The 72,089-nt window shown below is 41.8% G+C and overlaps 1 protein-coding gene across 1 annotated transcript; it reads left to right on the forward strand.

The window, feature by feature from the left end:
• Window positions 1–8,268: 8,268 nt before the first annotated feature.
• MAPKAPK3 (MAPK activated protein kinase 3) lies at window positions 8,269–56,430 on the forward strand (the record flags this gene model as incomplete). The annotated part of the gene is made up of 10 exons (XM_082004728.1): window positions 8,269–8,493; window positions 42,974–43,113; window positions 43,953–44,017; window positions 46,183–46,262; window positions 47,896–48,022; window positions 49,514–49,589; window positions 49,769–49,893; window positions 51,922–52,007; window positions 54,685–54,765; window positions 56,272–56,430. 10 exons carry the CDS (start codon window positions 8,269–8,271, stop codon window positions 56,428–56,430), a joined length of 1,164 nt encoding a protein of 387 aa, XP_081860854.1.
• Between the last annotated feature and the right edge of the window lie 15,659 nt (window positions 56,431–72,089).

Here is a 72,089-nt window from a genome sequence, read left to right on the forward strand (position 1 = left end):
AGTGCTACTAATAACATCGGGCTATTCAAGGAGAGGGGTACTGAAGGCCATCTAAGTATCCAGAGGGATGGGAATGTCATCACCCATGCACCCCTTGGCCAGTTTGCTTCTGATGCTAAGATGGACACTTCAGCTTACACTTTATCTGAATACGTGTAAATTCACAGGAGAGCTGAGGGGATAGCAGAGAAGAGAGGAATTTCAATCCTCAACCTTTCTGTGCCCAGCAAGCACAACAATCAAAAGATCATTCAAAGGCTTATCTTCGCAGTTGTGGCACAGGGTTGCAGGGGGATGCCTGCATGCCTGTGCTCCTTCGGATCTAAATTTGGCCTTATTTAAAACCTCATATTGGCGGTGGAGCAATGTGATGGATTTGAACAGAGCTAGACTAGTGAGTAGGAAGTGGCTGCTGTCTCCTGCAAACTGTAGTTAACCTGCACATTCAGGAGGTATTTTATCTACAGCCTTGGAGGGGACACCGAGATCATAGCTGTAGTGTGCGGTATAAGGCAGGAGTGCTGCAGGCCAGCGCAGACATTGGGGAGCTATCGTTACGGATCTCTTTTTACTTAGAATTGGGCTCCATCTAGTGATCTTCTTCTGGAAAAGTATTTGTGTGCAGGCTCTGTGCTGTTGTTTGAGTAGCCATTTGTATCTCTAGAGCAGAAAACAGTGCTAAGAAATGTGTAATGGAAACATCACATGCAGAAACAGGTCTCAGCTGGGAGCTCTGTATTTCTGCTCTGTGGAAGCAGCAGGGATGTTCACACCGGTGCAGACGCTATGTTATTCAGTATGTTTCTCCCTTGACTATCGCATTCTGACTCTTTTCCACCTGCAGTCGCTTGATCTGTGCCGCTCTTTTCATGAGTCCTACAGGACCCTGAAAGATGACCACTGAATTGAAGTATCTAATGCGTATGAGAATTAATGAAAGGAGCTTTCATCTTCATCGGTAACTTTGGTAGGGGGCCCCTCAGAAAAATATTTAGGCTAATGCCTGGGCTATTTTATCCACAAAATTAGCAATCAGGTTTAAGCCAGGAGTGTTCAGTAGTACTTCATCACCGTACCTTTATGTTTTGCCCCTCATTGGCATTCCTCATGCACACGGTAATGCCCTCAGTGGGAAACAGAACAGTGTGCCTGATTTGCCAATGCCCAAGGCCTTGTGCAATTAGTTACCTGTGTACAGTCAGTATAAATTGCTGCAATTCCAACAAATTAATTGTTTAAACCCAGTTTATACTGATATAAATGGCTCTCTAGGGCTCAGTATTGAAGAACTAGGACATTGCAGAGGCAGTTACAAGCAATATTATTGAGTGATACTGTTGAGTGATAGGCTTTAGTTATCAGAGGTATCAAGGAAAGCTCACAATAAAGTCAGGGAAGTAAGAAAATCCAGAAATCGTGACCCTGTTAGTGCCTTAGGAAAGTTCACCAACACAACAGCACCATCTACTGATAAATGTCTGTTTGAGAAGACAGGAGGCCAGAGTTCCCTTTCCGCTGAGGGGTAAGTTACACTGCTTCAGCTGTACAGTTGGGCATTTCCATAATCTTCTAGAGTTGGTGTAAATGTAAAATGACATCCAAAAGCGTAACTCTTGAGAGAGGTCTGTGTGTCTGGAGACTAGATCTACCTTCGATATAAGCTTGTATATGAAAGACTGAAAGAAAGTTGCCCCTCTGGCTGCTGTGTGGCCCTAAGGCCATCTCAGGCCCTTGCCCTGTGTTGTAACATAACATAACATAAGGCATAGCATGCTACCGAACAAATATGAACAATAATAAACATCTATTCCTTGTTTAGATGGGCCATCTTGTTATTTGAGTAGGGCACACCAATTTCTGTAATCAACAACACACAAGAGGGTGATGAACTTACTGTTGTGGTTTTGATTTCCCAACCTGGTGTGGAGCAATGGAGGAGTCTCCAGGGTGTGGATGAGCTGTGCCATGAACGCAGGGACATCCGAGCTGGCTCCATGCAGAAGTAGGATGTACAGGACAGCAACGGGCTTCATTTCGCGCTCCAAAAAAATACCTTGGTGTTACTGGAAGGAGTATTCGTTGTCCCTAGGCTCGCTGGCATGTGGTGACCTAGAAGATGAGTGCAGTGTGGCATCTGTTAGAAACTTTTCCGCTTGTATCAAATGCTGTGTTTCCGCAAAAATTCTATTCCTGAGTGGCCTGGAAGGCCACCCCAGGACTGTCAGACAGTGTTGCCATACCCATTAGTTGCAGTATCTCTTTTTCAGTGAAAGAGATTAATTTCTTGTGCTCCACTGCAGCGTAAAATGAAGCACCATCTTTTGTAGACAGATTGTAAGATTTATGACAGTTTTGATTTACGATACTTCTATGAAAAACTGTGTCTTTCTTTTTTTTCTCTCTGCTGAAATGGGAATGTCCAACCGGTATCTCTCTGACTCCCTCTGTAAATAGGCTGTGACCCAGAGCTCCTTCTGCCCTGGACAGCAACTCTTAGTGGAGGAGCAGGGAGGGAGCCTCCCAAAACCTTCTCAATGACTAAGACAAGTTATCTGTAGTAAGGTATCTGACTCCAGGATTATAAAAGCAACTGTCCTACCTTTTTCTGTATTTCTGTGAAAAATACCTGCTGAGTATGTGCTAACAGGGAGGAAGTAATCTTGAGGAACTAAGTCAGGTATTAGGACAGGCTCTCCAGATTGTGAGACTGGTGGTCTTGAGACTTCCCTTTTATTCACTAGTGACTGGTTCATAGCTAGAATTTGTAATTCCTCCCAGAGACCATGTTATAATCCCAGGTCAGGGCAGAGGGTGTTGAGAATAAAAAAGAAGTTGTTCTAGTTTGGTGATCACAAATCATCAGGGAAACATCATTGCCTAAGAAAGAGCTCTATAAACCTGGTTTTACCTCAGCAATGGAGAGAAAAGAGCTAGGCTGTTTGCTGATGAGCTTTCCTAGTTGTATGGGTAATAGAAACTATTTGAGTTTCTGGTTTGTTGAGCTTTTCTTTCTTCTTCATTTTTTACTACTTTTTTGTTTCCATTTTGGTAAGTCTGAGGCAGAGCAGAACTGAAAGATAGGTGAAAAAGCATGTACATAGTCTCTTTTTTAGACCACTGCGTACATGATAGACTAAACTAAAGATCCTACAAAAAGCTTCTTTTCTTCTCCTTCATATCACAGTATTGCTCTGTAGAGCTGCCCTTTCTTTCTTTCAATACCACAGGCGCAGTTTCTGAAGAACTTCCCGAGAGATTTAATAAGGTTGTTGCAACCACCCAATGAGACAAAGCTGTCCCCTCACTTCAACCCTACAATACAGAGGATTTTCTCTTTGGTGACATCTATATAATGCACACCAGAGAGTGGATTTCTCGTAATTTTTTTTTTTCTCAGAAAAAAATATAAAGCTGTTACTCAGAGGAAACATGTTTCAGAAAACCAAGTCACTACATTTTCAGCGGATGGTGTTATTTTCTTTATTGTAGCTGATATTGATTTCCGCAGGACATTGCTATCAAAGGACTAGCCTCTGTGCAATCACTTTTGTATATAAATAAACTCAGGTAACAGTAGCATTTAGGTAAGTATCACTCCTCCAAAATATGCCATCCCTCAAAGAACATTCGATGACATCAGCTTTCCTAGCTCTCCAGATGAGAGCAAACTTAGATATTTAATTTAATTTTTGTTAAGAAATGAGATATTTGAAAGTCTGAAATGTCTTTGATCCCATGTATTACTGTACCTGGATTGCAACAGCATGGCAAAAAGGCTGTGAAAGTAACCCAGGAGGATAGCCAAAATCAACCTTCTGTATTTAAACAGTAGCATGCTCTGCACATGGCTCTCTCTGACATCCAAGACATGATAAGATCAGGAACAGCGTATCCAAACTTCGTGCTGGCTAAAATATGAAGCTTCACAGGGTTAACACCCTACCTTAGAGAAACAGGGCTGCTGCCCCAAAGCTTATTGCAAGATTAGGTCCTTATTGTTTGGTTATTCTCTCCCGTAAGTCACTCTTCTAGTTTGGGGCAAGGCAGGCATCAATGAGCTGCTAAATTCTTTCTTTAAATTAGTTGGTTTCTGTTGTTGCTGTTGGGGATTCTTGGTGAAAACAGGATTAATATTTAATTTACAGTTTTAGGGATTTTTGTGGGGATGAAAGAATTTTTTCCGTAGTGGGCTCTTATCCTGTAGTAGTAGCTTGGGTTTTTTAAAAACTTCAAAAAGCAAACATCAATAAATAAATAAATTTTTTTTTCAGTGCAAAATGTCCCCCAGCACAATCAGATGCAGTGGGCCTGTCAGCATGTCCTCCACCAATATCTCCAAAGGATGCTAACACAGCTCAACCAGCCACGAGCACAAAGTGAAGCCATAGGATCTGCAGTGTAGTTTTTTGATCATATGAGATGTAATTCCCAGGGAGATCTAACACTGACATTTGAAAGCAGACGTTGTGGGAAATGTTCCCAGAGCCAGACAGGGGGAAAACTACAGCCAAGGTGACCACACTGCGCTCGCCTGCCTTTAGGGTGTCAGAGGTGTTTGGGTTAAGTGGTTAACCCGGTTGTTAACTCCAAGATGTGTGCCTGGACCCAGCAGGCTCATCCCTCCCCCAGAGCTTGTCAGGGAAATTATAAAACCTTAAGCAGCTTAAGAGACGGATATTGCACAAATGAATGTTCTTGGCTCCTTACAAACTGCGTGTGGATTGCAAAGGCCAGGATTTACAAGTGTGGGAGCTTCAGAGTGGGTACCCAACATGGGTTTTTGCAGGTACAGTCACCTGAGACACTGCACCAGGTCACTAGAGCAGAGTCATTTCACTAGTGCAGCACCCAAACCAGACTGCTTTGGGGCTGCCCGGCATAGTCAGAATAACTTTGAAGAAAAAGCGTCAGCTAAGCAAAATCATGAGGGATGTCCAGTAGAAGAGATTTAGAGGTTTAGTACAAGAGCACAGGATATTTCTGGCTGTTACTTGCAGTATCACATTGACACCTTGTTACTTGTGAAAGCACTCTGTTGCAAAGATTCTTAGGTATTGAGAAATACTGTCTTTGTCACTGGTTTTAAAGTTTTTCTGCACGTGATATTCCTGTTTTGCCTGGGGCAGAGATACACTTTGTGCTCAGACAGCCTGTCTAAGACAAAAAAGACACACAAAGAGCAAGGGAATGTATTTGCTTTTTGTTCCTCAGCTGTGGTCATCCTTGTGTACAGTGAAGCTATTTGATACTTTGGCTGGTGCTTGAAAGGCTTTTTTGAAGATATGGTGGGTGAAATTAGCAGAGGGCTGGTGTAAAGGCCTTATTAACCATGATTCAAACTGGATTTTTAAGGCCTTTGCCCTGTTTAAACTTATTACTCGTTGCTGGTAAAATGGTGTCTATATATGCTAAGAGCATATATAGACAATATCGAGTAGTGAACCCACATAGGCATAGTTTTCAGTAAGATATCGTTTCAAGCAGTGAACTTGAAAAATGTGTTTTGTATCCTCCCAGTTGAACTCTTCTCAGTGGGAGACTTAGTAACTAAGACACGTAGAACCAACTAACTTCAAACAGAAGACTCTTGTCTTATTCCCTCATCTTTCCTCCTTTCTTTCCACGCAAAGCTTATTTGGTAGAAGCTCATTCTTGTAATAGTTAGAGAGAGTCATAATTTCTTAATGAAATTCCTTGCTTCTGACACACTCTGTGAAAAATAGCAACCCCTTAAGTAGACATCTGTTTGGAATTTTTGCAATGTTTAGTATTTCCCAGAATAGGGCCATAAATTGCCTTCTGCTAGCTTTAATGTGCTAGCTGCTGTAACAACTGCTTGCTTTGGTCAGCCATAAACTTCTGTGTAAAAGTTACATGGAAAGATCAGAAGTGGGGCTGGGAATGGGAGCTACAGATCGGTGTATATAAAATGAGTATGTTTTTTTAATTATAAAATACAGAAGAGAGCTGAGAGATTTAGAAGTTCTTTGAAGGGTCTGGCCCCCAGTGACTGTGGCCTGGGAAGAGGACTATAGTTATTTGTTGCAAAGAGAAGGAAATTATCATCTAGGACAAATAAAACAGCAAATACAGGCAGAAGCCATGGGAAGGAAAATACGAGCAAAGCTGCTGAATACAGAACAGTGTTATTGAAGGTTTGCAACTTGGGAGCTTACAGTTATGTATATGTCTCCCTGAGATTGCCACAGTGGGAGGTAGTGCAAAGCCTAAGTCGGCTGGAAGGCAAACCTGAGAAGGGAAGGTTGGAAATAGCTGTTTTCCTCTGGGATTTGATTAGCCCAGAATAAGTGAACTGAATCAGGGGACGAGGCCCCTTGGTAGCTGAACTGCTGAAAACCTGGAATGTAGAATAGCTGTAGTGTCACGTCACACGGCAATATTACTGCATATCGCATCCCGCTAAGTTGAACTACTTTTTATCCCTTGGAGAAAGGACTCATTAGCCCGTTTAATTATTTTCCTAACCGCTAGAACTCCGGATGCCATTATGTTATGTAAAATGACAAATGTATTTTTAACTCGTAAAGCATGTGAACTTTAAGCTCTTTCCAGTGATACAAATACAGCTCCATTTCAAAGCATGACTCATCTTCACATGTAGGATAAACTCAGCATTTCACATCCCTGTAAACTACACTCTTGTGCACCACGGATGAGCGACAGTTGCTGTGGGAACCATCACTTTTAATATCCTGACTGTGCATACCAAAGTGCAAAGACATACTGACTGCTTATTTGCCAGAAAAGGTCGTCTTTAATACCGGCACCGACTGTCGTGCCTAAAATACCGTAGTCTGTCCAGTATCGCGTCTCAACGCTTTGCTCCACAGCACCGCCTTGCTCCCACCCCACGCAGCCGCGGTGGGGCGAGGCAGTTCCGGCCGGGGCTTCCCGCTTCCCCTTCAACCCATGCGGGGCCCCGGGGGAGCCGGAGATTCCTCCAGCGTCGGGTCGGCTGGGGCCCCGCCGCGGGCGGCCTCCCCTCAGGAGGCGGCGCGCACCTGCCCAGGGCGTCGGGGCGGGCCCAGGCAGACCCCGCCTTCCGGGACTCCGCACCGGGAAGCCTCGGCCGGGGCCGCGCCGCCACAGGCAAGGTAACCGTCCTCCGGCGGGGCCCGGACGTTCCCCCTCCCCCCCGCCGCTTCCTCTCCCTGCGCGCCGTGGGGCTCGCCTCGCCTCGCCTCGCCTCGCCTCGCCTCGCCTCGCCTCAGGGTTTTCCCGCCTCGGGGCTTTCCCGCCCTCCGCCGCGCGGTGCGGGGGGCGCTGAGGGAGCTGCCCCTCAGTGAGAAGGCTGCGCCCTCGCCCGGGGCGGCTGGCAGCGGGGCAGGCCTCGGGCTCAGCAGCCCCCCCCGGCGGCGTGAGGAACGGCCCTCAAGCCTCTCCGTGGTGCTTCACCTGCTCGTGGCTCAGCTGTGTTAACAGGGCTCAGAGGCCCTGGCACCGGTACCTACCCCGGGGCTGTGCCCCTGCGCAGCCAGAGGCTCTGTACTCCCCAGCGGAGTCAGGCAGTTCCTCGGCTTTGGAAGCCGCGCCGTTGCATCTCAGCGTAGCCGAGTTTTTGCGTGGTTCAATGGTCCCCTGAGTAATGAGAAACCTGCCCCTTGCGCTCTGCGCCAGGGCAATTTGGTAAGCACTGGCCTATCATCAGGCCCAATGCCTGCCTAGACGGTGCCCCCCTGGGGTTTAATCCAGGTATTTGCGGTCCTCTTGTGTAACTTGGAGCCTCGGGACGAGGCAGGGGACCATTCTGGAGATTCCTACACTAAATGTTGAGGCAACAAGTTGTTGATGTGGGTTTATAAGCTCCTCAAAGCAGAGTCCATCTCTGTTCTGTTGTATAGAGCTTAGCTGAGTAAGACTCTGTCCAAGACGCTGTGCAGGCACTTGCTGCGGTAAAAGCAGTAATGGGTAACTGCGAACTGATAGCTGTGTGTATTGGAACTGGGGTGACTGGTCTGTAAAGGTAAACAAAGTGTGCTTTCCTGAGGTGAACTTTTGGTCTCCACTTTTGGTCTCTGTAGCACCTGGTCATCCCCTTAAGACAGGAAGAGAGAAGAGTGGTTAGGTGAGAGAACGGTTGGTTCACATCAATTACTAATACTCATTTACATTTTTACTCAGGACTAAATGGCGAGCAAATGGACTGTTTGAAGCACTGGGTTTGATCACCTAAGAGGAAGGACTCTGCTGAGGATACACCACAGGGAATCTGTTGGGTATCTCTCTCATCTCAGACTCTCCCCTGATATGGAACAAAGTGAAGGCGAACAGGAATCCCAGCCAGAGAGTCAGGTGGATAGCAAGAGCAGCGTGAAATCCTTGCCTGGGGGAGCAGCCCATGTCAAACTAGAGATAAAAAAACATGCGGTTACAGATGACTACAAACTCTCCAAGCGGGTGCTAGGGTTAGGAATCAATGGCAAAGTACTGGAGTGTTTCAACAAGGAGACAGGCCAGAAGTGTGCTTTGAAGGTATGTAGGCTTTTTCTTCTTTTCCTTGTTTATGGTTTGGAGGCCAGGGTTCACTTCCAAAGCCCTGTAAAAGCTACTTGTTCAGTGGCTTACCTTTCACAGAGAGCGCTGCATGAAGAATTTGAGTATGCGGGGACGTTTGCTATTATTTACAACATTGTAGTCCAAACTTGAGTCTTTTCCACAATATTCTGAGTGAGTCTTCAGGAGAATGTTATCAGCTGTTAAATTCTTGTGTTCATATTTAAAAGACAAAAAAACAGGAGAGAGAACAGTGTCTTGGTGTGTTCTCTGAGAAAGCTTGCTAGATTTTTGAATGAACACGTTATGCAATTCTTGGGAAGGAAACTATTTTGGATCTTGTGCAATGAAAAGTTCCCTAAACTGGGAAGCATTTAAATGTTCATCGGTCTTCAGGCTTTCTTCCCTTTAAAGACTTTTCTTAAGGGCCATTTCTAGTTGTTTACTCACTTATTCTCCTCTTTATTTTTGCAATTCATTTACAGAAGGGTATTACCTGGGAAAGCACTGATTACACCAGTATTAGCAAGTAAGTTTAGTAGGTATTTGTGGTGATAAGTACCACTTAAATAAACGGAGCAATAGCTGTTCATTAGAGAATATAAAGCTTACCTGCCTTTTGCTCTGCAGCTTTTAAACTTGAAGATCTCCCTGATGCTTTTAAACCACGTCATTAGAAAAAAGCAGCTGAGATGAGAACCGGGATGGTTCTATGTGGTAAGACTGAAAACCATCTAAAGTAATTGCCATGAGAATTACTTAAGAATGTTACCAAGTCCTCGGTGGTGTTAATCTGATTAGTTGGGATGTCTAGAAGGCTTTCAGGCACCCTTCCTTTTCTTAAACCTCACAATCCATGTTTGCTGACAGCAGGACAAATCTGCTAGTGGTCAGCTGGAAGGTCTGCCAAGGTCTGGATATGGTCTTACCAAGCTAGAACTGCTGTCCTCAGCAAAGCTTTTGCACTGTGATAGAACAGACTGGAAATGTCTCATAGCTTTGTGTATTGAAAAGATTTTTAATAGAGGAACCAGGAATACAGTAACTTGCTGATTAATTCACGTCTCCAACACTCTCATTTTCTTTATCACACTTTTTTTGTATTAGCTTTATGTAGCTGACTCACAGAAGTTTATCTCCTTCTATGACCAGGTGAACCGCCTAGTGGATGAGGGAAAGGCTGTGGATGTTGTCTACCTGGACTTTAGTAAAGCCTTTGACAGCGTCTCCCACAGCATTCTCCTGGAGAAACTGGCGGCTCGTGGCTTAGACGGGTTTACTCTTCGCTGGGTGAGGAACTGGCTGGATGGCCGAGCCCAGAGAGTTGTGGTGAACGGCGTTAAATCCCGCTGGCGGCCGGTCACAAGCGGTGTTCCCCAGGGCTCGATTCTGGGGCCGGTCTTGTTCAATATCTTTATTGATGATCTGGATGCGGGAATTGAGTGCTCCCTCAGTAAGTTTGCAGATGACACCAAGTTGAGTGGGAGTGTTGATCTGCTGGAGGGCAGGAGGGCTCTGCAGAGGGATCTGGACAGGCTGGATCGATGGGCAGAGGCCAACTGTATGAGGTTTAATAAGGCCAAGTGCCGGGTCCTGCACTTTGGCCACAACAACCCCATGCAATGCTACAGGCTTGGGGAGGAGTGGCTGGAGAGCAGCCCGGCAGAAAGGGACCTGGGGGTGCTGGTTGACAGCTGGGTGAATATGAGCCAGCAGTGTGCCCAGGTGGCCAAGAAGGCCAACAGCGTCCTGGCCTGTATCAGGAATAGTGTGGCCAGCAGGAGTAGGGAAGTGATTGTGCCCCTGTACTCGGCACTGGTGAGGCCGCACCTTGAATCCTGTGTTCAGTTTTGGGCCCCTCACTACAAGAAGGGTGCTGAGGTGCTGGAGCGTGTCCAGAGAAGGGCAACGAAGCTGGTGTGGGGTCTGGAGCACAAGTCTTATGAGGAGCAGCTGAGGGAACTGGGGTTGTTTAGTCTGGAGAAGAGGAGGCTGAGAGGAGACCTTATCGCTCTCTACGACTACCTCAAAGGGGGTTGTGGCGACGAGGGTGTTGGTCTCTTCTCCCAAGTAACTAGTGATAGGACGAGAGGAAATGGCCTCAAGTTGTGCCAGGTGAGGTTTAGATTGGATATTAGGAAAAATTTCTTCACTGAGAGGGTGGTCAGGCATTGGAACAGGCTGCCCAGGGAGGTGGTGGAGTCGCCATCTCTGGAAGTGTTCAAAAAACGTGTGGATGTGGCGCTTCAGGACATGGTTTAGGGGACATGGTGGTGCTGGATTAATGGTTGGACTTGATGATCTTAAAGGTCCTTTCCAACCTAGTGATTCTGTGATTCTGTGATCATGGGGAAACTGGAAGTTTTGGCAAACTGTAAGTGCTGGGGTTTTGCGCCTGCATAGGGGAGCGTCGGGTTTTTACAACTCTGAGGTGATCCATTAATCACATCCTTCTGAAATGCTATCAACATTAATTTCTATATTTAGCACATGGTGGTGAAGGATAATAGTTAATACTGAAGCTGTTGTGTTGTTTCTGAAGAGTTCAGTGGCTTTGTTGCTGTCTGTGTACCATTCATACTTCAAAGGTTTTGCAGTCATAAGGGCTGAAAGCATTTTAAAATAGAAGTTGCCATTCCAGAGCACAATGCAGTGGGAATAAGTGTGTTCCAGAGCAAATTCTGTAGCTCTGGAATCAAACAGGAGATACATTCCTATGGATATTAGCATCTATAAAATACTTTTTTAATTCAGTGCTTAGAGAGTTGGGAAAGGGGAGAAGAGAGGTAAAGTTGCTGTGCCCTGACAGAACATTCTCTGCCCGATGGAGAGGAGGAACCTGTAGTATATCCTCTAATGTAAGTTTCTATTTAGCACTGATTGAGTTGGCTGAATTTTTCAGAACTTCTAACATATATTAAGGACCAAAGCACCACTCCCCTTTCCAAACTGGAGTTTTGTCAATAATGGCTAATGTATCACTGAAATTGTTATATATGTGTTTGTCATCCCTCCCCCTCTCCCCCCAGCTTTGGAATGTGTGCACTTTCCTTCTGAAAGCGACAGAAATATTAAGATGTTTATGAGTTCTCTAGGGAGTTTAAATGGCAGATAATAGTTTGCTACTTGTGTGTATGTATTTCTCATCGTTATGAGTTTAAGTGCTGAATAAAAAGTTAAATATGCAATTAAGTAAAACTGCCAGCAGCCCAGAGAGAATCCGATATTCTCTCCAAAGATGGTCTAATGAGAAGATTACCCAACAAGGAAGGATAAAAACTGTGCTTGGTTAATTGGCAAGAATAGAAGGATCTTTTACTAACCCTGAAGATATTTGCAAGGATGAAAATACTCAGAGGAGTTTTTCTGTTGTTTCTCATGAAACCTGAACTGGGCCACGCAAGTCCCAAACCTGCTCCAGATGAGACTTCAGGGCAAACCATCCAGTCAAAACAGTTATGGAAAAGGGACAAGAAACTTGGGGAAAAAAGTTCAGAAACAGCTTCAGTGCAGAATTCTCTGTGTAGGGGGAATAGGGCCTTGGTGTTTCTGCCTTGCCACTGCTCATATTTGCTAGGTGTGATGGCAGGGCTATCATTTGCTTACAGGAATAGAAAGTGGAGGCTGATGAAGCTGTCAGAGAAAAAAACAACTGGTCTGACAGGTAAAGAGAAATGTAAAGATTGAATTGCAAATTGAACAGGAAAAAAAGGATGCTGGATGGATTTTTTTTTTATTCTGGAGGTTGCTTGTGCAGTATCCATTGAGATGGAATAGATGGGAACAGACTTTTCAGCAGGGCCTGTTGCAATAGGACAAGGGGTAATGGTTTTAATTAAAAGAGGGTAGATTTGGACTAGATATAAGGAAGAAATTTTTCACAATGAGGGTGGTGAAACACTGGCACAGGTTGCCCAGAGGGGTGGTGGATGCCCCATCCTTGGAAACATTCCAGGTCAGGTTGGACGGGGCTCTGAGCAACCTGATCTAATTGAAGATGTCCCTGCTTATTGCAGGGGGGTTGGGCTGGATGACCTTAAAAGGTCAACCTAAACCATTCTATGATGTACTCATATTTGCGGACAAATACTTCAGGCGTGAGTGTGCTCACTGTAACCTACTCCTGGGAAAGCAAAAACATCACTCATGCTGCTGAAGATAAAGCATAATAGTTTGTTCCCCTTCACACCAAACTTGCCTATTAAAGCAGCTTCTGACTTGGCAGATGGCACTGCTTTCTGCCTGCAGGTTTTCTTTTATATGGGAACAAAGCCAGCAATGCCAAGATCTGGATAAAAATTACTCAATGGAAGGAATTTAAACCAAGGTACTCAAGAGGAAAGGGCTCAAACAGGCAGAAACATTCATCCCCAGAGCCATGTGTCAGTCAAGCACTACATACTGTAATTGGAAGGTTCCTGTTGTCGTCTTTAGCCTGTGTCCGTAATTGGAACTAGTTAGAATTTCACTAATTAGTTTAGAGTGGGAAAACACAAGACATCCTCTCAGAGATACTGGAGGGCTTTGGTTATTTTCCTAAAGTATTATGTAGCTTAGTTTACTCTGCTTGGCATTGTGATTTGCTACACGCTTTTACAATGTGTTGTCAGCTTTGTTTCTGTTAGATTGAAATGCCACATGCATTGCTGTCCTGCTCCAGAAAATCTAATCTGGTTACTCACTTAGATGTATAATGACATTTTGGCTGAACAGCACTGTTTCCAAATAGTGAGAATGCAGGGATTTAGAAAAGTAGAAGCATAAACAAAACTGCTGTGCAGGACTGTGGCTTTCTAGAAGCCAGCTATGTTTTGGTGTCTCACTCCCTTACAAATAGAAAACCTTCTCAGATCTCTTTCCATAGTTAATCTAGAAATAGCAGTCAAGTGAAGTGTAGTCAGTCTTCTATTTTTATCTCTTCCTTGCCAGCCTGCCCCCTTCTGTTCATGTTACCTTTTTGGGGCTAAAATTTAACCTCCAGTCCTTTAACACTGTCATCACCCTGAGTGTTCTCTGCTGTTTTTCACCCTCCTCTCTGTTTGTAGGGAGAGGAGGAGACCAAAAATAGCTGACTATCGGTGAGGATAAATGTGGACTCCTGGGACTTGCCTCCCATTAAAAAAGACCCAACGTACAGTTCCTTGTTCTTTCTTTCTTTTCCTCCTCACTTCTTTTTCTTTTTTTTTTTGGCACAAATTACTGCTAATTGGTGTCAAAATAATATTTCAATGCATTTGATGACCTACTTTATCTTTGCGAAAGATGGTAGAAAGGGTTTGGACAGAGCCAGGATCAAGAAAAGAGCTAGAGAGCGTTCTGCTGAGGTATTGGGACTTTTCTGCGTCTTCAGGATTTGGGTGGATGTTTCAGATGTAAAAAGAGTGTTCCATGTTGTTGGCATAGTATTCAGGTTCAGTAGACAGAGGTTGCTTCTTCCCAGGAGAAGAAAAGGAAGGACAATTCAGGCATAGCAGCAAAACAAAACCTTTGGACCTTCAGGAAAACAAAGTACATTGGTTATGAGTGTATTGGTACTTTTGATATGAAAACTCTCTTGAATAACGGTATAGCAGTTGTAAAGTGCTGCTTCCCTAAGCTTTGTGCATATGTGCCATGAACTGCATCTGCCTTCCAGTCATCTGAGATTTCTAGGTTAAGGCAGAGTATTTATGAATGGAGCTGCTGGTTCACGGGTCTTATCCTCTAGAATAAATAGTGAGTTAAGCCATGACCCCGCCTCATGGAAAATGTCCTGTGCTGCTAAGTGCCAACAGTACAGAGTATGTGACTTGCTGATTTGAAGACAAATATATGAAGCCAGAACGTTAAATAAAGCAAAAAGCAAACAAAAAAATGAGCAGGCTCCTTGCCTTTTAAATTTAAGGAACTTTTGGTGAATGATGTAAATAATAATCATGGAGTAGGAGGCTCTGTTATTATCCGAAAGAGTATTAGCATAACTTTGTGTTTAGAAGGAAGGAAAGTAAGTAATGGAGAAAGAAATTTTGCAAAAAAATCATTCCCAAAATGGTTCTTGGAAACCACACATAGGGCTGTATAGAGAATGTTGTTCTGCTTTCCAAAGTGGAGTCACTGTGGAGAAAGATAGTCTTTCTGCATCACCTTAATTTAGTCCTGAGCTATGTTTCTGCCTCTCGCTCAATTTTAATAACAGTTTCTAACGATGTTCAATAATACTGCATCATGTAAGCTAATTGCTGGATAGTTTGTCTTCAGTTACTATACCCTGAAGTCAGGTCATGATTGCTCATGAATGGGAAACATCCATACAGTCCAAAGTATTTGTTTTGGAAGTTACCTAAATAGCTGATACTTTTAAAATACCCTGTGTATTGCCTGAAATAAGATGATGATCAAGGAAAAGAATGCAGTAATGGAGAAGGCAATGAATACAGTGAAAGTGAAGGGTTATTTTAGGCTGATGATTGATTGTAGAATAGGAAATGTTGACAAGCTGCTTAGATGCTATAGATTGCATTTTTAGAAGAGAAGAAAATTATGGCAGATTAGGAATTAAACATTTCAGCATTTTCAGAATAAGAGGAAGAATAATGTACTAAGCTAGAACTGTGGTGGGGATTCAGGGGAACCAAGTGTAATTGTTGGTTAGGTTTTGCACAGGATGAAGGAGCTCTTGCTTTACTGGAGTGATTGTATGTTTCAGGAGAAAACTAGCTCTTCCTGGTGAAGTATTCTGTAGTTCCCTCTTATCTACCATGTTTTCTGCAGCCTATTTTTACTGGTTTATCTCATGCTATGGTAAATTCAGTGTCACTAACACAGATGAATATGAGTAATAAACTCCAGGAGCTCAGTGTTGTAGATCAAAGCCAGATACAGCGTAAAATGAATACGAGTTCAGAAAAGTTCTAATTAAACGGCAGCCCCCAGTGTATGGAGGAGTACCTAAAATATGGATAGCATGAGACTGGTCCTTGAATTTTATCCTCCAGTGCCAATCTTGGTAAGTATTACATAAACATGCATAAAATACCTAAAATAACATTCAGTCGATTAAAAAGTGGGTCGTTTCTACTGCTACAAGAATTGGTTTTAGACTCAGGTCTTGAATGACTCGCTGTTTTTTCAGCACTCTGTGTGTATTTGGGCCAGAATGGCACCTTCCAGAGTGTCAGTTGGACTAGTTAATTTAAAAAAGGCAGACTTTATCAATTTACTTTGAGGATCTGCCAGTCTTGATTGGTCTTCTCCTTATTTGAAATACAACAAATAATTAAAAAAAAAAAAAGATGGGCTTGGTCTGAAATAATAAAACCATGTGTAGTAAATTCTTACTAGGTTCAGTGGCAGTTCATTAAGCCTATAAAGTGCAAACAGAAAGGCAAATGCTATAAACCATTAAGTCATCTTGAAAAAACAAACTACGTTGATGCTACTTTGCACCTTCTCTGTTCTCTTCCAGTCTACTAGCAAGCTGGCACAAGTTATACCCTGACTAGTGTAGCAGCAAAGCTTGGGAAGATCAAGGTGTGTTGCCCTGCCTTCACCCAAGTTCAAAGATCTGAGAAAGTATTATAGATATGTGTCTTATTTCAACTGCGAGGAAGGTGCTTAAAGGGAGAGCGTGTGTGCGTATCAGTCAGACACAACTAATCACTTGACATGTTCTTTGGACTAGAAGACACTTCTCTTCGTCTCTCCCTCCTCCCTTTAGAGTCTAAATCCTCCTATTCCCTTTAACTAAATTAAAACCTTGCTGATTCATGCTAGCTGCAAGTCTCATTGCAGATAACTGGATTTTGCAAATCAGCTTTAGTGCAAAGGAACAATGAGCAAGAATTTTAAAGTTCATTTGCAAGACGAGTGTACTTCAGCCTCATTTACTTATGGTAATACCATCTAGAGAGATGCCCAGACTGGAAAAACCTGATAACATCTTTTATAATTTGTGAAGAATCAAGGCCACACCTGAATGTCATGGCTCACATGCATCTTTTTTTCTTTAGCATATTTTTTTGCTGTCTGTGGTAGCACCCTGTGTAAGAGCAAGCCTGGTCTGAGAATAAATGACTTCTCATGATAGCTTGCTGCCAGTTAAGTCTCAACAGAAAAAATATTATCTTCATGCTGTGATAAATTCATGGGAAGCATAGAGAAGGATGATGTTACTGTCATTGGGAGCAAGAGCCAATTTGAATTTGAGAAAGTTAATAGATGAATCTCTTGCATACAAAGACTGTTTTCAGTTAATCTCTTAACTGTATAGAGTGATTTGTTTTTCTAAAAAAAGATGCAACCATTGATTTATTTACATAATCATATGCAACATTTTGCATCCCAAAATGTTTTTGCAGCTACTATTTACTTGACCCTGAAAAAGTTCTAATTTCTCATATGATGTGCGTATTTTTCCTTGTTATGGAATTTTTCCATGTTAAATATGTCTTTACAAGGCCAGACTTTAGGATCATGGGTAGTTTTCTAATAGCAACAGTATCGCTGTCTCATTTCTTTGGGTACAGTGGGGTTGTTTGAACTGTTTGCATTGTGGCTCTTACACTGTAAGGAGACATGGTAACATTCATGAAAAGGAAAGTGGAGGAGAAGGGGCCAGTGTTGGAGGTGGAGAGTAGATGACGTGTTTACTTAGCTGGAAAACCATGAGAACTCCTTTCCATCAACACCAGTGAAAGCTGGTGGTGCAGTCTGTCTGGATTAGAGTGTATAAACTACATGGATTGTGGTATTTCACACAGACTTCCTAAGTACTTGAGATGATTCAAAGCTCCATAAATGAGATTAAGCTATAACGCTCCAGCATTTTAATACCTCAGGAGTGAAGGGGGAGAGAATTCTTGCTCAGCATGTAAATCATGCATGGCCTTCTAGTTCCTGAATCTTTGTAATGTACAGCATTTCGCTCTGAAGCTTTCATGGCCTGTTTTAAGAGAAAAACCAAATATTAAATTTGTGTAAAATTAATTTTTCCTCCTGAAAAGTTTGCCCGCTGAACTTACTTAAAAAACCAAAACAAACCACCCTGAATGTGCCGTCTTTACAAGTAATTTCAGATGTTCTGGCTGAGGAGCCATCTTATTAAAGTTACACTGTTCACAGATCTTAAGTCTTGCCAGTTCAAACTCTGGCTCTTCTCCATGGGCTTTTTCCCAGGATCTTTTTTTTTTTCTTGAATACTCTCTTAAGTATGCTGACATTCCAAGGAACAGGCCCTAAGGCAGCTCCTGGGATCTGAGTCAGCTAGGGCTGAGGCCAGATTTATTAAGCCCATTGTAAGGGGAGAGCTCAGAAAAACTTTTTTTTGTTTGTTTTTTTGGATGGCACTTCTAAAATACATAAACTGTTTGGAAACGGCAGGGTGTGGAGTGACTCATGCTCTTCATCCATTGCACTTTCTTGTGTGGTGAAATTTTGGCTGGTGTGAGTAGTTTGCCTAGGTGTGAATCAGCTGTAAGCCCTTATGAAAGCACTTGAGTAGTGATTTATAACTGCAGTTGGTTTCTGTTGTACTGTGGGGTGGATTTGGGTTTTGGTTTTGTTTTCAAAGGAGAGCAGTTAAAAACTGGATAGGGAGCAGCTGCCTCACACACCTGTGTTCTGCATGGGACTCCTGTGTACTCCTTAGCACCAAATCTACCATGTATTTCAGGGATGAAGAGTCCTTAAAATCCCATTTGTAGAGCCACAAGGCCTGGCATTTGGTGCTGCCAGTGTTCTCCTTCCCTGTGGTTCTAATGATGAGAAATACTGTCCTTTACTTGCTTCATTTTTAACCAAAATGTATGTATTTATTTCTCTTGTAAAGGATTAATTTCTCTCGGGGCCTTATTCCATTTTCCCACATGTTGCTTTTAGTCAACGTGGCTTTGTCAAAAGCAGTCTGGTTTCCACAGCAACAGAGTTGTTAACACCAAAGATGTCAGTGCTCGAAGGTAGGGAGGGGAGGGGGCTGCATTTTCTGGCTCAGCTGCCTCGCCCTGGTAGAGGCCCTTGCTGCAGCCACGCTACAGTACAACGTCTCCATTGTCTTCGCGAAGAGTAAAAGCCTTACATTTTGTTTTACTTTTCCCTTTCCAATCGATTTACAGTCAAATTTGACATTTGGGAGGGTGACGGGGCTTGATGGTTCCTTGATGCTTAGAAGCTTCCTGTTCTTTCAGGCCGTCTGTTCTAAAGGGTGCTGCTCTGTTGTCCGCATTTTAGAGTTTTACTGTGAACAAAATAGCACTTGCATACATGCAAAACCTGCAGCAGTAAGTTTGCGATAGAGCGCTGTTCTTTTTGCCCCGCATTCAATGTCTGCTTGTGAATGATAACATGAGAACGCATCAGTCCCTTTACCTTGCCCAGTAATGTGAAACCTGCTCCAATTAAACCTGCTCGGATGCATTTTCTGAGGCACTTATTGCCTTAAGGTGGGAACTACGCCTCACTCCTGTTGACCTTGGAAAACTGCATTGTTTGAAAGTATTTTCCAATACATAGTTAACCTGTGAAATCCATTTGCCTCAGGAGGTGAGTGATCGTGATGCTGTGAAGGTCTGGAGAGAAAAAAGCGCTTCTCAGAGTATTGCAAATGTGAATAAAAGCCCCATAGTTTCAATATACTATACAAATTTCTCTGTGGTTTTCTAGATCCTGTTGTTACAACGAATAATTAGAAAACCGTCAGGATAAGTAATGAAACTTTGAGCTTCAGAAGGCATCTTACAGGTTCTCCTGTCCAAGGAGAGGGAGGTGGAGCTTCAGTCTCAGCTTTGCAGATGGCTGTAGCTCTGGGTAATGCCCATCAGTTGCATAATAGTTTCAGGTAAGGGTGTGTTTTCCTGGGCAAGTTGTTTTTGTCTAAATTAGGGTGTAAACATAAAGTGAAATAGAATTTTCACAAATGGCTATTCATATTTAGGTCCTTTTTTTTCCCCCCTCCTCTTATGAAGGGCAGGGCAGGAAAGCACTTCTACCAGACTTGGTCCATGGGAATGCAGACAGTATAATGCGGTTGGAACTTCTTTCCAGGCACTTGCTGCTGCTTTTTTTCACCTTTAATAGAAATTATGGTAAAAAACAATTGCTGAAGACAGTTAAAACAAGAAGCTGAAACTTTAGAGAAATGGCAAGATAATGCTTTTAAACTGGCACAAATACATGATGAAATCATGTACCCAAATGCAGATGATATTTTAATTCGATTTTTGGATGCCTATTAATGACTTTTAAAGACCAGGTTTTGTATCTGCAACTTAGAATAACATTGCAACCCACTTTTGGTAGCTGGTTATATTCTTACTGTTTATTTCTGTCACTTAACGAGTGGCTCTGCATTGGAGTTTGTGGTACACAAGTCATTATTACAGAGGGCAAAATCTCTGGATCTCTCCAGTCTTGTCTACTGGAATTAGGTGTTTTGCCAGGTTTATCAAGTTCAGTTGAGTGTTTTTTCAGTTGATTTTCTTTGTTTCGAAACCTACAAAGTAGCATCTCGCAGGATTTCCGACACCAGAGTGCAGGGAAGCAGACTGACAAAGTGAAAGTGCTGAATGAGGAACGGTCAATTAATTTAGAAGCAGTTCTGGTGGATTGGTATCAAGTGGAATTTTCCTCCAGTCTCTCAGCTCCGTAATAGCTTTTTCCTGTTGCTGAGATGCTGTGATTAAAGGCCTCTTGAAGGCAGAGGGAGTGAGAATGACTTTTAGTTCCATTGCATTTCAGAAGCCCTGATTGCCAGGCATGCCTCTGTTTTGGCAGGTGAGTGTGACTGCCTTGACTTGGGCTGGGGCTATATGCCTGTTACTGTTGAAAAATGGGATATGACACTCAAGATCTACAAAAACTAACCTCTTACTGCAGTAGGGAGGAGGAGAAAGCAGCAATATACATTATTGATAAAAGACTTTATACAAGAGCAATCAATTCTGAGTCTTTCCCACCTCTCTGCTGTCTGAATCACTGTTGTGGAGGTGTGAGGGAGGGTGAATGACTGCAATGTTGTGTGTTTGTGCACAAAAGCCAAGTCTCATGGGGGGAATACAGAGAAGGTTCTCAAAAGTGTTGGTTCAATAAAACATCCAACACAGCAATAATAATTTTTTGTTGAATCAAAATACTCCAAACTGGGTCTTGGTATCTGTGAAAGTCTCAATTTTTGGCGACATGAGCTAATAACTGTGTAGGACTGTTGAAATTAAAAACTAAAGCAGGAGTTTGCCTGCATCCTACAAGCAAAAGAGCATGTTTCACAGGAGGGCAGTTTTGGAGAAGGAGAATGGTTTGAACTGGAGCCTGGGTACAGTCAGCGTGAGAAAGGGCTGTGTCACAGTCCTCTAAGGATAGGGTGGGAAAGCATCCATGGTACTGCTGAACATGGAGTTTCTCACATGTCATCTTTCCTATCTATCCTAAGCATCAAAGGTCACAAGGAGGTTGGTGTTCTCTGTTTTTTTTTATGTAAACCACCTAAACTTGAACATCTGAGTCCATTCAGTGTGCTATGACTTTGTATTTTGTGCTGAACAGCCGTTTTCTAACACAAATCATGTGTGTTGCAGATATTTCTTCATCTCTGTTTCTTGAGGATGCTCTCCACAGACCAAAATGGTCATTTCTGTCTTTTAAAATTGATGTACTGATCTGTACTCGAGCAAGTTAAAGTAGGGATGACTTTGATATTGTAATATCAGTGCTAGTCACCAACTTCTCGTGCACAACACACCACCTACATCAGAGGAACATTGTACTGTTTTATATTAAAAATTACTAACACTAATGTGTTCCATCTTCCCTTGGTTTTCTGTTGCATAGGGGATTACTGGTAGACAACTGCATGTCATTACTCCGTACTTCATGTGCACAACAGCATTAAATGCATATTCTCTTTGGCTGGGATTAGCACTGTTAATAGATTATTAATAGGAATCAAGGTTCTGTTTTATGGTTGCTTCTTATTACCCAAAGGTTCCTCTCCTTCTCTGAAGGATGATATCTTTCAAAGCTCCCTAGTACATCAGTTTTTTTTTTATAAAGGAATTCACCAGAGTAGAGCTCCCGCAATTTCAACTACTTAACTTGAAATGATTCAAAGGAGGAATTACTTTTCTAGTGTGGTGACCCTACTGAGAAATCAGACTGCATTGAGTTGTCCTAAGCTCTCTTGTCCAAGCCTTCAAATAATACTTAAACTTTAATTGAAAAAAAAAGAAATTGACTTTAATCAAGATAATTTACACTTTCATATGACATTTAATCTAAATCTGCAAATTATTCATCTAAATACCTTATACCTTTGGACTGTAATCAATCTTTAGATTCCTCTGCACATTTTGTTGCATGACCATACAGAAATCTTGGCTGATGTTTTGCATTTCAGTTTTCATCTACATAGAGTGATTGGTGTCCCTGCTACAAAACTTTTGGGGATTTTCTTCTTTTCCATTTGTTTTTTTAAAAATGGATTAATTAAATGTATAAATAATTTTCCTAAACAAATAAATAGAATCCTATGCAGATTCTGAGCTGTGCGTTAGTGTGTATTGGTCACTAATTACTGCCACTGAGACATCAGGAACAATCTCTTTTCAAGTTCAATATGACTGATTACCATTAATGGTTTGTAGCTGACTGCTTGTTTTGTAGGGAATATTTCTAGGGAGCCCAAAATCAGTATTCCTGGGACCTCTGACATCTTCCTCCATGCTTGGGAGAACATCATCTGCGAACACTCGTGGTTTTGTGCTTTCATTCAGTTGATTTCCATGCTTTTTAACTTTTTTCTTCTGTGTAATCAGGGCAGAAGTTGATTCCCTTCTCTTCCACCCCCACCTTTTTCTGCTATTCATTCTCTGGAAGGTTTACATTTTAGCTGCTAAATGTCAGTAAATGTCAATTTTTTCCTTTCACCTCAAAGCTTCAATTTTACTATTTAAGATTATATGGGGGGAAAGTAACCTGTGAGATATCCCTCTTCACAGTTTTTCCCTTTTTCTTCTCTCAGATCCATTTAGCATTCAATAAATAGAAGCTGTACTTCCAAAGTATGATTAAATTTGCTGTTAATCTTTTTCCAAACTACTAAATATGGAGTTTTCAGTATCAAATTTTTCTTTTAATGAGGCATACATTGAGGAAGAAAAAACTAAAATTGCTCTAAAAATAAAACAAGTATTTGCATTTGAACTTTTTCTGAGGCCAGGTAGAAGCATATTATTTCTCTACTCTGCTTTTTCTTTACAGTTGATATGCTCCCCTGTTTCTAGTGATTCCTAATTTTTTTTTTTTCCAACTAGTTATGTAGAAATGTAAGCTCTGGTATATTACTTGCATGTCTTCTGTTTTCTGAAATCATAGAGCTTGTTAGCTCAAAATAAAATACATTGTTTTGCCCTTTTTGCATGTTTGTATATATCTTTGTGTGAGAACATGAGTGCCAAAATTTATATTATTTAGAAAAAGGGGAACAAATAAACATTAATTACTGGGAACTGTAGCCCACTAGAGGCTTGTTAGTAACCACAATTATGTAACAAAATCAAACTTGTAGGATGAGTAATTAAACCAAAAATATTAGATTCCTTTCTGCCTTTTTTCTGAAAAGTCTGTTGGAGTTTGGCTTGAATTGGGAATTCAGTTTTGGCCTTGTATTTGTTTTCTCACTGACTGTGAAAATAGAAGTCAGTAGGCATTGCCATTTTTCAGGAAATACTCAGGCTTCCATGCATAATATAAATCAAGGACACAGGCAAAAGTAGTCCCAAAATAGATGGCGTGCTACATCTGCAGTTCAACATAACTGTATGGCATTTGCGCTTCTGATGACCCTACAGTAACCCAAGTTTCTGTGATTTGATTTAACACTGGGCCCATGAGGTCTATGTTCCAATTTAAACATTTGAATTTTCCTGTATATCCACACAGGATTATAATTTACATCTTAAAATCTGCCAAATGCGTGAGGAGAAAAATTTGGATATGTGAGGATTTTACTCGGCAGAATACACCAAAATTTACCTAGTTATTTTGTTTGATTTAAGGGCTTCTATGGGAGACTTGGAGGAGCTATGAGGCATGTTTACCCAGTACTTCTACTGTTGGGCCCAAGTACTTTTTATGTGCAATTGTTACTTTTACGTGCAATTTTAAAAGGCTTGGAGAGCACTGGGGAAGTGTCCCTTGTGCCCACTTCCCGCCAGGCTCTATTACAAGCGTGTGTGTTGTGCTGCACAGCATGGCTGCCTACCTGCAGAGCTGTTCTGGGACAAATAGTACAATCACTGCCCCAGAACGACTCCCTGTGAAGGACAGGCTTTGATGACACAGGAGCGAGGAAGTATTCTGGGATGTGTGTGTGTGTCTCTTCTTCCAATGCACATGCTTTCCACTAATCTGAGTTTCCTTAAGATGTCAGGTAAGTCTTCCAGGATGACACCTCCTCTGCCACCTCCCAAATGGCTTCTCTGGTGAGGTGACCCAGATACAAGGGCTGGAGTGGGGAAGTTGATAAAGATGATATGGGATAATGACCCCACAGATGATAAGGATGCGCCCAACTCAAGCTCTTAGCGTGAGGGCTGTAACCTGACATTGAATACAGGTGTCAAAGACAGTACTGTTTCCTGTAACCTGTAGTTGCAGCATCTCATTCTGTGCTAGCAGTAACGATTTATATAGTGTCTGTAGCTAGCTGATTGAAAACATGAGCCAACTGTTAGCACTGCCTTCCAGGAAGCTTGGCTGCTCCAAGCACTGCTTCAATCCACGGTACATCAGCATGCTTCCCCTTTCTCGCTGTTGCTGTTGAATTGGAGTCTCTCTGCTGGAGGAAGAGATGTAAGTATTATAAAAAGCCTAGCATGGAATTGGCCAAATACTATCAGACTTCTTTAGCTTGACTACATTTATTTAAAATTCTCTTCTATTCTTAAAATTTAATTTGTTGTTAATTGCCCCAAAAGTAGGGAAGCGTGAAATAAATATCTTCTAACTTCACTCATTTTATTGTCAGTTTGAAATGGCAGAATAGGAGGCAGCAAATTACTTATCCATGGATTTTGCATGACAAAGAAATAAGGCATCTACTGTTGCCCAGTAGAACCAAGGAAAATAAAAACAACTAATAAGTATACTGGGATTGAAAGATATAGAGACCATGGCTGAAAGAGGAGAGCAATTGGATAAATAAGTCTAAGAATTATTAATTTTATGATTTTAATTAAAATAAACCAAAATTAGAGTGGGGTAGAAAATTACTTTTTTTAAAAAAAAAACCCAATGTAGTGGCACAATTGTGTAATTTAATGGTGAAATAAAGATAATGCCTAGTTTTGATTTTTTCATTGAGCAGGCATTAATAAAGTTAGAAAGTCTTTTATTCAAGTATTTGGTTCTTTACTACACCCAGTCTTCCTAGAAAAATGAGGCTGAATTTGAACAAAGCAAATGAAGTTACAGTAAAAGATGCCGAGGTGTATGTTGAGTTGTTGATTCCTCTGTTTTTGTAAATTATTTTCAAGTAGAAGTAAAAGGTACAGAATAATAACAGAGTAATCAATACCATGTTACAAAATCAAAACAAAGTGGAAGACATGTAGCTCTCCAGAATATATGAGAAATAAGCAGAAGTAAAAAATTGAGAATGGTGCAGACTGATACCTGAGTACAAGTTTATTCCTTTTGGGGATTAACTCATGACAGCACAGCAGCATTTAAAAAGTTAAAAAACCTTCTATGCAGCTGTACTTGGAGACCCTGGGTTATATTTGGTGCATCAGGGTTCATCTGATTCGCTACAATAGTGCTGGTGCATTAAGTTGGAACTACTTAATGTGTGGACGGAAATACCATCTGCAGCCTGCAAATTTCAACATCAAGTGACAGACAGTGCCTATCAAGGAAGATGGGGAAACATCAACTATCTGAATTGTCCCAAGAGCAGATCGTTCTGGATAATGGGTGTTTGCAAGGGTGAGCAATGATGAAAGCTGAATATATATGAAGACAGCATCAGCAAAAGGCATCTCAGATAAAATACTGATTACTTTTCTGATGTAATTAGCTTCTTGGGCAGTAACAGAGTTATCTGTGGAAGGAAACAAAAATAACTGCCGAAGTCATTGTCCTTGCTCAGGCAAAATATCTGTTAGGAGAGCAGTTTATCTTGGTGAAGACATCAGGACTGTGACTAATGTGATAAATCTCATGTAAAAAGAAAAAAATAGATGTCAGGGAAAATGATGATATTGTGAGGTCAGTGCTATGAGTGCTCTTACCAGGGAACTCTACTCTGCCTCTGGAAAGATGCAGAACTGGGCTGGACAAAGCACTTGCCTGTAGGCAGAGCTGATAGCTTAGCTTCCCAGTGGGATTGCCTTGATCTACATGGCCTCTCTCATCTTAATATTCTGACAGACTTGAAGGATGCTATTTCCTGTGCTGAACAGGAGTAGTTTTGCAAGAGTTGTTTTGGCAGAATTTTGTCAACCATTTCCAGTAATATGACTGTAGGAAAAAATTGTTTTGCCTACATAAAACACAAATTAAGTTTCTGGTGATTTGCCGGAATCTTACTTGGATTTCAAGTTTATGGAGGAGTGAATTTTGTTCTGGGAGTGTCTTGCCCTGTCACCCCTAAAATCAACACAAGTTCAGCCAAATTCTAAATCTTTAATGATCAGGAGAGGTGTGTTCAGTTTTAATGGTTGACATTCTCAAAGGTGCATTTGCACGTGGCATACTGTAGACTACAGTGGAGCAGGTATTTTCCAGGGATTGGATCCCTGTGCTACTGAAATCTATCCCAGCTCTGGACACAGGTACTGAGAGAAGCAATCTCTAGCCTGGCCTTTAGCTCTCCCACTGTCCTCAAAAGCACAGAATAACAGAGATCTGCTGGGTACTGGCAGAGAGAATGGGGAGCAGAGAAACGGGGACCTGGAGGTTGTAGAAAATGAGATCTGCTGAGGAGTCATTGCTGAAGGAGCAGCCGGGACAGGCTGGATACAGAGGCAGGAGCAATAAGATGAATAATGGGGAGCAGAGGGTCAAGGCTGAGGAGTCCCGACAGGTTGCTGAATGGTGGAGGATGAGGAGGGGGAAGAAAAGTAGCTGGAGTCTGGGATTGGAGGTAGAGAAACAGACCACAGGAACCAGGGAAGAGCTGATTAAGAGCTCTGTGGTAGTACTGTCAAGGAGTGGGAAAAGAGCTTGTTGGGCCATGAGGCTGGGTAGGAGGGGACGATGGGATTAAGGGAAGGGATCAGAGGTGGAGATGGGGGCCAGCAGGTGGGTTGTTTTTGCAGGAGATAGAAAGCTGTCTAGTACAGTGCTCACCCCTCCAGGCAGGACTACATCACAGAATCTCCTAGTTTCCTTGTTTCTCTCCAGTCATCAAGTAGCTGTAAAACCCATCGATATAAAATGTTTTACAACCCCTTGTTTATCCACGGTTGTTATATTCCATGTTATTGTCATGAGCTACTTTTTTAGCTAATGGCAGAGGTCTGTGCAGTAGATACATGAGCCTTGCCTGCTTTACTGGTTTTTTTTTTTGTCAGGAATACGCAAAGAAGAGGATTCAGCTTTCATTTCTTTTTCTTCACTTTGTTTTTCAAAAGTTACCTCATTTGCCTAGACTGGACCAGAACTTGGGTTTTGAACTGCCATGAAGTCACTTTTACAGGTGCTTCTAGTTGTGTGTAGCAGCTACAACAAACACTGCTGGTCCTGGTGGGAAAATAAGCTATATAGGCTGCATTTTCCCTTTCAGTTTTTGGTGGCATGGCTTTGACAGCTTCTATATGTGAAAGAATATTAATCTATCTGAAAAGTCCAAAGATTGCTTGGAGTATTTAAACCTGCAGCCCTGCATGTTCTGAACAGTGAAGAGAGTCCATATTAGGGTATTGTGGGAGAGACGAGAGGCTTTACACCAGCTGGGACAGAGGGAGAAGAGGTTTGTGCATGTGATGTCTGCATTCTTTCATGTGTTAAATTGGTAGGACTACCACAGTGAGCTTCTGTGCTAACTTTACCCAGATAATAAAAACTTAGAGACAGGATGTCTGAGCTAAAGGTACAATAAATAATAAACACACACTGAACATAATAGGTTATTGGTAATAAGGAAATCTATGGCAACAGTATTTACAGGCTAACGCATGTAGATTGGCAAAGATAGGAAGAGGAATGTGATTATTGACTTGGTGTCCTGAATTTTGGGATAGGCAACAACAAATGTTTTTTGGAAGGTTTGCATAGTCAAAGGAAAGGAAGTTATCAAATCTGGCCTAGGTGAAATCTGGACTGAGGAGTACTGCAAGAATCTACAAGACTGTAGAGTATTTCTAACTTAAAAATCTGTAATCTTTAAATGCGATAGCATCTTTGCATAATGGAACCTCTAAAGTTCACCTTTAAAGTATCAGAGAGCACTGCTGGATCCTGGGATTTAAATCACAGAATCACTAGGTTGGAAAGGACCTTCAAGATCAAGTCCAACCCTTAATCCAGCGCCACCATGTCCCCTAAACCATGTCCTGAAGCGCCACATCCACACGTTTTTTGAACACTTCCAGAGATGGCGACTCCACCACCTCCCTGGGCAGCCTGTTCCAATGCCTGACCACCCTCTCAGTGAAGAAATTTTTCCTAATATCCTATCTAAACCTCCCCTGGTGCAACTTGAGGCCGTTTCCTCTTGTCCTATCACTAGTTACTTGGGAGAAGAGACCAACACCCACGTTGCCACAACCTCCTTTCAGGTAGTTGTGGAGAGCGATAAGGTCTCCTCTCAGCCTCCTCTTCTTCAGACTAAACAACCCTAGTTCCCTCAGCCACTCCTCATAAGACTTGTGCTCCAGCCCCCTCACCAGCTTCATTGCCCTTCTCTGGACACGCTCCAGCACCTCAACATCCTTCTTGTAGTGAGGGGCCCAAAACTGAACACAGTATTCAAGGTGCGGCCTCACCAGTGCCGAGTACAGGGGCACAATCCCTTCCCTACTATATCTTTCTCTCTTTGGCTTCCGCCAGATAATTGTTGGGGTTTGTACCTTTTGCAAGGTATGCATGACAACTGGGTGGCTGTATCTACAGGAGAGCAAAGCTATTGCGTGTATTGCAAAACAGCAGGGAGTTCATAGCCAAGGTCTGCAGAGCTGTCAAGGCGAACAGAGCTTAAGGCGGAGTAGCATTTATTTACAAGCTGCCAAATACATGGAGCCTGTGCAGCTTTAAAAGTTGCATCCAAACTTCAATCATGTTTCTGCAGCCAGGCCTTATTACATCTTTCTCAAAAGGCAAGAGAATTTTTCTTTCTGATAGAGAGGCTGAATCACCCTTTATTGGAAATTGCCTTGGTAAGCATGTTGCAGAGTACGAAAAGGCTTCACTTCCATATTCCAAGTCCCAGGTTCTTGTGGCCTTTTCACCTAAGGCTCACAGGGATAAATGAGCCAAACAGACAAAGGTATTTATGTAACAGTCCTTTGGGAAATGAGCAATAATAATTTTCCAGTAGTGCTTGCGATGTCAGTGTATGTTCTAGAAACTAAGTGCAGCTATTGCATGGCATCCCCCAGAGACTCCGTGAGAGTCCTGGTGTGCAGCTCTCCAAGTCTACCACCATTCATGAAACTTGTCCTGGGGGGAGGGTCTTGCTTTCCCAGCCTCTCGTCTGAATCCCCTTCATGCTGCATGTAATGAGTGCATGTGCCCCTGAGGAGGCTTTCTTGCTAAGGTGCACTTTTTCCTTTCTTTTGTGATAATTGGTTTTGGAAATACCTCCCTTAAAACTGAACAGGAGATGGTATTTTGACTGCATGAAAACTTTATAAAATACAAAAAATTTGTGTTCCCCACATTTAGAAACACCCAGGAACTTTTAAAACTCTTCATGAGAAATTAGAATAACCATGCCCATCCCAAAATAAACAGTGGTTCCCACTCAGCTGCGATCTGAGAAATTCAGGGCTATGTCCCTACATTCATAGAATCATCGAATGGTTTGGGTTGGAATGGACCTTGAAGATCATCTAGTTCCAACGCCCCACCAAGGGCAGGGCCACCTTCCACCAGACCAGGTTGCTCAAAGCCCCATACAACCTGGCCTTGAACGCTTCCAGGGATGGGGCACCCACAACTTCTGTGGGCAGCTTATGCCAGTGCCTCACCACCTTCATAGTGAAGAGTTTCTTTGTTATGTCTAATCTAAATCTACCCTCTTTCAGTTTAAAGCCCTTGTTCTATCATGACATGCCCTTTAAAAAAGTCCCTCCCCAGCTTTCTTGTAGTCCCCCTTCAGGTACTGGAAGGCTGCAATAAAGTGTCCCTGGAGCCTTCTCTTTTCCAGGCTGAACAACCCCAACTCTCTCTGCCTGTCCTCGTAAAAGAGATGCTCCAGCTCTCTGGTCACTGTTGTGGCCTCCTCTGGACCCGCTGCAACAGGTCTGTGTCCTCCTTATGTTGGGGGCTCCAGAGCTGGATGCTAACTTGTGTTTCAGTAGTGGAAACTGTGAGACACTGCATGGTTGTAGACAGGCAAAGAGTTCTCTGTAAGAGCTGTAAGGACTCAGGTAGTGAAGTGGAAGACTCTGATCTAAGTCAGGCAGAACAAGGATTTGGAAGTGGATTTCTGGACACAGACTTAATAGACACTCAGCTGTTGGTTATCTGAGATGTAAATGCAGGGTCTCTTGGTGGTTTTGAATGGCAATTCTGTCCAGGACTGAAGAATGCTTTTCTACCAATCTGTTATATATCTTCATGTGGAAACTTTCAGTTTTGACTAAAACAGTTTGAATCTTGCAGTTGGAGACACAGCTAGTGATGGATAATTATGAATTCTGGCAGAGCATCCCTCCATGTTCAAAATACCACAGCTTCTTAGGTTAGAACAGTCAACTGCTAAGAAGAAACTGAGACTTCAGGAGCTTTAAGGTTTAATTTATGAAGGTTTGAAGAATGTCTCCAGATTCTGCAGTAGTTGGTACCATCATTTAGTATTAAGAAATGTTTTGAAAGTGATCGCATTTGACCCGGTTGAGCTTGTACTGCATAGTTGTATGATGAGAAGATGTTCTTTCACCAGACCTTCAGGGATTCTCCTTCTCCACCCAAAACAGAGCAAAGAGAGTCAAGAAGCTTGCGGTGGTAGGAATGTTGGGGTGCTCTTCAGAGCTGGTTTCTTGCTGGTTGTGAGTAGCCCTTATAACTAATGGGAGGCAGGAGGGTCGCAAGTGTGCCTGTGAATTTGGGCAAATAACCCCTTCCTTCATCTTAGGAGACATGATGATCAAGTGGTGAAGACAAACCAAGAGATGGTTTCTAAAGGTTTTCAAAGTGTCCACTGCTTGGTAAAGTGTTTGTGTGGCCATATATAAATAAATACATAAGCATTTTTGTTGATGGGAGAAGGATTAACCGAGGAAAAGTTGAAATTACCACCACCTGACAGGTCTTGGACAAAATCCTGCATATTAAGCAGGTATCATCCAGCTCTTGGGGAGTGCTGCATGGTGTTTGAAATCTGCAAATTTCGCTTACCCTTCCTGTCTCCACTTGGGGATCTGTCTTCCCGACCGATGGGAAGAGCATCATGGCTGAGTGCCTTCTCCCCTTGCCACTGCCTGCTGTGAAGTGTTGAATCAGCTCTGTTCAGAGACCAGCAGCTGCACAGCTCAGACAATCTGTTTCTCTGTTAACGTGGCTTTAGTGCGGGTATGTTTTCCTGATTCCCTGATGTGTCACGTCTAAGAGAATGATACTGGATGGCACATGGCTTTTGTGAAATCATCACCTCAGAAGTCATTAACACTTTTCATGGGGCAGCTGCTTCAAGCATGTTAGTTGGAATCGAGCAGATGACTTCAGGCCAGAAAGATCTTCTAAGTCCCTTTTCTCCATTGCCCCAGCTTTCTCAGTCCCTCCTCTCAGTTCCTCAAGGCCAGACTTCTCTCTTCCAGGCATGCTGATTTGTGGAAATGAGCCAGTGTTGCAGTGTACTACAAGCAGGTACTGCTGCAGGGAATGGTGGGGGGAAAAGACAGTGTCTTAAGAGAGGGAAATGGATGTATGTTTCAGCTTGGAAAGATGGAGAGGATTTAAATTCCTGGAGTGACTTTTGTTCAGCAGTGCTTTTGCTACATCTCATTTTTCTGACCCCTGTGTAGTCCTTAGCATGGTGCCGCTTTAGATGAGACATCAAAACATTAAACTTCCAAATATTCTTGGGAACTTCTTCCTCTTCTTTTTAGTGTGTAGTCATGGGGCAGCCAACACAATGCAGGAGTGGAGAGGAAATCTATTCAGGAATGTGAAGGAAATGCGCTTGATTTTGGCAAAAAACCCCACCCTTCCATTTAAGCTGCTCTGTTCTACCTTTGTTGTGTCTGACTGCTTTCTGTCATCTGGTGCAGGGAATGTGAGGCAGTTCTCCCTAACATCTGTTAGAGAAATGGAACATGGATGTTGGGGAGGGAGCTCTCTGCTCCTGCCTCCCATTCCACAGCATATCGTGGTATAGGGAAAATCTTTAGAGGGAGGCTAGGTGGCTAACAATGGAAATAAAGTGGGCAGCAAAATGGAGGGATGTTCCTGCCCTCTGGAGCTTGGGGGAAGTAAAGTCTGCTTGCCCAGGGTAGCTGGGAGCAGTGACTCGTCAGGGGCTAGCAGAAGTTCTTGGTTGTTGAAGGAGAGCCTCTGGGGGTTTGGTGCTCGGCCAGCTAGGGTGGGAACCTGGATGGGCTGGGCAAATAACCAAACAGATTTGGATGAAGGAGCAGTGATTTAGGAAGGGCTTAGATTAGAAGGATGGGGCATTTATGTGGTGAGGGAATCTTCCTTAAAGGCAGTTGCATGGTGTTTCTTGAAGGTTTCTGAAAAGAACTGGGAAGGACTGTTAGGCTGTGTATGAACTTGCAGCTCCCAGTTGTGTTCTAAGAAGTGTGTGTTTTCCAGCATCCTGGATATTAAAGACCACTTAATCAAGTATGAGTGCTGTAGGGCATTAGCTGCTCCAGGCATGTGCTGTGGGGCTCAGGAGAAGAGTAATGTTTTTGATTGCTGGATTCTGATGCAGTTCTGGCAAAGCAGAGCTGTAACCCTGGGTGGCTAAGCTAGTGCACCGAGCAAAATCAATCAGTGAGAATTGCAACATAAATAATGGTTTTACTGCACTGTCACTTGCTTATGTTGACTCCATCTGTTGAATACCCCCTTCCCTCAGTTTATTTCTTTTCTTTCCTTTCCTATATAATAGTTTACTTAGCTTTAGAATATATATTCAGACAAAATAAGCAAAAGAATTCTTGGGAGAGCAATTTACTTTCCTCTTAATGGCTTCCTTTGCATTTCTAGCCTCTGCTGAATGCTGCATGATTTTGTTTCCATTCACAGTCACGCCATTCTCTGTCATATCTTTGCTGTACACAATAAGCAGTTCCAGGTATCTTCATGCCTGATGGACCTTTAAACCATCAACCACCAAGCTAGCTACTAAGTTGTGACTTAGATACAGAATTTGAAATGGCTTGAAAATGCCAACAGCAGAGCTTGCACAAATGTGAGTGTGAAGACATATATAGCTGTGATTTGAAGCACGAGGGAAATCTTACAGATGTCCTTGCTGAAGACTTCTGGGCTTTGTTTTATTTTTGAAGACAAGTCAAGTTCCCACATGTGACAGCTTTCAGGAGTGAGTGTTTGACATTACACTGGCCAGAGTCATTCCAGTTAGATTCCCAAGAACTGGGTGAAATCTCAGTATCTCTTCTGTGAGGGATGTGAGGTACAGTTGCTCTCAGTGCCACTGGTGTCTGGGGTTTAGCAAACGTTCCCTTAAGGTAATGCTTAAAAGAAGTAGATGAGCCTTGTGGAATGAGAGAAGGAAGATTTGAGAGTTCTTTGCTTATTTCTGGGTTCTTGTGTTTGGATAACTTAGTAATACTTGAGGTAGACGGTGCAAGAGAAGAGAGGGAGACTGCTTGGCCTGGTAGGTTATGTGACAGAAAGCACAAATGTGGGTGTAGAGAAAGGAAATGTGAAAGAAGAGGAAAAACAGCAATATATGAGAAATAACTGGCCTGGAGTGGCATGGTGCCAAGCTTTGCATGCATGGATGACAATCTTGAATTCATGTGGAATGGAAGGGGAAGTCAGCTTAAAGGGAGTTTAGGTATGTGGGTGGTGGTATAAGAGGACGGTATCTTCATTATGAATTCTGCTACCAAGTGATGGGGCTGTAGAGGAGAACATAGCTGCAGTTGTGGGGGAGTTACAGGATGAGTGGGGTGTGATTGGGATGTAAACATGGGATGAAGTTGGTTCTCTTGCTTTCTGATTCTGCACTTCAGTTCTCTGTTCCTGTAGTTATGCTGATAGGACTGTTTGCTGGATTGCATTATAAACCGGATCACTGAACTTATATAAAAAACCCAGTAACACAACACTCCTTTTCCCCTCACTCCTCCTCTTCCCCTGTTGGTTTTTGGGGTTTTTTTTTTTGAGTTATTCTTAACTTGGATCACTTCAAGGATCTGGTTTATAACATGGTCCTGCCAGCTGTTGTGCTCCCATGATATTGTACCTTACTGTATTGAAGTGTGTTCCCACCTGTGTTGGGAGTGGACATTTCCCTGCTGCCTGGGGAAAATTTTACATTGTAGCTTCACTTTGGACCTACCAATAGACGTGCTATCTTGCTTTTCAACAAGAAGTGTTAACTGTCAAAAAGTGGGGCTGGAGTGCAGAGTGGAGTAAAAAGACAGATGCATGGGAAGTGCCTACAGCATGAATCCAGCATCCACCCTGAAGACCCTCTGTGTACTAGGGAAGGATGTCACATCCTTCCTGGGAGTTCTTGAGTAATTTAATCTTCATCACTGTAGTCACACATGCAAGAAACGGAGAAAGGCTGGGGGGTAGCACGGGTTCCTCTTGGAGCCACTGTTATCTGTGGTTAATGAGATTAAACATGTTGCTAATTTTTGCTTCTTCCTTGTTCAGTATTATCACTTCTGTGTTAATTTTGATACCGCTTATTAGCGTGAAGACTAGGAACGGGAACATAAGACTTAGATCTTATCAGTACTGCTTTTTTTCTGGTCTGTGCCTTCTGCCACATTCTGCTCCAACAAAGGTGTGCCATGTCTCGCTAATCTGGGTATCATTGTCCTGCTGTCCCACACAGCTGTACAGGTGGGTTTCATGGCTGTTAGCACTGAAATGAGCAGTAAGCACTCTGAATAACGTCTGTGATGTTTGCTGTCCACTTCTTGTGGAAAGTGTGTGTAGAGTGCAATGGCTATTACTACTAGAGTAATTAGGTATGTTGGGAGGTTTTGTGTGGTTGTTTTGGTGGTTGTTTTTTTTTTTAAGAAAAACAAAAGTGTAAGACTATAGATATGACAAAAATGTCATATCATTGGGGAGGGGTGTTAGGGGTAGTTAAAATGGAATTTAGAAACAGTGACTGTCAATATTGGGAAGTGTGTGAGAGGGTCACATCCTGGCAGACACACATTCCATCCCATTTCATGACCATGAAAAGTGATAGTATGTTTTTTTGGAGGTATTGCTGCATCACAGTCACTGCACAGGAGAAAGTAAAAGGTAAGGAAATACAACTGGCACTTAAAAAAACAAATGGGAGAGTTTTTTGTGATGGCCATAGTTCTTGCGGAAATCTGTGTGTCAGTCTCAGATTGGGCCCCCAAACAGCTCTGACTCCTGTTACAGGCAAGATCTATCCTCATTGTGGGAAATTTCGCTATGGCAGGGAAGCCAAACTGTTGGCCATAATAGATGTCTCAAAGTTTTAAGTGATCTTTTATATGCTTTGATTGAAGTCTATAAAAGTGTTAGACACCTAGAAGATCAAGATTATGGTCCTGAATTTATTTTAGTGTTCTATGAGTAGCTAAAGTCAAAGCAGAGGGAGAGTCTGATGGGCTCGTTATCTGAGGAGGTGCCATGGTATTTGGGACTGCTAGAATTTTCTTAAACAGCAAAGTTTCACAAGCAAGCTCTATTACTTTTGACCAGCCAAGGATTGAGAGGTATGAATTACTGAAGCAGAGTCACCTGAATCCTTGTTATCAGAATTTATGAACTCATAGCTGGCAGGAGTGAAGTTTTTGTTGAGGTTTTTTTCCCCTCTTTTTTCTTTTCCTTTTCAAAGGCAAACCTCATACCAGGCACTAGAGTGAAACTATAAAGTAAAAAGTGTCATCATTTTCAGCTGGGATTTTAGATTTCCTTTTCTTCAACTCAAATTTAGGAAGAGTAAAAATGGTGGTAGAGCTACAGATTATTTTATTTTAATTGGAATCCAAATTTATCAAAGGTATTTATGCCATATGAGGTTTAGGAAAATTTGGCATTATGCTGGTAACCTGAGTACGGTATAGGCAGAGCAATGTTGGCATGTCAGGCTAAACATCCTGCGGTTTAGGTGCCATGGCTGCCGGGTGTCCTGTTCTGTGTGCTTGCAGGCATTGAGGAAAGAGACAATGGTTTTGATGGTGAAGAGTATCTCGGCACTGAGCAAAGCCCTATCAAGGTCCTACAGACCAAAGATCAGATATTGGAAGTGTGAATACAAATCCTGTGGCTCACTTATGCATCCTGTGTTTCTGCCTATTTCTGGAGAAAGAGGTTTTAAAATGAAGGGTGGAAAGACCCCTACAGCACTTCCCAAGCTTGTTTCATTTCAGGAGGTCATAATGTGCGTATTAAAGAATTGAGGAAAGAAAGGATGTTTTGTAGTGTGTCTGGGTTTCAGAAAGGGCTTTGCAGCAGGTGTCCCCAGATGCTGAATATTGACTGCAGGAATTGAATGCAGTTGTCGGTGCTGGCTAAACAGCAGCATTTTGTGGTAGAAGTTGTCATAAGCAGGAGGTAGAGAGAGGAGCTGATCTCTATGCTGCCTTGTATAAACAAGCATTTGAGGATGTTCTTGTCTGGTAACAAACAGCATGTTAGTAGCTGTTGGTGATTTATTTTTCTTTTAAAATACTGTTGCAATACTTTGAATAAAATAGAAGCCACATGTAGCTGGTTTGTAGCCTGTCACAACTGAGTATAACTGGAGTCTTAAGGTGCCAGTAAGAATTATTTTTCCATCCACGCAGCAGAGCAAGCGCAGTATTAAAATGGAAAGTAATCTTATGGTTGTAGCAAAATGCATAGCATGCTTTTTATTTAAATCTATTTATACCCCATAGTATTGAATGTACAATTGCATACTTTTGGCACTGCAGTTCAACTAGATTCACATAACTTTATCAGAGTATTTATTAGGAGGGTAGCTTTTCTTCATGGGCATTTTTTTTCTCGGTTTTGTACCTGCCTTTTATGCTAACCTCGCATGTGCAAGGGGGTACCTTTGAAATGTATACTGGCATACTGCTTTGCCATTTCAGTTGTATTTGCCATATGTCTACTAACATTTATGAACGAGAAGAGTTGACCTTTGCAGAGTGAATGGCTAGATGCATCTGTAATTAGAGAATTAATAGTGGTATGTCTCGTTTATTTACCTCAGGTTGTAGAGTCATATTGAGTGCCTAGTGGTGATTTGAATACTGCTACAATAAATAAAATTCAGAACCACACCAAAATTATTTTTGAGACCTAGTTGATACATTGTAGGAGAGAGGCTTAGAGCAAAATGATATTTATGTGGTGTGTGCTCGCTGGGGATGGAGAAGCAGGAGTGCTTGGAGAGCTAAATTCTTCAGCGGATTTTCTGTACGTCCAGTGTGCAAACTCTTACAAAACTCTGTTAACCTGTTCTTTTTCTCTTTGTCCATTCTACTCTTTTTCTTGTTTTCTCCTTAAAACATGTGATTAAGAGATTTGAAGCCCTGTGTGTCAGCAGCAAATTGGTTTCAGAGTGTGACTCTGACGCCACATGCAAGTCAGTCCTCTCTGAGTCCTCTTCATTCTCGCTTATGCTGGCCAGATACCAAAGATCTGTGGTAGCTTTTGCCATTTCAAAGGATAATTTGAGTAGACATTGAAAGGTGGAGAGAAGAGGTGGGTGAGAAGGGTCCCTCAGTGCAGACAGTAAAACCCTGATACTCAGTAGGCTGAGTGAAAGGATGAGATAGCACAGACAGGAGTGTTGGAAAATAGTGCTACTTGGCTGTTATTGCTGACTGTTATTGCTTGGAGAAGCCCACCACTGGGACTGGCTGTCTACCTGAACACTGATGGAGATGCTGGTTAATGCCAACTGTGGTAACAACTTGGACAGCTCTGCAGGAATCGGGATGAAAGTTTGTTTCAATGAAGCCTCCAAACAGATTTAATTTCCAGTAGCCTAAGCTGGTTTTGAAGTAAAAGCAGAAGAGTGAAAGATTTAGTGATGACCCACTACCTGTGCCTGCTCTGGTTTAATCCCTTGTCTGTAGACTGAAGCTTCAGTACTAAATAATTTGAGCAGAAATGTGTTCTATTTTTGATTTTGAGAAAAAATACAATGCTTTCTTTGAGATTTGCATGTGTGGATTTCCCTGCTTGCTGGACTGCCATTGCAAAAAGACACATGCTTCTTGCTGCAGCTTGACTGACAGGCAGTGCTGATGCACGAAGAAGAATAAAACCTGGATAATTTCAATTCCTTTAGTGTTCTAACACAAAGGATGGCTTTATTCTTTATGAAGAGATCTGGAAACAGATGAAGATTGATAACATTGGATTAATAGATGTAGTGCAAATAATCAGGATGTAATAAAAGACAGAATGTCCAAAACCATAGTGACAGGTCTTTTTTGTTTATTCCCCCTCTTCTTTTTGTAGCATAGAGGGAGGAGATGAAAGAAACATTATCCAAGCCTCCTTTTGCCATCAACCCCTCTTGAATGAAGAACAACTGGAAGAGCTGCTCTGCAGCAAATGGTGTTAGTTCTGTGCATCAGCTTGAATTTAGATTCCAAGGCTTATTTATAGGATTCAGCGTTTTTCTAACAGCTACATGCAAAGAGGAAAGAAAGCAAAAGAAATTAGACATTTACCCACTATGACTGAGCAGACACTTTTTTTTCCCCAGCCAGAAAAATAAATAAAGCTGTATTTAAGTGCCTATATATCAGCATTACATACTGAGGATCCATAGGACTGAAAGTTTCTGCTGGTCCCATTTCTGTTTTAATAATGGGAAGCCTTCCTGTGAGGAAAACAGCATAAAGATTTTAAAATTGATTGTCTGTTGAAGGAGAGTTCAGATTCTGAAATTGGTGCAAGTAAATGAGAGAGGCTTACAGTATCAGATGCTGCTTTAACGTGGCATGTGCAGTAGGTGAGAACTGAGCCTGTAGCAGTTATAATCCAAGCAGCACAATGGTTTGGAACTAGGAGGAATTGCTGAAGTTTAAAATAAATAAAAAAGCATATGTGGGGATGTTAATCCCCTATGTCGTGAACAGATAGCAGATGTAATAGTAATCTCTGTAATCTGCTAGTGCATATTAAAGAGAAAGTCCCGAAGAAGTCATTGCTTCCTGTCCTCAGCCTGTTTCATACCTGTGCCCATGGATATCTTCTCCCTCTGTTGTTACCATTTCAGAGTCCAGAAAAATCGCTTGCTGCTCCCTGGAGTCCTTAGAAGGCTGTTTCCTGTATAGATCAGGCCATTAAGGTATGAGGGTTCCTGCCATCCTTCCTTGCTTACACAACACCGAATCGATGGAAAAGCAGTTAGAAGATACTGTGTCACTTTTTAGTCTCCATTTTTTTTTCTAGCAAGAAATTCTGCACAGGGAGAAATTTCACAGAGCTGGTCTTCCAAGCTGCAGTTCAGAATTTGGTTTGTTTTGCAGGTGCTTGCTAACCTGAGTTAGACCATTACCCCAGAATTTAGAGTTCAGGCATCCCTCCACCACCACCACTCCCTTCCTTCTCCAGCTTTTTCAGATATTGAAAAGAAATGTGTGAATCACTAGGGGTTAGGGCTCTAGAGCTCTTGTAGTTTCTTGCTTTCCATCACCTCTGTTTTTGGGGATCTCCCTGTGAATAACTGTTAATACTTGCTTCATCTGCTTCTTTTAGGCAGTGGTTCGGTAATGCTGAGCTCCAGCAAAAATACAGTTTTCTACTGCACCACCTCTTCCAAACTGCATTGCCTGACCACAAACGTGGGCATCCCCTCGCTGTTATCGAAAGGCTGTTGTGCATTAGATCACTGATCTGGCATCATGAAAAATTGGGAGATGGGGCATGTTTCTTGGGTTTGTCTTGTTTTGAAGTTAGGTTGGTTCATGATCCTGCCCACAGCCCATCGTGTGGGCTGTGACTCAGCTGAACTGTGTGGGAGCTCTAGGGGGATGACGGGATGACTGGGGGCTTCTTGAGCTGATTCAGTTTGACAAAGCTGCTCTTACCGCAAACTAGGGTGAACCAGCAGTGCTGGAAAACTTATCTGAAACTCTGGGTTTGTTCACAACTACCTCTGCACTTCTGTAGAATGTCAGGGGAACCTGGTCATAGTCTTATCAAAGCTATTGCAGCAATAGAATCATAGAATCTTTGTGTTGGAAGAGACCTTTAAAGGCCACATAGTCCAGCCCCCCAGCAGTGAGCAGGCACATCTTCAACTAGATCAGGTTGCTGATCTGGAATGCTTCCAGGAATGGGGCATACAGTCTCTCTTCAGGCTCAGTAAGATGGCAGAACGTCCTTTTATGTTTTTTTACAAGTTTGTTAAGTTTAACCATGGGGCTAGAATTTCAGTCTGTGTTTCTAAATCTTCACCTAAATTTTGTACAAACTGGTGCTTTGAACCCTGCCTGGCTTTCATTTTACAGGTGTCTGCATCTCTAAGATGTCTTAAAAGGTATAGTTATGGCTTCCAGCTTTAGACATAAGGAAAAAATTTATTTTTAAGGCTCATAAGGAGAAATCCAAAGGTTGACAGTTGGTTGATATATTGGATGTTGCATGGTATCTGTATCTGCTCTTTATTTTTGCATTTCCTTTTCTCTGCTTCTTCAGGTGTCATCTTGACATAAGTACATTCAAGCTTGGCACTAAGTAGTGTAGGAAACTTGCTCATAGGGGTGGAGAAAAACTGCAACATTCTTGTGTGTATCAAAATGCCTTGTAAAAGCTCTTTAGAGAGTGAGAATTCAATTCAGTGAAACAATTTTCATAAGCACTTGGTACAAACATGAGAAACAGCATCTCTGCACACTGTGCAAGCACAAGATACACAAATTATAGTGCAGTTAACATTAGTAAAGAGAATGGTTATGTCTAATTAGTAACACAGGATGGGTGAGAAGGTTTTTGAAGTGTCCTGCTCAGAAGTGGCATCAATCCAGTAATATCCAAGCAGTAAATCCTGTAATGCTTTTCTAAATGGTCTGGTTAGTCCTGAGGGTGTTTGGGCTTTACTGTTGCACGTGTGATTTAATGAACTTTTTAAAGAGACCTCCAGGCAACAGCCCAAACTCAGAAGGGCAGAGGGGAAAATGCTGATAGACAGTCCCACTGAGCTAGAACACAGTGGCTGTGAAGGAAAAGCCACTGAATGGGCTGATGCCTGAAAGAAGTAAAGCAACTACACTTGGACTCGCTAATGGGCTTTTTGTCCAAAATGGAGCCATCTCTTTCTTTAGTAAGTTACTTGTGTTGGAAATCAGGCCATAGCCAGGCTGGAGCAGGAAGGAAGAGGCGGATAGTTAGTGATCTCAAAAGGGTGTGCTTTGGGTGCAGAATGACAGCTGTGGAAGAAGTAGGTTGGTTGCAAGGGCATTGAACTTGGCAAGAAAGCTTCTTCAGCTCCCTGCAGGGCTGAAAACCTGGTGTCATGCTGGAGCCTTTGGAGCGGAGCTGAGGCAGCCTGCAGGGTGGTCATGGTGGTGAGGCTGCCTGCCCATTCAGCGAAGGAGCCAGCAGCTCTCCTGAGGCCACTCATCCCCTCCTGCAACCTCTCTCCTTCACAAAAATACAAAAATGTGCGCTCTGCAGAGGAGTACTTGTTACCCTTTTCCTGTTTCCAGCATGAAAAAGAGGAGAAGCCTCTTGCCTTCTATCCAGTGGTTCCCAAGCACTTCCCCAGCATTTCATAAGGTGTTAAAGGTCTTTCCTGCCATGTCACTGTGTCTGCTTTGCTGAAAAGGATGTTGAAGCAGCAAAGAAGTGTAAGCATTTTTTCCAGTGATGCAAATTGTCTGTATTGAAGTCAATAAAGAAACCAGAAATTGCGACTTGCTTCCTGTGACCTTTAAATCATGCATTTCCCCATACTGAGGTGCCTGTGACACCATTTGTACCTTAGCTTGGCAACTGGATGGAAAAAGCAATCTCATTTTCTTGGGCTGATTCATAGGTCCCTAATGACAGGTTACATGGTAATACTTGTTTTCGGCAGTTATCATGCAGTGGTGTTTTGGCTGGGACCTGAGAGCAAACATGAGTGAGAAGAGCTTCAGGCTAAGCCTAATAGTGTCACAATGATACTTTTCGTTTGCCTGTTTGAAAACAGTTCTCATGCAGTTATTGTAGTCCTTTTCTAAGGTGAATAGATCAGAGGTGATTGCTCTTTGCTTAGTTTTATTCAGTTTCAATGCATTTGACAATGTTTTATATAGCATCAGTTTTGTTGCTGCTCCATCATTACAATGATTATTACTATAGGGCATAAAGTATTGTGTAGGAATCGTATAAATGTGCAGTAAAGGGTCTCTGTCACGAAGTGTTAGTGGCGTCTAGAGAGACAAGGCAGAGGAGGTAAAAGCCTGATTCAGCAATGTGCCCCTGTTGCACAGAAGCTCAGTCGCAGAGTCTGACACAGAGCAGTTCGTCAAACGGGAAGGGACACATTACAACGTTGCAGGATCATGAAAGATGAGCTCTTGCCTCCCTGCTAGAGATTAGCACCTTTAAAATAAAGTGGCCTTCCACGTGACAGAGCAAGAAGTTCAAGCATCTAGATAGTCAAAGGTCCCTTTCTGACCCTGATGGGGTCAGAAATTTGTGTAGTATTTAAGAAGCACATTCAGAGTCAGTGTGAAAGTCATTATTATTTTAAAGCTCACTGAATTTTAAGGATTTGCACTGCACCTAAATGTCTTTTCTTGCAGCAGCTGAGGGGCGGGTGGGAGGGTTATTGTCTTAGCAGAGGGATTCTCCTCTGTTTGCAAGTACTGCAAACAAGTAGGGAAAAAAAAATGCTGTTTCCCATCCAGAGGTGGGTGAGATAGGTCTGTCTCCATCTCAGATTCAAAATTTCTCCTCACTGCCACTCAAGGTCTTTCCAGTTGCAAGGGACCAGTTGCTTCTGTATTCCTCAATCTAGGAAGTTGGACAGCCCAGAGGTGGTGAAACTCTTGTGATGGATTGGCATTCTTTGGCAGGACAAAGTGCTAAGAGTAGCCTTTGCCACCATCTTTGAGCTGAAATGCATGTAGGTGCCAGTTTAAGGCAGAATGATGCTGGCTCACTGACATTGCTCTCTCCTATTTCTTTTCAGCTCCTGTATGACAACCCAAAAGCCCGTCAGGAAGTCGAGTATCATTGGCGAGCATCAGGGTGTCCCCACATTGTCCATGTCCTGGATGTTTATGAGAATATACATCATGGGAAGAGATGCCTCCTCATTGTCATGGAATGGTATGGACCAGCAGCAGCCCCCCACCAAGCATTGCTCATTGGGAGCTGGAGGGAGTGGGAGAATGTGTTGGCTTAGATGAGAGTTAGGTGAGCTTTCTCAGCAGCATGATTTAAGTTTGCAGAGCAAACCTTCTGTTGTCTTTATGGAAGTGGCAGGGAAATGTATAGCTGCTCCAGACAACCCGTACGATGGAAGAATGAGGAACCTTAACCAGAAAGTAATTTTCCCCTTGTACTCCATGATGATTGTCCTCATTAAAGCACTGACTAATTAATACAATCTTGAAAGGTATGTCTTTACAAATATGATGCACTTTCCTTGTGATTGGCTTCCAACTTCAGGTATAAATCCTATGATCTGACATGATCCTTTTTGCTACTACTTTGACTCTAACTTTTCCTGTTCTCTCCTTGATCCACAGTTATTGTCTTCTTCACTGGGGAAAAATTAATAATCCTTTTCAGTATCTTTGTTTCCTTCTTTCTTTTTTCTCTATCCTCAACCCTTACATAAAACCAGATTACTGTCAGCTTCCCAGTGCCAGCATATCTGACTTCCCAACCATGTGTGTCGTGTCCCTTGTGATAGGGTACGTTAAACTGAAAGCATCAAAACTCCTTGGTCTTGTTTTGTTTTCTAATTATTCCATATGAGAATGGCTTTGTGCATTGATTCAAGTGAGTGTGATGTTGAGGAAGCATTGGCATAGGAGGCAGCCTGTAATCTCTTCTAATCTGTTCCTGCCATGGTTCTATGCGATTATGTGGATGCACAGTCAGGTGTTAATTTGATCTTTTCTGTTCATATAAGGTGGGGTTTTTTGTGTTCTTTGTTTCAGCATGGAGGGAGGAGAGCTGTTTAGCAGGATCCAGGAGAGAGGAGATCAAGCTTTCACTGAGAGAGGTGAAAAATCACAAGTTTAATTTTAAAGTTTGTGAAAGATTGCTTCTCCCTTTCTCTATCACTTTGCTTAGTTCCTGTACAGGAATTTTTCTTTTATTTTATTTTTGTTTGTAGTTTTTTTTTCTATCCAACTCTATATTAAACAGTTATTTTTAAAAGTTCCTGAAAATCAGCAATTACCAGAATTGGCCAAGTTCAGGCACAACGTGGAATGTTTAGAGGAAAATTCCTTATACAAATGTGCTCAGTGCTTCATTTCTGAAGCACTGCAGCCTCTGTTATTCTAGTCCCTGGTCTCCCGCCAGATCACCGCTAACATGATCAACACAGCTCCTACTGTGATTTCTCTTCTGGCTGTCCCTCAAGCAGCATCACTGTGCACAGCTATACTGTTAGGTGATGAGTATAACGAGCAAATCACATTTGATGAAACATTTCTTATTCAAGGGTTTTAGAGTACTACTTGGAAGGAAGTGTTATTAGCCGCACTGTAAACAAGCCTGCTTATCTATGGTAAGGGACTATGTGCAAGTTTAAACACCTGCTATGAGTCAGTGACAGAGCTTGCAATAGAACGGTCTTGCCGTTTTTATTGTCTTTGCTATTTATTATTTGCAGAGTACTACGTGTGTGCTTGACTGTAGTTCTCCTTGCCCATCCACAACAGACAAGAGCTTGTTTCTGCTCAGGAGTAAAAATGTTAGTGTTTGTAACTAGCATCCTGACAAAATGATTAGAAGAAGAAAAAAAATTACACCTGAACTTGTAAATTACTGTGACTCTTTTGCAAGTCTGGTAGAGAGGCCAGGCTTTTTTTGTTCCCATGATCCTTTGTTTCCTAGCCTGGGATGAATCCTTTCAGTGGAATTAGACTCACGTTGGGAAAACAAGCATTTTCAGGAACTTTATTTGTTCCTCTCTGAAATACAAGATTCCGGGAGGGAAACTGGTTCCATGATCATTAGTGACTCCACTCTGCTAAAAACATACCATTGTATAATATTCTAAATGCTTACTTGGAAATCATCTGGAAGTGTTAAACAAAAAACCACCTTCATTCTTTCCTGAGATAAATGAGCCCTGTTCCACTGGATTCCCCATGTTCACTGGGGAACAGTTCATATGTCAGTCACAACCTCCCATTAGGAGCCAGGGTTTTTGGCCCAGGCCAGAAAGGAGGGTGGTTATGCAAGACTATCCCCAAAGAAGGTGAGTGTTTCTGCCTTCTGATTGTCCTTTTGCCTGAGATTGTGTAATTTCAATCTCAAGCCATCCTCAAGGATTCCAGGTTACAGTACAATAATTTCTACTTTCTCTCTCACTACTGCAGCTGAGCTTTCTACCTACGCAGAAAACAGAGGATCAGGTTGAAGTTGCTAATTCTGTTTCCCTGTCAATGGAGATGTAATATAATACTCACTTGGTACAATGGGAATGTCACTCCTCCCTGCTCTGAAACCTCTCCCTGTGTAACTGAACTCTTCCAGACTTCACGAGTACTGCTCTTGCAAGGCAGCTCACCAGCCACTAGAATTTCCCACTGGGGATATGTTAAATTTTAGAAACATATTATTTCAAAGGTGGCAGTCTGGGCTTTGCAGGATAGAACTGTTGATTTTGTTTCTCCTGAGGAAAAACTTGTAAAGACAGTGACAAATGAAGATGTGACCTATCTTAAAATTACTATATTGTTATGTTGTTCTATTTTTAGAAGATCTGTTAGATCCTCCTATTACCCCTGGACTAGAAGCTGAAAGTTAAACTTCTGCTTCGGACAGCCAAGGACATGTCCTGAGCAATCAGGGACATGTCCTGGTTGGGGCTCCTTTCTCCACAGTCTTTCATGTTGCTTGCCTACCTGCTCTGCTCTTACTGCTTTTCTGGTGAGCAAATTAAAGCACAAATTTACAAGCTCATAAAAAGCAGGAGTCTCAACTATTGAGTTGCAGTGCCTGCTCAGGAGGGGGGCTGAGCAGCCGTGGAATTGGGGGGTATGGTTGCCTGCAAAACCAAAACACAGCTGTTACAGCTAATTTTAGGTTTTCTAGTCTTGATGCTAGGCCTGTATTCCAGCAAGCTTTTTATAAGTCATAAGCATCCCCAGGCATGTCCCTGAGTTACAGTGGGAATGTTAATGTGACCTTTTTCTAAAATTGTATTTGTAGAGGCCTCTGAAATAATGAGAGACATCGGAACAGCCATCCAGTATCTGCATTCAATGAACATTGCCCATAGAGACGTCAAGGTGAGGCCTGAAGGTGTGTGGGCAGGGAGAAAAGAGCATGAAGCAGAAAAATAAATGGGCAGTGGTGGTTAAGTGGAACTAGGTGTACAATCAGATGGTCAAATTGTTTCTGTTCCTCTGCCAGTGTGAGAAGGGGTCTGTTCATAACTAGTTTGCAACTAGTCAAAAGTCAGAATACTCATGTGTGCTAACGCCTTCCACTTGTACAGAATGCAGAAGAATCTGGTGATAGTCAGGTCGTTAATTAAAGAGGTATTACCAACTTGCAATCCAGTTAATTAACAAGAAAATAACACTGCCTGCAGTGAACTTATACTAGATGCTATACCTCTATGTACAGTCTTTGCCAATTACGGTTGTTTTGAGAATCATACTTGCCTAACCCCCCCTCCAAACAAACCAAAAAACCCCAAACAAACACCAAAACCCTCTTCAGAAACAGGAGAAACTATATATATGGGAGGAATAATACTGATTCCATGCATCCAACCCACATTAATAATATACGTAAATATTTGGGAAAATGGGAAGATCTCCGTTAACTAACGTGTGGAACAGTGTACTTTATTATCTAAAGTTTGTACCCAAATCTTGTTGTAGAGGTTTGACAGGGTTTGGAGTATTGTATTTTGTTTTCATTCTGTAAAGCGTGCAGCATAACCAAAGACAAGATAGCTGCACCAAGGCATTTCTAGCGCAGCGATATGGCAGTGTGATGGAGTGTGCTGGAGAGCAGGTCACATAATGATAGACTGAGGCATCTGATTGATTCCACAGTTCTGAGATTGTGAATTTTCTACAGATGCTTCTGTGTGTTTAGCTGGAGGGAGAACTGCCATTGCTTGGTATAACTAAGGGATATGTTTGAGGGTTCTTAGGTAGGAACTGGAGAATGAGTTAACAGCTCAGAGACTAAAAAGCTATTCACTTTTGTGGAGCTATGTGCCCTTGCCTATCACCAGCGCAGAAACTGAAGCGCTTAGGCCCAAACATCACCTACGCACACTCAGCGAACTAACATAGAAATGGTTCAAATTGCCTAATAGATCCTAAATACTGTTTTCTTTCAAGCCCTCTCTTCTTCTGTATGTCCTTAAACACTAGCATGAGAGAGGGCATAGCTTCCTTATGACTGAGAAGCTAACAAACAAGTTTAAACAATTGCAGATTGTGGAGATGTGCTGTTGTCCCTGTTCTTGTGCACAAGAGCTTGTACTTCCCTCTGTGCCACTTCTGGTTTTGGAGAGCTTTTATGGAGTGTGGAGCAAGAGTGGAATTAACTCAGGTTTCAGGAGACACAGGGTGTCTGGTGTTGATCAGACCGAACAATCCTGGTAAGTGCAGTGAACTAGGGAGAGGTTCAAGAAGACAGATTTTATGCCCATTGGACCTGATGAGTGTCTTGTGATTTGCTCTCCTAAATACCATGTTGAGAAGGATGTTGATCCTTAGCGTGCGCAAAAATGCTATATGTTGGGAGGGAACTTTCTGCATGGTGTGATGGGGATGTGAGAGAAGTAAGACGACCCAGATGCTGGTGGTGATGCAGGCAAGCAGGAATGGTTTGACCTTTCACTGCATTAGAGACATCTCTTTATTGTCCAACATATCCTTTTTCTTGGCGGCCTTTCAGCCTGAAAACTTGCTTTACACATCTAAAGAGAAGGATACTGTACTCAAACTCACAGACTTCGGCTTTGCCAAAGAAACCACTGTACAAAATGCGCTGCAGACCCCCTGTTACACTCCTTATTATGTGGGTAAGTTATGCAAGATGCATTTCTTTTGTGTTTCAGTCTGTCATCCCTCCCCTTATAGTGGGCCTGTGGACTGCAGGAATGGATGGCAAATCTTCTATTGTCGTTGTAATGCAAAGAGGTAGCCTGCAGAATTTAAACTGGCATCCAACCCAAACCTAGTCTGATTCCAGTACAGTTCAGTGCTCCTGCTTTCTTCCTTGGTTTGCAGAGGAAACAGCCTTAACAGGGGCTGCAAATGAGCATCAAGGAGAGAGAACATGTTGCTTCTGATTACACTTGAAGTAATCCTCATGTCTCTGCTGAATGATGCAATAAAATTCATAATGTGAACTCAGCTTCATGATTATTTGGGTGTTGCCTTGCAAAACCTCCCTTAGTTTAACTAATGCAATAAAAGAGAACAGGGAGAGTATTCACTCAGCTTGTAAAGCTTCTTAAAGCTGGCAAGTGGAGGAATTGGTAATGAAAGATGAAAGTGACTTAATCACAGCTGAATTTTTGCCTGCATTTTGTCCAGAGACAGAGCACTGTGTAATGAATGCCACAGTATGCACTCATTTTAGAGTACATCCCTTCTGGTCTTTGAGTTAATAGTCATTCACCATATGGTATGACTGAGGCAGTCTGCGCTTGGAATTTCTTTGGAGGAAAAAGGGCGTAATTTTTTGGAAGAATTAGTTCTCTTCTATGATGTAAGTTTTTGAAGTTTTTTTGCATTGAAAGATACCATTACTCATTGTTGGCAGAGAATTATGATAGCAATATTTTTTTCTCATACTTTCTTCAATATTTTTGTGAGCTGGGATTAGTGATAAAACTAAGGAATTTATGCATATATGTTTTTATGCCTTTATATTTGTATATAAACAGGCTGACATTTCCCATCTCAACACCTTTTTATAAAGCAGCATGATTGCTCATATGTTTAGAGAATAATTTTCCTTACAAAATCAAGCTCCCTGCCAGTTCAACTGCCCCAGGAAAAAAAAAAATCCCCTCTAAATGTATCTCTCTAATTTTATTACTTAGTGAAAAAATATAATGCTCCAGAGGGCAAAGAAAAATACATTGCTCTGTAGTTGTTGGAGCTACACAGTCCATCTAGGTACCGTTCAAAATTTTATCACAGCTCAAGTAGGTCCTTTCTGTTCTGATTTCTGGAACATATGGTCCTGCCTCTTTCAGTGCAGTGTCTTCTTGTACACGTTTAGCGATAGCTCCTTCTGCTTTTCTGTAATCTTAGTACTTTCTTGAGCAAAGAGACACTAAGGTGAAGAGTGGGGCATTTTGCCAGCTTCATTCCTCCTTTTTAAAGCAACATTAGGTGTGTTTAGGAATTTGTCAATAGAAAATACTGCCCAGTTCCTGCCATGAGTTGCATTTTCTTAATGCCTCCAATATTTGCTGCTGAAGTGTGCTGTTACTTGTACGGTAATGAAGGTGAAAGAAAAAATCTGGTACTCTGTAATTTCTGTTTTTAATCTTCTTCAGCTCCAGAAGTCCTTGGTCCTGAGAAGTATGACAAATCATGTGACATGTGGTCGTTGGGTGTCATCACATATATTCTGTAAGTATTTGTAAAGAGGCTTGATGGATGGGAAAAGGACGCATCTTGTTAAATCTGCACTTAAAAGTAATTAGTCACTAGGATCATGTAACCTGCAGAAGAATATAAGCTTGTATGGGACTTTTTAAGAGGTGACAGGACTTCCCTAGTTATAAGAACTCTTTTGTCCACTCTTACAGCCTGTGTGGGTTCCCGCCATTCTACTCAAACACTGGTCAAGCCATTTCTCCAGGGATGAAGAGAAGAATTCGGATGGGGCAATACGGGTTTCCCAATCCAGAGTGGGCTGAAGTATCAGAGGAAGGTAACAATGCTCACTGCTACTAATGAGTATGTGAATGGTGTGCAGTGCTAGAGTGCTTCCAAGAGACTATTTCTAAAAACCTGTCTTACTTTTTGTTTCCCTTTTTTTTAGAATTTAAATTAATTTTTTGTAAGGTGATACAGAGAACGACTGGGAACTCGGGCACTAGCCAGCAACCTAAGTACTACAGAAAGTAAATGACTACTGAAAACTTTCTTTCAAATTCCAGCTAGCGCTAGTGAATGCCAAGATTAAACCCTCTGGAAACAAAAGTCTTTAATCCTGAGAAAGGAGACTTCCACAACAGCTGCAATGCAAGCTGAGTTGGAAGAAAGGCAAACTGTCTTAAGAACTCATTCAGTCTTTGCCCTTCTTGGTGATACAGCCAGCAAGGATGGCAAGTTTTCATGCTAGCTTTTTGTGATGTGGGAACTTGCCGCCACCACTTAAATCAAGGTCAACAGTTTATTTTGTATAAGTCATTGACCAAAAGCTGCTGCTGTTCATGTGTGACCTGGATGGTCTCAAACCAGTGTCCTGAAAGTGTCTGGTTTTGATTCCTTCTCATAAGCTGGAGGTCTCACCTGCCCATCATATTAGAGAGAAAGGTTAGCAACCTCTGAGCACAGGTCTTTTTCTAACAAGCCTTTTATACTGCTTTTGCTACCATCCCATTATTGTCTGCTCTTTAGCAATAACAAACTATTGGATAATACTGCGATCTGAGATGCTTTTACCGCTCGTGGGATCTCATGGCTGTGTGTGCAGCATGGTCTATTGAACATCAGCACAGAAGATATTTTACCTAATTTTTTTTTTGCCTTGGGTCTTGTTCATATTACAGCAGTTATAAAAATGCATGGGGAGCTTGGTGGCGGAACATTCGCTTGGAAAATCTGTAGGGTTTCTGTATGCTTGCCTTAATGAAGACAGGTGCCCTCTACCTTTGAAACTATTAAGATCAGCTAGTTTATGTGCATTCTTTTAGGCTGATCAGGTACCTTCAGCAGACTGCTTCTTTTTGCCCTCCTTTATACTGTTCTTGTCATGGTTTTCTTTAATCATTCCTTCATTGCATCATCTATAGAGGCTTCCTCCAAATTCTCCACCAGCTTCCTGTAATCATCTTAATGGGCTCTGTTTGTGGTCCGCTCTTTTTGTTTCCTTGTACATTTTAGAGTCTAGGTAATCTCTTCTGTAAACCTCCTTTTGCAGCCTTTCTTGACAAACTAAAGTCTCAATTTGTACTTCTGGCAGCTTCTTACAAGCATTTAGTCACCTTGCATTCAATGTTTCTAAAAGAGAACTCTTATTCATAGAGTTCTATTCTATTCAAGTCTTTCTAGGTTCCCCCAAGGAAGTTATGTTTAAGTCTTTCTGAATAACATCACTTGGATGTAGTGTTTCCTGTCTCTCTGCCCGCATTAATGAAACTCTTGTCCGGATTCTTATCATCTCATATCTCAGTTACTTAGTGCTCTTGCTTTGGCAGATGCCATGTTCGCGGAAAGCTGCTACAAAGCCTTTTTGTGCAATCCATTTCTTTGACTTAGTTGTCCTTTTAGTGGTGTCCCAGTTGTTGAAGAAAAGTTTATTGTTGTCTTTTTTTTTTCCACAGCCTATGCAAGTTTTCTCAAAATATCAGCTTATGCATTCATTCAGCCCATAATGCCAAGCTTGTCGCCATCTTTCAGACAGGCAGCTTGGCAGCTTTCTGTTCCTATGTTTCTCTTTTTCTCACATTCTCGCTTTCAAAACAGTTGGTTTGGTGATGTAGATAGCGTAGATGGAATCCCCAATCCTTTGTCTTTCCTTCTTGCCTCTTGTTTTGGATCTTTTCATGTTCTGTCTCTTTAAACATAATAACCTACCACACTGTACACAGCTTCTTAACATGGTAACAGCAATAGGTAGGTGTTTTGAGTTCTGCAAAATTATCTCTCTTCATTCAGCAGGTCTTTGTATTCTCAAGGTTATTTGGGAATGCAGTAGTAGACTACAACATGCCGTGTTGGTCCTGTTTTTCAGCCAAACAACTGATTCGCCATTTACTGAAGACTGACCCAACAGAGAGGATGACAGTTTCTCAATTTATGAATCACCCTTGGATTAACGTGAGTTTCATATCTCATTTTACAAGGGAGCAAGATGAATTCTTACATGCAGAACTTACATGTTGCTCCACATAGCACAGCAAGGGAAGGATGATGATTACTGTTAATAACTTAATTAACCTACTGTGTCCTCCACAGAGGGTCACCTGCCCATAGAACCACAATTGCTCTTGGTGTTACCAGAGGACACACAAAGAGAGACACCCACAAGAGCGTCCTTGAAAGCAAAAGCTGAATGTATCTGTATCTTCTGCAAGCAGGCAGTTGCTGTTGGCTCTGCAGCATATGCATGTGTTACTCTTTAAAAATATAAAAATAAACTGTATGTAGTTACGTCATTGGTGCAGGATTTAAAGAGAGCTATTATTAGTGGTCTCGGGCACCACTGTGCATAGCTGTGTTAGTGTGAACACAGTCCTATGCTTAGTGGGAATTTTCGTCCTTGGCAAAGTTCATAAATGTGTGGGAGGAGCAAGGGTCTCGGCTTAGTGCCCTGTCAGAGATTGACAGATAGAGTGGTACACAGAGCTATTAATGGTCCCAGTTCAGGTTTCATTGTATGACTTGGTTGAATTTACTTTTCCTTAAAAAATACTTCTCAGGGAAAAGGAAAAAACCCTCTAATTATACAATATTAATTATTTCAAACAAGAGACAAGAATCCCAGGAGTTATCAGGCTGAGTTTCAGGATATCATCTCTGCTCTGTAGATGTCATTTAAAATAATAGATTATACTTCTCACATTTGTGCCTAAAAGGACACCAGTCATGTTCCTGCTGCCCAAAAAATCATCAGCCAGGAACAGAATCACTTGTACTGTAGAATGCCCTATTATCTTATAGTACTTTCTCTGTCTATGCTGATCCTCAGAGGAAGGAGCAGAAACAGAGGCATGACTAACAGTCAGTGATTCTATAATGCCTGTTTGAAGATCTGAAAGTGCTTAGAATTATATAGAAACGTAGCTGTATAACATCCTGATGAAGCAGATAGATGTCTTCATTTAGAGTTGCAAAAGCTGAGAAATTAAGGTTACAAAGACTCTGTAGAACTGCAGCAGAACCTGGACAATGTTTCTAAGTCTTTTTTAACCAAATGAAAATGTAGTCACTGTTCAGAATAAATACCTCCAGCTTAAAGTGTTTGAAGAGCCAAGAAGGAGGTGTTCCAGAAGTCAGCAGGCAATGAATTTCACAGAATGAGTGCCTAATAGCTAAGGAAGCTACCACCTACAGCGACACATGTTACTTGAAATATGCATATAACCAATTAATAAGGAGGAGATTACAGACAAGGTCTATAGACTGCTGCACCAAGGAGCTGTGCTAGAATACCATTCCTGGAAGAATGCTCTAGGAGCTGCAGATTGGCATTTTTTTCTGCTGGAACCTATTGTTCCTATCAGGCAAAGGGAGGGAGTGGGAAAGACCAACATGGTGATTGTCTGTGTTCTTTTCCTAAATCCCTAAGTGGGAAAACATGTATGGGGAGATGCCTTGCACAAGCAGTGGAGGGGAAGGTATTTGTCTCACCTCTTTTTTTTTTTTTTTTTAATTAATTAGATGGATGGCAAAAGTATTATTGTGGACTATGCAAAAAATGTCAGTTTAGGTGCAGCACATAATCCTCTAGTTAACTTGTAGATAAGTTTTATTTAACAAGAAGTCGCTCACAGGAGATAGGAGGGCGCCTTCAACACCTGCTCAGGAACACCACTAAAGCCAGTCTGCTGGTTTTCCATTTCCCTCCTCCCAGCTGTACTTGATAAAACTATACCCTGGCCAGCTGGGGTCCTTCTCAGAGGATGCAGGCGTCATGATTTCTGCTTCCACTTCTGTAACTACTGCAGTGCTGCTGTTAGCTCGGTGGAGTATAAGCAATGACATATACAGGAACTCCTTAGACTTTGTTGACATGCAGCTGTGTCTGGCGTAGGATGCCACAGCAGGAGATGGCGAGTTTAGGTAGAAAGCAGAAGGGAGATAGAATATGAGTTTATAGTTTGGGTTATGGACTGGCAAGAAATGTTATGATTCTTGCTGAATTTAGCTAGGGAACTGTGCTTTGTGCTTTAGAAATTGTACCTTACTCTAATTTAAAGTATCTACTGATATTTCATGGCAGGTGAGTGTAGATCTCCATTTTATGTGGAAGAGCATCTCAAGCGATGCACTGTGTTCTGGACTGTGCCTTACTCTGAATAATAGTATAATTTCCTCTTGGGGGCACACTTATAATCTGATAAACTGGTAATCTCAGTTAATGTATATGTACAAGAAAATTTCTCCTATGACAAATCCTAGAAGATAAAGGTCAAATTAACCACTTTAAAGCATTGACTAATGAATAGTGAAATGACAGTTAAAATCTAAAATGTACATATAAATCTATCCAACACAGAATTATTGGCTGGACTGGAAGGGAGCAGAGTTAAACAAACTCAGCACTGATTTCTCTCTCCTTTTGTTCTTTAAAGATACTGTCATGTGGGGACTATGGTCCTTTTCTACCTCACACATGAATTAGCTTGTGGAGGGATTCAAAGCATGAATAGTGAGGGCCACTGAAGGACACTAGATAAACTTTTATGCCCTTCGTACACATAGAAGAGCAAGCAGTCACTTCCTAAATGTGATTTTGCAGACCGCTTCTTTTGGTGTTTTTCCTTTTACTCAGAGATCAATGTCAGTGCCACCAACTCCTCTTCATACTGCACGGGTCCTGCAAGAGGATAAAGACCACTGGGATGAAGTTAAAGTGAGTCAATTGTTGTTCAGATTTCTTGAAGACAAGTCTGATAAGAGATTGGATGGGCTGGTTTCTCTGCGTATGCTTATTTCCTTGGAGATTATGGCTATTTTGAATACAATGATGTTAATTAAGGGAAGCATAAACAGTCCTGGTTAGAACAGTAGTGTATATGATAACTGTTTAAAAAAGAAAGCTATTTGAGCTTCATCCAACAGCCTTACAGCTCTGCCAAATACCAACAAAGAAGGTGTTTATGATCAAAGTTATTAATGATGCTACCTGCTGGGCCACTGTATGTAACCACAGAGACGGGTCAGTGTTGAGGGAGCTTGAAGTTCATTACAGTGAAGTGAAGAATATAGTGAAAACGCAGGGGAATGGGGTGGGAGGGTTGAGCTGCGTTCTGGTTTTCTACTCAGTTCCTGTATTGTAAAACAACATTAAATAACCTTAGCCTTGTCTTGTTGCGACGTTTGGTGAGGGGAGATAAAAATATATCTGTCTTTCCCTTAATCTAACCAGGTGCCTCACCTACTGTTTGTACTGATGACAGTTGAATACTTCCTGCAAAGAGAAACAATAGGGCAGACTAAAAGTTGTTTGCAAGCTTTAACCCTTTCCTGCTGGCCTTTATCAGGTTGGCATGCTTTTACAATTAATTCTGAATTATTTGCACTTACAATGCTTGGCATTTTGATAATTGCAACATTCCTGTAGTGTATTTTACTGATTACTGATTTTATTTACATTACTGATGTATTGTCTCGGCTGTTGAACCATTGTAATGGTAAAATTTCATAGGACCTAGGCAACATTTGCCTCCTGAGTCAAAGAGATCAAACAGATAGTTTCACTTAGCCTTCTTCATTTCCATGTTTCTGAGAACTTCTTATACTTGTGCTTTGTGTAGGTCCCAGAGGTATTCCCTTGGGCCACCGGCATTCCCATAATATTTAATAATTTCTACTTTCCTGACCTAAATGCATAGACATTCGTTTACTTAAGCAGATTTTTGCTCAAAGCCTTACTAAAAGTTTAAAATTTGCCTGCACTTAACATTAATTCAAACTAAGGAAGCATGTTAATTTGAAGTGTATACTTTTTAAAAACTTTGTGTGGAGTCTTTATTCTAGTTCCTGCTAACCTACTTTGGTAACAGAGCAAGAAAAGCAGCACTCTGAGTCTGGTATAAGAAGCCCAGGCTCAGTAGCTGGTGAAGGCCCAGAGCCAGCCAGTAAGAAATGCTGGCGTAGGGACATGGTGGAATTTAGGCCAGTGGAGTGTGGTCCTGCATGCTCATGTATGAAACACTGTGTGAATAGTTCCTCCTGAATGGCTCCATGGGTAGAACGAAGCCTTTAGTCATAGTCCAGTGCAGCAGAAAGGGCTCAGCTATTTCTGGCCGCAGTGTAACAGAGGGTTCTTCTTGTACATTCATCTCCTGGCAGTAGTGTGGGGTGGCTGTGTGCTCTCTGCCTCGGGGTTTTCAATAAATTGCTTCCTTGGTTACAGGAGGAGATGACTAGTGCTTTGGCTACCATGAGGGTCGACTATGATCAGGTGAAAATCAAAGACTTGAAAACATCCAACAACCGCCTCTTGAACAAACGCCGTAAGAAGCAGAAGCAGGCGGGCACCTCTTCTGCAGCCCCAGGGTGCAATAACCAATGAGAAGAGAAGCCAAGGACCAGTGGGTGGAGGGTAAAAGTTAAAAGGAAAAATTTAAAATCGGTATGATCAACTCACATGGTATCACAAAGGCTATGAGACCGTGAAGAAGCTACCCTGCAAAGAGGGAGCAGTGTGAAAGATTGCATTTTTATAACTTGAATCAGGGCTTTCCTTTTAAAGGCTAATGTATATGACACGATTCTGTTGCATATTGCCAGGGAAGGTACAGGAAATACCAGAAATGTTACGGGTTTTTGTTTTGGCTTTAACTGTATCAGACAAGAGGAGAGAACAGCAGGCAGTCTCAGCATACTAATACACTGAGGCTTTAACAGCCATCTACAAGAGTAACTTCTGCTACCGTTTTAAACTCGGGAATAGCAAAAATGCCAAGTGTTCTGCTAGGAGTGTTGTAGTAGTTCAAACATGAGTACTGAGAAAGGAGAAAAATGTCACTGCTCTTTATATGAGTAGCACAGGTGCAGTTCTAGAATGGATGCACCTGGACAGCATTTCATGTTAGAATTGATAATAGATAATATTTCCAAACTTGCCTCCTATAGTTACAGAATATCACCTAAACAGTAGAGAGTTATTCCTGTTACAGGAAAAAGCATCCGTACATTTCCATTTTCGTAAAGTCTTCATGTAGTCTCATGTGAAGATTGGAGTTTGTCGTGGATTCTCGTTTGATAACATGTAAGTTTTCTAAACTGTAACCATTATGTCATGTCTATGCCACTGTCGGATCCCTCTCTTGTAATGTTTTTTATTTAAATCGTACTTCATGTGCAGTTTTAATAAGGATTTAATTAGTTGAAAGTATCCTGCAGAGAATATTGCTGTTCCTCTTGGATCCACAACCTCTAGGGCGTGCAACTGGACATGCAGTTGTATACAAGAGACTGTTCTAGAAGAGAGACTTCTGAAATTTGGGAAGAAGTGGCAAATTCATGTTCTCTGAGTGGACCCTGGTGTCTGCCAGCATCGCTTCTGGTAGTTATCTCCAGATCCTGTGCCTAAGATGTGCTGATCATAGCGAATTTTGGGGTGCTGGGGTTGGTTTGTTTCTTGGGGTCAGGGAGGGGGAGGATGCTACTTTATTCACAGTGTTTTGTCAGTGTTTCTGTATCCAAAGATTTTTGCCACCTAAGGGAGATTACCTGTCCACCCATTGTTTTTTTTCCTATTCTAATTATTCTAATTCTTGTTTTATGGGATCCTAGCCTTGGTTTGCTAATTTGTTTTACTTTGTGATCAAAATATTTTCTCTTGCTGTATTTTGGGGTTTTTTTTCAGTTGAGGTGAAGCAAATATTTGTGAAATTATTATCAGTCTTGGATAAAAGTTATGTGCTTCCAGTGATGCAGGCAAAAACTAGTTTGTGGTAGGCACACAAAGTGCTCGGGAGAATGTTAAACGACAAAAAGGAAAACAAGGCTCCAGAGAGGATCTGAATCGCCAAATCTGACTGCCACATAAATCTTGTTACCTCCAACAAAGATCAACTCTAGGCTTTGGACCTTGTCTGGTGAGCCCTGTTCCCATCTTCAAAATGTTGGATGAGACCTCCATTCTTTGTGAACTAGTCCTAGGGTTTTATAAACTGATTTTAATAAATTGTGTTAAAACATTCCTTCCTCCTGTCATCCCTGGTTTTGCTGAGATGTTGCAGAGTTTGTACTGCTTTGTGAGGTATACCTGTGTTGAAGGTGATGGGAAAAGGGAGAAGGAAAGTGTTCAATGACTTCCACATTTAAAGGCTACCTGACTTTGAGCATTTTTTAAGATTACAAGCGTTTGTTTTTAAATATCAACCTCTGCAAAGATGTATTTTAAAATTATTTCATGTTTATCTAGGTATCTCTATGATTATAACATGTTCTGTATATATTTATTTCATTGTATTACTCCTATGAATTATGCAAATATTATTCACTACCTGTAAATGATAATACAATGAATGAAGACACGTTACGTGTTCAGGCTGCAACAGTTGGGATTAGAGCCAGATCCAAGTTTCTGTCTCTTTATCCAAATTTTTTGAGGGTGCTACGTACATCACTCCTACCTTCCCATCTCTGCGCCCCATCAGGGGGATACATGCTCCCACTACCCCAGTTAATAGGGCAACCTGCGTATAACGTGGTGATGTCCTGGCTGCCTTGGGCAGAGTGGTATCGCAGCTATTGCAACCCACGTTTTCACTTGTCTTGCCCAAAGTTTGAGCAGGAGCTCTCAGTTTCCAGCTGGTGCCTTCTTGCCTGCCAGTTCAGTCTGGAGCTCGAAGACATGAATCTGTTCCTGTGTAGTTTTCCATGGGGAGCTGTAAAGCACACGTGGACCCGATTCCTTCCTGTGGGGTTCTTGTCCTTACTGCACTGCAGTTCAGAAGCTGGAGTGATGAACTGACGATGCACTTGGGCACAGCACCTTCAGCTTTCAGTCCCTGTATAGTAGCACAATACCACCTCATTAAATTTGGACTAATAGTTCTTGCATTCTACCCTGCAGTGACAACATCCAGGAGTACTGTCAAGCCCGGTGGGAGCCTGCGGAGGGCCTCAAAATGGCGGACATGGAAGTGTATGCAAGTATCGTACAGAAGTGTTTGTGCTCCTTTTACAGGAGAAAGGAGGCGACTCCGTGGGAGCTGGGAAGCAGCTGACGTGCAACGGATGGAGCCTCAAACCGCTGTAACGGTGCTCGTAACGCAGCGGGCTTCTGTCCTACGCGGGGAGCGGGGCGTCAGAGCCCTGGTCCTACTTTGACCGTGCCAGAGTGAGCCGGCGCCGTGAGAATCTGCCGGGAGCCACGGCTGGGGCAGTGCTTGTTGTCACCCCTCACTGGGGTGCAGACGTCCCCCCAGCAGCTGTGCGAGGGGCCGTGCCGTTAGCGTGTCGGTACGGACGCGTGCGTACCTCTGCCGGCGCACGCCGCCGAGCGCGGGAACGCGCACGCCGCTCGGCACCCCCCGCCCAGGCTCCGCGGCGCCACCTGCCGCCCGCGGCGCCCCCCTGCAGCCGCCGGCGGCCGCGGGGCGCTGGGCCCGGCCGGGCCGCCCCAGCACCTCCACCAGCATCACGGGCACCGGGCTTCCCCGGAACCCCCACCACGCCGGTAGCTGCAGCAGTTAAGACGCAAAAAACTTCGGGGATCTCGGGGTCTGTGTCACATGGGTGTTCTTGCCAAAGCCTGCAGGGAGCAGGCTGTGCCCTGCAGAGCTGTGATGAGGTTCGTGTGTACCTTTTGCAGAAGACCTTTCCCTCCTGGCTGCTAGCTCTCTTAAAGAAGGGCCTTCCTTCTAGCTGCCTTCACACACATTATAAAGAACTCTGGTGTGCTAGCGGTGGTATTTGGGTCTTGCCTCTTCCCGCAGCCATATAGTATAATAGTCTCTTTAGAACCTGCCACTTAGGATCCAAATTTATAGCTTGTTTTTAGAAAAGATAGGCTATTACAGAACTGATTATGCATTTGCATATTCATCAGCCATATAGAGGAGGTAAAGAGCTGGGAAGGGAAAGAAGAAATGAATGGTCAATAGAGAAGACTTCAAGGAGAACACAGATTAAAAGGTCTATTTATTTTTTACAGCAGAAGCTAAAAAAGGGCTGTGCACAATTCCCCACCCCCATTCCTTTTCACAGCAATTGCTTATGGGCCACTGGCTCCCCTTGTATTTCTCTGCACTGTACTCCTCATACACATGTGTTCTTGCTCGCTCACTCACAAGTGCACTTTCTCTGATTCTCACACAAGTATGTATACAAGTCCAGGTAAAATTCCCTCCCTCACTTTTCCATTTCTTGCACTACACACTTTCTTACCTCTTTGACCACGTGTGCCATATGATGAACCTTTTTTTGACATGGTACAAGTAAAAAACTAACATTCGTGGTAAGCTCTTGGCCTACTTCTGTGTCTTTCTATTTGTCAAAACCCAGCATGCAGTCCGGGGATTGCTTTTCTCTTAACACTTCACTGCCTAGAGTCTAGAGGCCCAATTATGTAACTGCTTCTGACTTGTCTGACATGAGGGATAATGAGAATGCTACATACTCAGTTTGATCTAATTTCCCGTCCTCTTTTCAATTCAGACATTTTTTTGGCCCATGTTTAGACAAAGGCATTTTTGAGAAAAGGAAGGTTTAGTGAGGAGGAGAGAACTGAAGATTTTAATTGCTTGCAGCTATTTTAAACACATGTTAAAGGTAGGGAAGAGGTGTTAATCTGTGTCCAGCTGCTTTGATGTATTTGCATGCTCAGCCTAAGGATGAAGCCAGCCATGGGAGCCAGCTCAGCTATACTTAGTGGGAGGAAAACTTGGCCTTGAGGACGCACCCCAGCTCATTCACCAGTACCCTTTCACACTCACTAACAAACCACAGGGACAAAGGGAGAGAAGGCAAGCAGGGAATGAATTTACATGTGGGAGATCTCCTTTCTTCCAATAGTATGTGTTTTGGAGAGTTTTTTGTGGAAATACCAGAATTCTCTTTTTTCCCTAGGTTCCAGTATTTCCCCTCTTCACCTGGCTGCTCTTGGTAGTGCAGCTGGTATAGCTGAGAATGAACATAGTTAATTGTCTTTTAGGGAGCTTAAGCAGGATGAACACAAGGAAGCAAGCTTGGAGGACAGAGAACACATACCTGAAAATTCAAAGAAAAAAACTATTGTTAAAAATTCTTGCAAGCCAACAAGCAAATTTACTTCAGGTATATACTTAAATGCATCTCACATCTGGAAAATTGAAGTTAGAGCAATCCTAGGTAATAACCTTTGCTGAAGAGGTGTTTCCCTGAAATCTTTGCACTGTGTAAGAAAAATGCTTTTTGAGTATTAAGTACAGCTTTAAAATAGATACTTTTTTTTTAGTCTGTGTGGTTAGAAGAATTTAATGGGGCAAAGGGAGTAGAAATGGGGGATGATACGTCGTGTTGAAGAATAAGATAAATGTCTGCTGTTGTATTCTACTCCAACTTATTTTTTTATTGCAGGTGCTATCTCTGTACAGACATAGCAGGAGAGATCCAACTTCTTATTTGTCTTTTTTACCACTGGAGAAGGAGAATGTTCCTGCACTCTAGGGAAATGTGGAAGATAGCCCTGTGACTGTAGGTGAATACCTGTATTGGTAAATCTGTAAATAATGCCTGGCATTAACTTTATTTCAGAATTTCCTGCCTCATGAATCTACCAGGTGCCAGGATCTCATAGGTCTGCTCTAACTATATAAAGGCACAGAGGCATCGTTGTCAGTGGGTTTCCTCATACTACTTGAGACTGAAAAAAGAAGCAATTGCTGAAATGTACTGCAGTGGTTTTAGCTTCCAGGAGCCAAAAGAGAAAAAAATGCAGCTTTCAAATAACTAGAGGTGATATGAAGGGCCAGGCTATCTTTTGTCTGAGGAGGGGTGGTATTTGAAGATAGTATAAAGTTATCTTGACCTTGCTTCAGTTCAGCTTCCAGATCTGATAATAAACCTGTTTTAGCTGTGTGGGGCTGCAGGCCCAAGTTACTAGTAGAGTTTCTGCTGCTTTGACAGCACGCTGACAAAAACTGACAGTTTTTTCCACTATTGGCCACTGGAAGGTACTTATTTGGTTCATGATTGCAATCCATTTAGCATTCCTAGTCCTGGGGCTGCACTGAAGCCGAATAATTCAAAAAAAGGAAGAGTTGCATTGTTTTCTTTCATATTAAGCTTCTAAATTTATTTCTTCTTAATTGCACTGCATTCAAGTTAATTACTGGTATTGCTAGTGTAACAATTTTTCTTATTGCACCTCCCTTATTTCTTAACAATGAGCATAAGTGCTTCTTTTTGGGGGTGTGTCTTTTTTGTCTTAGAAGTTTTATTCCAGTTTTGAAATTAAATGGCATGGCTGTTTTTCCTAATATTCTCACAAAACTTCCAGGCTAATCCATTTGGGAAATATGGAATATGTTCTTAAGAGATTTATTATTGCTTAGCTACTGAAACACCTGCTAAAGCTGAGCTCTTTAAAAAAACTGAAAATTATTTAAATGTGAAAAAGAGTGGGTTGATCTGGAAAAGAAACTTCTCAAAAGACTAAAATTAGAATGGAATGTGTTAGAAGAGAAATACTGGTGGGGGAGGAGGGCTAAGGTTTTTTAAAATAAAAATGCTACCGCTTTGAGTAATGATCAAGGAAATTCTGGTTAGGATATTAGCTGCTGCTCCAACCCAGAGCAGTTCCTGAATTCAGAAATAATTATGTTTCCCTAAAGATAGATATACAATACAGACTCCATTTTTTTTCTGAGGTAGTCTAAAGCAGGACTCGGCTTGATGTTTATAAATGAGGCTTTTGAGTAAATGCTGTTAGTATACCAAATAAATGGCCCTTTTTTTAGAGCAACTAATAACTGAATAAATACGCTTTGCAGATTAAGTTCTGCTCTCCCAAAGTTGCCTGAGTGAGCTCCCTTTCTGCCTGCAGGAAATTCATCAAGGTGAGGTTAACTTTCTTTTTTGCTTTCAGAGATCTTGCATTTCTATCTTGCACTTTATTACTGTGTGTTGAGTAGAAGTCCAATTAGTTGTCTCAAGGCTAACCTTCTGTGATGCAGTGGTTTTTCTTTTTTGGCTCAATTATAGTTGTACCACCTCTTCTCTTGTTTCTGAACTTCTTCTAGTGGTGTAAAGTATTGGAAGATTTTCAAGGAATCCCACTACCTGGCAGGAAACAAGAAACTACACTGTATGTAAAATGCTAAGGAGGAAAGTTCCAAGCAGTGGGTAACGGTGGAATGGTATCCCTCTGAGGGTAATGCAAGAACTCTGTGAAGAAATGAACCCAACTAGAACTTAGTACTTTTTCTTACTGTTTGAGAATGGGCTGCGGGTAGACTCTCCAACATTTCTGAGGGCCTCCTTTAGAGATAACCCAAAAGGATGCTAGTCTCCCTTCAGGGTCATAGAAGTCCCCTGCATGATGGCGTGGCGAGCAGCCCTGCCGTGCTTGCCTCACTGAGACTTACCACAGAGGTTGATGCGCTTCCTCCATGATCATTTCTCATACCCAAGGTGCTGTAGTGAACCGTGGAGGTGTAAGTAGAGCCATCGGCCCTTTCATCTCCTGCGCAGGATGTTTTAACCTTTGCTGTTTCTCAGCTTTATTCAGAGTAAACATGTTTAAATTTCTTAAGAAATTTTTACTTTAAAATCCCATTTTCCATGGAAGTTAAGCTTTTTTCAATCAGCTCTGTAAAGTACCATGCTACTGTCCTGGTTCATAGAACTGTTATTCCAAAATCTTGTGGTGCTGGCTGTAGATTATCTCAGTGAGAAGTAGCCACTTGGAGCAGAAACACTTATTTCTTCCTCCTGGCTTTTAAGTCTTTGTGCGGAATACTTCATTTAACTTCAAAGAGTAAAATGAGGTGGACTAGTTGTCTTCCTTTTAATCCTTTGATTTTCTTCTCCTTCTTAATTTTGTTAGGTTGATGTACTTTACGCTTTTTGGAAGTCAATGAGTACTTGCTTTACAGAGACTCAACTGCAGTATTTCAGCTTCTTCTCTAAACATAAAAAAGAAAATCCTATTGAAGCTTTTTGCTATAGGATATTTAAAATCTGAGGAGTAGGAAGGAGTTGAATTTCCTGATTTGAAGTGACTCAGCTAGGTCTGCCTCCTTGTTTCGTAATAGATTCTCTGCATCCAGCTCAAACCTTGGCTGGCACTCGGTAGAGCTATCAAATGTTTTCTCGATTTAATTTGTCTTTCCTGCACAAAGTCAGTTTCTAAGCTGTTCCTCGAGGATCCTGGAACAACTACCTAGTAAGCAATCATTAGCTTCAAAATTACACAACTCTGTATCATAAGGCATCTGGTATTATCACTTGAAGCTTCCATCATCTCAAGTTACAATAATTATATGCCTGGCTAACAGGAACTCAGTAATAATAAGCAATTACTTTGTTAATATTGTTTGCTTTCATTGCTTATCTACAGTCATTCACACACACACACGTGCGCGCACCTATCAAACCTTCCCATAACTTCAGTCTAATATAAAGAGTTGCTTCATTTCTGTATGAAACCTAAATGGTGGTGGTGGTCTGTACTAAGCAAATCAATTTTAAAGCATTTCTTTTAAACATGACAATTTTCTTTGTAGGATTCCTGAGATTGTATATTTCCCTGTGGAGCAGATTTTGTTCCCAACTTCCCAAAATTATTTCCAGTGAAAATTTAAAGAGAAGGTTAGCTTTTGTTAAAAAGAAAGTTGGTATTTTTGTGCTATGTATGATTGCATATGTTGAAGTAATAATGTGGAAGAATCTAATTAGTTCTATCCAGGCAACTGAAAACCTTGAGCTTGCTTGATTAGAACTACTGCATACATGAAAGGAGAAATTTAATTTAAATTTCTATTAATCAGAAAAACCGTTCTGTCAAAGTGATTTTTTTTTTTAAGACATATTGGTTTTCGGTTTGTATGATGATGATTTCTGTGTCGAGTGACTTTGTGTGCTTGCATCTTTGAAGTTATACATCCTAAAGTTAAGTACACATGAAAGTATTTCAAGTGTTGTGGCCCAAATGCTTTCAATTCAGAAGCAGAAATCAAATACTTATTTACATATGTAGAGAGATACACTCTGGCACGAAGCCTTAAAAAATTTAGTCTGAGCTTTTGTTGACAAGTTCAATTTTTTTCTTCCCACAGCATCATTAAAGTAAGGTTCTCCCTGCCAGTAAACGTTGTGTGGTTTCATGTCTGTCATCTCTTTCCATCTGCCACTGGACATTGCTTAGTCCAAAGAAGAGGAGAGAAGCAGTGAGGAAGAGCTCTGGCTGGAGTTGCCTGTGTTACTCTACGCATGCAGATGCTGTGTAGCAGGTCAGCTAAGAGGACATAGAGTTAGTTGTCTGTCTGTACGTATTGCTCAGTATCTCTACCTCAGCTCTATAGGAAACTAGTTTTGTGGGAAGCTGCCTGCCAGATTATGTCCTGTCATCCTCTCCTTGAGAGTGGACCTGGTCCTAGTAGGTACGTTTTGGAGGAGAAGGAGGTAGTAGCACAGAATGAGCAGCTGTCCTGTAACACGGTAAACAGGAGTGAGCACTATGTCTGCTCTGAGGGTTGGACCTCTTGTACTCAGAGCATCTGGATGCAAGAAGATGGCCCTCCAGCCAGGGTTGGTAGCAGGTCTCCCCACATACGGTCTGCTGCACTGTGTGGCAGAGGAGGAGGAAAATAGACTGACTGTGATGGAGTGGTGGTTAGCACTTGGCTGACCACTTTTAACTCAAATTCTTCGGCTTTTTTCTGGTTTTTCCTGATAGAATTGGATTTGTAAGAAGGAAACTATCTTCTGTTGAATGAGTTTTACAGGGAATGAGGGAAAGGCTATTTTATTTGATGAATGCTAGCTTTGTGTTGATTTGCGTGTCATGAGCTATCAAGGAGCCTGGTAAAATACTAACTCTTGATCTGAAATGCTGCCAGCCACAAAGATGTCACCGTGTTTGTTGTCAGGGCTCAGAGCAGGTTTGGAGGCTGCCTGCCCATCTTTGTAAGTCCTGAGAAGTCCAGGTGACACAAGGCAACATCATAGGCCAGTGTTGTGGCAATGTCCAGCCCAGACAGCATGGACAATATATTCTCATCTAGAAGGACACAGGGAGGTACCTAGCAATTTCTACAAGTGTTTGAACGTATTTTAGGCAGGCACCTCTGTCTGTGTGACAATTGGCAGGGACAAAACCTCATGTGCAAGCAGTTGTCACAGAAGTGGAAATACTCACATGATGGAGACGTGTACAAGCTGCTGTCCCATTACACAATGGGAGCAGCAAAAATCATCAGGGAATGGCCAAATGTTGCATTTCATGCTCTGTTGGACTGTATGTTTAGCTCAGGGGTTGAACATCAGCCTCCTTGATATAGAAATTAATAGATTCTCTTTGAAAGCAGATCAAAGTGTTCAACTATGCACCGAAGTGCAGAAATATAAATGTTGGACTAAATTCCAAAATCTGAGCATATGTAACAACAAAGGGGAAAGAGTATATAAAGGGCACAAGCAGACCTAGCATCATGCCTTATTTTGAACATAATTCATAGTAGTCTGAATGTTATTTAGAATGCTTTTTGTGGGCATTAAATACTTGTTTTATGAAGAAACTGTGCAATATTCCTATCCTTGAAAGTTGAATTAAACACCTTATAGTGTTTGAAATAATAGTCCTAAGGTTTATCGCTGTGTATGTTTTTGAGGGAGGCAAGAAAAAGGTGTGATTCTGTGAATCTGGAAGGAGTTGGGATGAGGTGTGGGCTGCACTGAGCATCAGTTCATTTGTATCTGTCTCTGCAGCTGTAGGACTGCAAGGGAGAGTAAAACCCAGGCCTCCATGATGGCAGAAGTTAGACCTTGAATTCCTGTCATTCCTGCAGTGGAGGGCAAAACTGAGGCTACAGTAATTTGTTTCTCATTTAGTCCTTCATCTTCTATCTTTATTCATGTCACTAGAGATGGGATCACTCTGACAGCTCTAACGGGGGGAGTAGGACGTTTCAGACAGTTACCTGCCATATTTGTGATAAATGAAGAGCCCTATCCGTGCGCATGGAGTGAACTGCAGAACTCGGAGCATGTGCTGAGTTCCAGCACAGTGTGTCAAGAGGTCTGACCTTGTGCTGCTGGAGACAGAGTCCTGTGTCTGGCATCACAGCTGTTTCATGTTTTTTCCACCCTTTTTAAATCATTTTCTAATAGGAAAGTTGTGGTCATGTAAAAGACTCCTGTGCTCTTCTTTTTGGCTCTCATGTATGTTCCTTTCCGTTGTTTTCCTGGACTTCCTGTCATATTTACACTGTTACCTGAGTGAACATTCAGCGACCATCCTCTGACCATCTAGTGTAACCACTGGCAGACCCAGGCAGCAGCTATTGACAAAGAGGAGATAATGTCCCTTTGAATGTCCCCAATTAGGATAATTCTGTTTTTTAGCTGTTCATTCATTAGCAGAGAAGTAAACAGTGCAGGCAGAAGGTTGTGAAGCAGGGTGTTTATTCACTTGTTTTCTAGCCTTCTCTCTGGATTAATGAAATGACTCATAGACAGTAATAACATGCTTGGAGAAAAAAAAAAATAACTGGAGGTGGGACATGTGAGGCCAATTCTTTCTGTCAGGACACCCGCATCTCACCATACTTACATATGTGATTTGACTCTCTTTGTTAAATGTAAAGAATGGATCAGTTGTAAAGATAGACAAAACCCCCAGGGCAAAAGAATCAAATGGGCACCTAGTAAGTGCAGGCTGGTTTAGATATGTGTGAAAGAAAACGGTTGCTGGTGAGAATGTAAGACCATGCTATTGCTTGTGTTTCTGCGCAAGATTACTTTTAAGTATTTTCCTACCTTCTCTGTGTCTTTGACAAAGAGGACGAATGGTGTGCGCCTCACATAGGCGAGTAATACCCGTTATATCTCTGCCTTTGTATGCTGCCAAACATACTCTGTGATTTTTCTAGATTGCCCATCCCATAATCATGCTCAAACCCCTACCCGTCTTATGAAATGGCGAAGGTAGAACAGTGAGACAAGTCTGATTTCAAGATACTTGGAAAAATTGCATGAATTTTGGGTAGAGAAGGAAACTGAACACAAAACTAGATATCACAGATGCACTTTAAACACCAGACCATCCTGGTCCTCTCTACTACAACCTCTCAAGGAACACTCAGACCCATCTTTGTGAAGGTTATAGATCTGTTTTTCAATTTTTTACTAATAAAAATCTACAAAGTTTCCATATTAAAAGTTACGTGAGTGATGAAGCACAGTATGTTTCAGCTTAACAGCAGGATTTTTAGGCAAGGTTCAAACAAAGCAGGACAAGAGAGGAATAATAATCATGGAATTCCTGAGAGGAATTAATTACAGTGTATACTACCAGGCAACTCTGATACTGAAAAAAAATAAGCTGAGATGCACCTATGTGATACTTTCACGTACCGAAAATACTGCTCAGCATTTGTATTAGATTCTGAATTTATAATAATTTCTGTGTCATCTCAGGGAAATAATATGTATAATGCTGTCATAAAGACCTCTTTGAATACAGCTGTTTCTCCATGGGGTACATGTCACACGGAAGCCTAAACCTTTCAGCCAGCTCCTACTCTGAGAACTGCTTGGTATATAGCCAAGATGTTCTGCTATTTATTGTTACTTTATTTAAGACTGTTTATTGGTAGTTCCTGTGTTGTTTCATTCTGAGAGGAGCCAGTATATCGAGGGTGGATATTTAAGCCACATGAGGTAAAACAATGGGGATGAAGCTGGAGAAGGATGAGGAACTTGTCAAAGCCTGTAGGGAAGAAGTGAGGACAATTAATCAGACAAATGGAGATAGAGAGCAGGTGTGCAGAGGGAATAGTCTGGTGGAACAAAAGGCAGTGGAATGAAAATGAATGTCAGAAGAGGTGAGTTTTTATCTACTTTATAAATTATAAACTACAGCAACAGAGTTTTCCTTGTCAGCCTGAATTTTTTAATTTTTTAAAAAATTGCCTTACAAATATTGATCAAAACAGTAGCATTTTAAATGTTTTTAATAGCAAATTGTTTATTTAATATAAATAAATTGATTCAATGCTGACTATTTAAACTATGAATTCCAGCAAATTACTAAAAAATTTTATGTGAAAAAGTAGTTTCTATAATATGGGTAAAGGCAACATATTACAGATGCAAAATTGGGAAGAGAAAGGGAAATGTAGGGCAAGGGCAAAACCAGTTTTCCCTTGACATGTTTGTAAACCAAACATTGCAGTATTTAGGTCAGTACAAGAGGCAAAAAATAGTTTATAAACTAAAGTCGAACAGAGCAGTTAAGGTTCACACCCAAGCGAAGGTCTAAGGTCAATCCTCCCGTTTCGCTGTGCAACAAAGTAGTGTCACCTACTTCTCCAGGGAGCAGAAGTGTGGCTGGCAACCCCAAAGACCATCAGAAATGGAAATTCATTCACTGCTTTTGCAAAGAGAAGCAGCTGGTATCACTTTTTGTTTTGAGGTACAAGGGAAATGCTCTCTGATTCCGTGTTTCATTTGCAGTTCCTACTCAGAGCTGCTAAGCAGCCTGTTGCCGCATTAAGCTTTTCAGGACCTGTCTGCACTTTTTCTCTTCTCGGGCAGTATTGCAGTATTTTGCTCACCGCACCGTTTTGATGTTCCCTGGAGGCTAGAAGGCTGGGAAGGGATGAGCACATACAGACGGTTTGCAGAGCAGATCAAATAGGTTGGCTTGCTTAGATGATTGAAAAGAAAAAATGGGAGGAATCATTTGGAATGAATAAAAAGAAACAGGAAGGAAGGCAGCTTGAGGGATCCAAAGACCAAGATTTGCAAATGGGATCATCTCAGATGATGACACGCCTGAGTTGATTATCTGTGGTTAGGCTGCCAAGACTAATGTGAATGCCCACTTCTTTTCTTGCAGCTGGTCCTCCTTCTGACCAAATTGAGTAGGAAATGCTAACTGTAATGATGTAAGAACAGCACAGCTGAAGAAATAAGTTGTTGCCCAGGGAATAAGGTTCTTTAGTAATACATCTGAGTCTACCTAGAACATTAGAGTAGGTAGAAACAAAGATGCATGGATTGGGCCCTCTTGGGATGGTGGGGTATAGGTAAGTGAATTCAGAGTATTAATTCGGATCATTTCTGCTTTTCATTTGATTGAAGTTATGCCTTCCCTATAAAGCTTAAGCTGACACGAAATTACAAAAAATGTATTTTGTGCCAAGCGAATGTCAGTGTCTAGTAATTGTGCTTTAATAGTTTGATTTACTGTTGGCACAAAGATGATGGTGGGGGCTTAAGGTGATCGTCTAGGTGTCCTTCACCTTGCGTAGAAGAAAAATATTTTTTTAATTTGTAAAAGTATTTGTCTTACTAGTTCATCAAAGTTTTCCAATAATCATAAGCTATCTTTTTACATGGGAAATCAATGACTGTGTTCTAGGTATGTAGGAAAGAAAGTTAACAGAACTTTTCTGGTTTAGCTGCAGTGGAAGCAAACTATCAGAGTTGTTGCAGCAATTCTCAACCTTTTCTTTCTGTTTTTCTAAGGAGCATTTTTTTAAAGTTTTTTTTTTTCAAGTTAGAGGAAATATTAGTAGAGACTGGTCTGGACTGATAGCTGAAGAAATTATTCTGTATGCAAGCTTAGCAAGGGAGACTCTCTTCACTCTTTCCTCTGCCCCTGTGAATTTAACTGGGACATGTTAAGATGCATGTTTAGGTACAGGTTCACAAAAAAAAAACCCTGAGGAAAGAGATGCAGTGGGATCACAGCTGTGTGTTTGCAGCAGTTTGCCTTCCCTCGGAATTGCAGTGAGAGTTCTGCATGGAGATGGCAAAAGGTAAAATCATCATTTCTTAGCATTAAAATAGACTGTCCAACGCAGTCTTTCCAAGGTCGTCGCTGTTCTTGAACTCTTTGTACTGCAGCTTCTCTGCAAGTAGTTGAATTTTGTACTCTTAATTAGCTAGTAACCATACACAATACATTAAAAACAAACAAGCACACACACCCCCTTCTTCCAGGCTCTGCATTCCTTTCATGGTAGATGCTTGCTTAACCTCTGCCATGTCTAATCATGAACTTAAAACTATGCTGATGAACTTTCTGAGATTAGGGAACTTTTTAATGGTGTTTATTCCTGGAGGTTTTTTAATAATTGGCCTGTGCATGCTGTGCTAACAGATACACATCCCTCTGAAGGGTTTCATCAGTTCCCAGTAATGTGAAAATCTAGGACCATTTTCCCTGTATTAAAAATAAATAAAAAATGTATTTAATCCACGTGAATTTAGTACTTGTGAAAGAAGCAGACTTGACAGCTTCAGTGTCTGAACTCCACGTCTAACCTTGGCATCCGTAGTCATGGCATTGGTGATACAGGGCCTATATTGTGAGCTCTCTACAATGGCATTTAAAACTACCGTGTAGGGGGGTGACAGCTGTAGGAATAGTAGGTTTGGGTCACGTTCATTTTGCACTGCAGGAAATGTACTTAATTCTAAATAACTTTTTCCCTTAGTTGTAGGCAAACCTATACATGGAGTTTGCAGTCCAGTTCCATCAGAAAAGTAAGCTGTATGAATATCTTTTAGAGTAGCAATTTTATGTTCACTTTATTATCAATACCTAGATATTTGGTATTTTGCTTAAAAACTTCTCTGGATAATTATTTATGCTTTACCCATAGAACATGCCCAAAAAACTCAAAACAAAATATAAAACTCGTAAAGCCGCCAGGTAGATGCTGGTGGGTCATCTTTTTTCTACTTTCCCAAAGGGAAGTTATAAATTCCTTGTTACTGATCCAGTAAGTTAATATTGCAAATGTTTAAAGCAGTCATGAATCATTACTTTGAGTGAGCAGGAACCCACAGAAAAATCAGAATAAGTTCCTGAGAAAAATGACTCCCATAGAGAAATCTGTTATCTCTTTTTGTACATGGTATTTACCCTAATCCAAGATGAATTTCTTTTCATCCTTTAGCGATATAAAACTAAAAATCATCTTTTATCTGCTTGCTAAGGATAAAAATGTGCCTAGAATACTTTAGGGCTGCTGTGTTCCATAGGGTCCCTATTGTGCTTTG

Source organism: Phaethon aethereus (assembly GCF_964289735.1).
Source record: "Phaethon aethereus genome assembly, chromosome: 11".
Classification (NCBI taxonomy): domain Eukaryota; kingdom Metazoa; phylum Chordata; class Aves; order Phaethontiformes; family Phaethontidae; genus Phaethon; species Phaethon aethereus.